General features: G+C 46.4%; 1 protein-coding gene across 1 annotated transcript; it reads left to right on the forward strand.

Annotated features, from left to right (window-relative positions):
- Positions 1-1,700: 1,700 nt before the first annotated feature.
- Positions 1,701-38,596, forward strand: FAM83F (family with sequence similarity 83 member F). Its single transcript, XM_074271769.1, has 5 exons — positions 1,701-2,291; positions 25,992-26,159; positions 26,760-26,881; positions 26,995-27,701; positions 33,741-38,596. The coding sequence occupies exons 1-5, from the start codon at positions 1,806-1,808 to the stop codon at positions 33,788-33,790; spliced, it is 1,533 nt and encodes a 510-aa protein (XP_074127870.1). The 5' UTR covers positions 1,701-1,805; the 3' UTR covers positions 33,791-38,596.
- The last annotated feature ends 14,581 nt before the right edge of the window (positions 38,597-53,177 follow it).

The raw sequence follows: 53,177 nt of genomic DNA on the forward strand, positions 1-53,177 counted from the left end.
TGCTGGAATTCAGCAGGGGAGGGCGTTGAGGAGGTTGCTGACAGTCAGATCTGCACTTCAGCAGGGGGGGGGGGGGGGAGGGAGGGATTTGGAATAGAGAGAGACTTGAGGTAGGGAGTCCAGGCAGAATGTTATTACACTAGTCCTGCAGTGGGAGAAGAGGGCAGAGGACAAATGGAAGGCTAAAATGAGGGGGAATTTGCAAGGGAACATGGGATTCAGTATAAGGAATAGTTCAGAGTAGGCCCAATTCACAGAGTCAAGACTTTTTGACCCAATTCACCAGAGTCAAGACCTGGAAGGGAAGAGAGAGTCATCAGAACTGAGGTGACAGCCTGGGATAACACTGACCAATGTTGACGTTGCAGGTCACGGTGAGCACAAGGGTGAAGCTGGAAAGATGAAATATTGTTATTGAATAAAGAAAATTCAGTTTTTAAAGATACGGACACTCACAAGCGTCAAAATCAAGGGCGTGATCCTCCTCGGGTGTGGCTGAGGTGGAATGAAGAAATCAGCTCTCCTGGGTGATTAGATGGAAGAAACTAGAAAATTAGGGCATGGGGAGAACTGGATAGATGAAATATTATTGTTGGATAAAGAAAACTCGGCGTTTTAAAATAAGGAAGTGAGCGACAGCAGAATCGAGGGTATGATCCTCCTCGGGTGTGGCTGAGGTGGAATGAAGAAATCAGCTCTCCTGGGTGGTTAGATGGAAGAAACTGAGAAATCAGGATATTTGACTCATTTTGTTGTTAGTTGTCTGACTCTTCATGACCTCCTCCGTAAAGATACTGGAGCGCTTTGCCATTTCCTTCTCCAGAGCATTGTACACATAAGGAAACTGAGGCAGGCAGGGTGAAGGGACTTGCCCAGGGTCACACCGAGAGGAGTATCTGAATCACATTTGATTTCTCTCCGGGCTAGACCGCGCTGCGCCCTGGAGTAGGCGCTGGATAAATGCCTGTGGATCCATTTCAGGAGCTAGCCTGGATCTGCCCAGGGGCGTGTGGTGCTGAAAGGCCCAAAGTGGCCAGAGAGCGGGGCGGAGCAGGGGAGACAGTCCCCTCCCCGTGGAGACCCCCTCAGCCGGTCCCGGCTCCTCCCCACAATCTGCCAGTGGAAAGAACCCGGGAATCGAGGCTCTCCATTGGAGCACCGCGCGCCTGGCTCTCCGTGGGCTGGCTGAGAAGGGATCACGTTTCTTTTCAGTTCTGTGTATCTTCCCCTGGCTCGGGGAGGGACTTTGTTCGATGAAAGGTGTTGCACGTGGTGTGACTGAATAAAGCAGGCCTCCTCCCTTCCCCCAGTTACAAATAGGGAAACTGAGGCTCGTTGCCCCAGATCATTATGGCAGTCGGCCAGAGGTGGAGGAAGAGATCCCGGAGGGGAGCTCGGAACCCCGCTCCAACGTTTCAAAAAACCGCTCTGTGCTTCCCTAGGAGCCCAACAAGGCCTGGGGATTCCCCGGGGAGGGGAGCTAGCCGGAGCGGAGCAGGCCCCCTCCCTTTCCCGCACACGTCTCCTCCTCGCCCTTGCCCGGGCAGCGCTCAGCGCCCCTGGGCGCACGGGGTGCGCCGCGCAGACCAGGGGGCGGTTCAGCTGGTTCTGGGCCCGAAGCTGCCCCGCCACGATTGGGCGGCGAGCGGCCGGGGGCGGGGCTCCCGCCAGGTGAGTCTGGGGCCCGGCCCGGCCCCGCCCCGTCCCGCCCCGTCCCGCCCCTCCGTGGGCGCCCAGGTGCGCTGCGGCCGGAGCTCCGGGAGCCCGGAGCAGAGCCAGGAGGAGCGCCCTCGCCGCTGGCCGTCATGGCCGAGTCTCAGCTGGGCTGCCTGGACGAGACGCACGTGAACGAGAAGGTGACGGAGGCGCAGGCTGCCTTCTACTACTGCGAGCGGCGGCGGGCCGCCCTGGAGAGGCTGCTGGCCTCGGGGGACCGGGCCTACCACGAGCTGCTGGCCCAGGAGCGGCTGCGCGACTTTCTGTCCGAACCCGAGCGCCTGGCGCTCCGGGCCGACTGGCGCCCCTATGAGGTGCAGGCCCCCGGCCCCGGCAAGGGCAAGGGCAGGAGCAAGGGCCAGGCTCCCGCCCCTGCCCCCGCCGAGCCCGCAGCCTCGCTGGCCTACTGGCCCGACCGTTCCGACACCGAGGTGCCCCCGCTCGACCTGGGCTGGACGGACAACGGCTACTATCGGGGCGTCAATCGCGTCACCCTGTTCACCCACCCCCCCAAGGAGGAGAAGGCGCCCCACCTCAAGGAGGTGGTCAGGACGATGATCCAGCAGGCCCAGAAGGTAAGAGCTCGCGCCCCCACGCTGGAACCCTCCCCCGCCCCGGGCCAAGAGACTTAGCCCCCAATGGGCCCCGCGATCCGGCTGGAAGGCCCCGGAGAACCCCCGGGCCAGGGGAGCAGGCCCAAGGCAGGCGCGATTGCCCGGCGCCAGCGCAGCAGGTAGCGCGCTAGACTGTGATGCGGCTCCCGGGCCTCGTGCCCTCGCCGCCCACACCGCAGCTCGGCCAGAGCTTTCAGTTTCACGACTTTCCTCAGCCCCGGGATCCCCAGGGCCCAGGCTGGAAGAGGCCCGGGCCCTTTCGGCCTAGAATGGCGGAGAAGTGCCGGGGTGCAGCTACACAGGTGGCGGATCTCCTGGGATTCTGGGCAAACTCAGGGGCATCTGCCCCTCTTACAGAGGGACAACTGAGGCTCCCTCCCAGAGGTGCGATGGTGCGGCCCGGCTCTCTGCAGGGAGTAGCAGCGGGAGGATTTGAACCCGGCTTTTCTGGATCCCCAGACCTAGCTCTGCACACTGAGCAGGCCGGATTCTGACAGCAGTCGCCTCTCCCAGCTCCCAGCCCCCCCACCCCCGCCCCCCTTCCCCCTCCTCCGTGCAGACTTCCGACGCGGCTCTGGAGTGGGATGGGGCTGTCTCCTTGAGCCGTCTGCTCGCCGGCTTGGGGACCCGCCAGGACCCGGGGACCATCAGGGGGTCACTTTGTCTTTCTGAGTCTCAGTTTCTTCATTTGTATATTCATAAAAAGTATATTAGCTCTGCCTCCTCACGGGGCCATTATGAGTGGGTGCTGGGCAAGCCCTGAAACTACCAAAGTAAAAGTTATTTTGCTTTTTTCCCATCCCCCACTCCCCTGGTCTTGGTTGACTCGCCACACCTCCGTAGGTGTGTTTAGCAGTTAAGGCCCCACCCCCAAGCCATTGTACCCTGGAGCCAGCAGAGGATGAGCTGGGAAGCCGCTGTGGGGGAAGGGGCGGGGAGCGGGAGACCTCAGCCTCTGGTTAAGAGGGCCTCCTTCCTGGGGGGCCACCCGTAGGGTTAATGGGCTGCTGGAGGCGGTTGGGGGGAGCTGCCTTTGCAAAACTCCTGTTGGAGGTCCAGACCTTAGACCCTCCCTCCCAAAATAGGGATCCACTTCCTCGTCCGGCCCCAGTGACCTTTGGATTCAGACCTGCTTTATCGAGAATGAAACCTGCCGGGGTTGTCTTTCTATGGGGGAGAGATTCTATGGGAAAAGCTCCGTGGGGTTCTGGGAGGTGGGGCTCTTGGAGAATGGCTTTGTTTCCTCTGTGGGAGGAAGGGGGTGGGCTCTGGCTTTGTTCCTCTGGCCACCTGACCAGGATGGACTTAGGCCGTGGATTCTGCGGGGGGTGGGGGAGATCCTGGTTAGAAATGTTAACCCTTCCCTGTCTGAAATGAGTCTTCCTTCTGTAGAATTGTATTTATCCCTCCCTCTACTTGTTCTCACATTTACAGACTTAGAGCCGGAAAGGATTTTAAAGTCCTTTAGAGATCTTCCACTCCGGACTAATTTGGGATAGGGATCCAGATGTCCCTCTTACTCCCAAACCCAGTGTTCCTTTTCATCTTCCACTCCTAGACTGCAAAATCTGACCATCACTCCCTTACTCTATAAACTCCCATGATTCCCTATTACCACTACCATCACATCAAAATGTCACACTTAAAGCTTTTCATGACCTGATTCCAGTCTTCTTAACAAATTCCTCTTCTTGTGCCCTACCATCTACCTCAGACTGAGCTGGGGGACTAGGATTTGAGAATCAAAAGATCCTAGCTTATAGGGACCTCCACCCCCAGCCCAGTGCTTTTTCCCAGGCTGACCTCCATGTCTACAACGATCTCCCTCCTCCCCTTCACCTCTGAGAATGCTAGCTTCCTTCCAAAGTAATTTCTGCAGCAAGCTTTGCCCCATTCCTCCCATTACCTTTTCTATGGCTTACATCTACATTACATTTGTACATTTGTACCCCGTTCTGAAAGCAGAACGGATCTCTTTTGTCTTTGGGTCCAGCACAGAGATCAGGGGATTTCATTGGATAGAGAACCCTCAGATGGAGAGCTCCTTTTCCCATGCAGCTGTACTTTGAGGGTGTCACTTAGAGCCGGCCACGTCACGCAGCCAGTGTGTGCTAGAGGCTGTACAGGAAATCAGGCCCCCTTGTGTCAGAACAGCTCTCTAGAAACACTTGATCTGATTTTTACCTGGAACTTTGATGGGGATAAAGGACTCTGGGAAGCTCCCAGGGTGAGGATGGAGGATGACATTGGAACTGAACCAGCCTTGAGCTAGATGGGTCTGGTCCTTCTGGATTGAATACCAGGTCCAGGATATTATGAGAAAAATGGCACCGGGGATGGGGGGGGGGGGGGCGGGAATTCAGTTGGATTCCACACCAGTGCCAGGGCAAGGATGCCAGTTCTTGAGAGAGGAGGAGAACGAACTCATCTGAGATTTTGGCTTGAAACACTGTTACAACCAAAATAGACTAAAGTGTCAACTCATTTCTGGTCATCAAGATATATTTGAGTATCTACTTGTATGCAGGAGACCAGGATACACACTGTAGCATAAGGGGAAAGATCACTCCCTTTTCCTTGGCTTCAGTGCCCTCATCTGTAAAACGAGAGAATTGAACTGGAGTGATCCCTAGGGTCCTTTCCATCACTAAACCCTGCTCAATCCAATTCGTCATGGTTTCATGGCTTACTCTTGCACCAGATCTCCCAACTAGGAGTCCCCTGGACTTTCTACTCTGCCATTCTTACCTGAGGGGTTTCCCATCTGCTGGGTCTATTCATCTGAGTTCTTCCTTCTTCCTTTTCACTCAGAGAAAGGAAGTTGCTTGTCTTTATTGTTCAGGCTGTGGAAGGGCTGAATGAGGGGTTGTTCAGCATTCCTCCAGCTTGCCAGATGGAGAATATTGATACCAGCTGTGATCAAAGGGAAGGGGTGGGACAGTGCATTGATAGAATAAGCAATAGGGTAGCAGGATTTAGGGCTTATTATTAATTCCTTCTTCACCTTCCCCCTATCATATACCCATTTCTATTGGCCTTTTCCCCAATGGTAAGGCAGAAAAGGTGAGTTTGAAGCTAGAGTTAAGGTGTGTAGGGTAGGTGAAGGAATGTGGAAAAGCACCCCTTTTTGTCTTTACAAGCATCATCATGAGCTTTTTACAGAGTCGGGGAATTTAAAATGAGAATAAACAAGATAGGTTAGAAGCCTAATGAGAATACTCATCTGATGAACCATCCTTTCTTCCTGAAGTCAAGATTTTTTTTCTTTTTTTTTTTCTTTTTACAAATCAATGTTAAAAATCAAATGTTAAATCAAAGTTAAAAAAAAAAATCAACTACCCAGATATAGAATAGGGGAAGATGTGTTTAGAAAGCAGCTGCTATGAACAAAGACTTGGATTTTATGTTTTTTATGAATCAATGTAAAGTCCTGCACTTGGGTTCAAAAAATCAACCACCCCAATATAAGATAGAGGAAGGTATGTTTAGAAAGCAGTTGATGTGAAAAGGCTTAGATTTTAGTGAATGCAAATTTAGCAGTGTTACATGGCTATCAGGAAATCAAAAAGTTCCCTAGATTTCATTAATATAGTCATGAGTTGAACTAGGCTCTTCCTTTTCTCTCTCCACTCTATCTTTTCACGATTTCTGGTTCACAAATTGATTTATAGACTTTCTTCCTCATAGCAATCCTCTGAAGCAATATAAGTATTCTCACAAAGGAATATCATAGTTTTTGGGGCTAGAACCTAATCCCCTCATTTTACAGATGAGAAAACTGAGACTCAGCGTCAAGTGACTTACCTGTCAAGTGACACTGTCATACAGTTCATCTGAGGCCACATTAGAACAAAGGCTTCCTGACTCCAGGCCTGGTATTCCTTCTGACTCTGGAACGTAAGGTTAAATGGCTTTACCTAAGATCACATAGATAGGAAGAAATAAGGAAGTGATTATCTCACTGGGCCCTCCCCAGCCAGACTGTATCTGGAGTGTTGTAATCAATTCTAGGAGCCACATTTAAAGTACATGAGTGAACTGGGGAAAAAAATGACAAAAATAATGAGCGGACTTGAAACTGCACTCTTTGAGGAATGGCTGAAGGAAGTTGAGAGGAATAGTGTGAAAAAGAGAGGGATTAATGGGAGATGTAATTTCCATCTTCAAATATCTGAGGGATTCTCATATAGCAGAGAGATTAGATTTGTTCCATTTGACCCCAGAAGACAGACAATTTACAGGTAAAAATTACAGAGAGAAAGATCTGAGGGCTTAAGAAAAGGAATTTTCTAGCAGCAGAGCTGCCCCCTGGTAAGCTGCTCTGTTAGGTAGTTGAGTGAGCTTCTCGTCACTGGAATTATTCAAGCAGAATGGCTAGCTGATAATTTGTGGGTTGACACAGGGGGGGATTTGTTCAGATTTGAGCTAGATAGCTTCGGAGTACTTTCTCCACAGGATTCCGTATGTCTGTATTCATTTGGCCAATCAGAGATTTCTTTGCTCGCTTTGGCGGGATTCTATCCATCAAATTACAGAATTGGGGAAAATCCCCAACCTAATGCTTGAGTTGAAGGTGGCTGGCTATTGTGGGCCCCACTTAATCTTTTCTTTTCCAGGTTAAATACCACTTCCTCTGACCCTTCTGAGACTTGTATGGCCTAATTTTTGTGGCTTAATGGAGAATGTTAGATTTAGAAATGAAAAGATCTTTAGTGGCTATGTGGACCTGGGCAAGCAGATTAAGCTTCCTAGACTTCAGTTTCCCCATCAAATGAGAGGGTTGGACTAGATGGTTTCCAGGACTCCTCCTAGCCCTAGATCTGGGATCCCGCACAACCCCAGTGTATCGTGAGAGGGTATTTTCAGAAGGGAGCCTTTGGCTGAGCCAGGACTGGGGAGACCAGGGAAGAGATGATTATTCAAATGGCTCACCTCACCGTGGGCTGGGATGACTCATGTTTTTATAGAGCTTTGTGGTTTAAAAGAGAAAGGCAGCCTGCTATAGTGGACAGTGAGCCGGTCTCAGAGCCAGGAAGACTTGACGGGACCTGCCTGGCTGAGGGACTCTGGGTAAGATCCTTCATCTCCCCAAGACTGCACATTTCAGAGAGGGCCTTCCTGCTTTGCCAGAGGAAGTTTCTTCATCCAGGAGCTTTCTGTGCAGGTGAATCCCAATCTTTGGGATTGAACAAGCCTGGGAATGAGGAAACTGAGGCTGAGGGAAGTAAGTGAGTGGTCATACAGCTAGTATGTGGCAAAGCTACAATTTGAACCCAGACTCCCAGCTCCAAATCCAGTCCCAAGCTTCACCCAAGACCACACAGTCGGTGCTAGATCCCAGATTTGAATCTGAGTCTTTCCAACATTCTTGCAAGAACTTTAGCCATCTGTGTATTCTTCTTTCAGGACAGGTAACTCTTACTACCCTGCACTAATTGTGGCTGTCTGCATGTGCATCTGTATCTCCTGAATAGACCATAAGCACAGGGAAGACAGGGACTGTGTTTTATACTTTGTTGTTCAGTCATTTCTGTCGTGTGTGACTCTTCTGGAAATACTGGAGTGGCTTACCTTTTCCTTCTCTAGTTCATTTTACAGATGAGGAAACTGAGGCAGACAGGGTGAAGTGACAGGCCCAGGGACACAGAGCAAGTGAGTGTCTGAGGCTTTATTCTTTCATTTCCCACAATACTAAATGCTGTATATAAGAAGTGTTTAGTAAAAGCGAGTCAGTAAGCCTGCTAGGACTTCTGAAATGTCCACCATTAAGACCTCTTCTCTGAATTATGGCCTGCTAAAATTCATATATATTACCCAGAAGGCCTCCTACTTGGAAGAGAAAGTAGAGAGAGCCCTGAAGGCCTGGGACATTGGTCTGGCAAATTTGGGGATGAGACCTGGTGGGAAATAACCAGGAAAAAGCTGGAATATGAGGGAGTGCAGAGTTGGGGGTAAGGGGAGACAGACAGACAGACAGAGATGTGACAGAGAGAGACAGAAAAAGAGAGACAAACAGAGAGAGACCAAGAGACAAAGTATTTGGAAGGAATATAGGCAAGAAGCCTTCCTTTGAAAGAAGTAGGGTTCTATCCAAAAATAACTTTTGGACCTAGAAATCAAACTTGGAGAGGAAAGGGAGGAGAACAAGCCTTTATCAAGTGTGTTATATGCTGAGTGTTTTACTAATATTATCTTGTTCAAGGCACTAACCCATTTTACAGAAGAGGAAATTGTGGCCGGGGGCAGGGAGTGGGGAGGGTACTGGCTGGCCCAAGCTCCCACGAGGGCGCTACAGTGGCAAAATGTCTCGGCTGATCTTGTGACATAGTGATGCTCCCTTTTGTCCCTAGGATGAAACAGATTTCTCTGCTTGGTCCTTAAGACAAAGTGTAGTGGTTTGGAGGGAGGGTTGAGACCGACTTCCCTCCTCAGTCTGATATATCGGCATCCACTAACCTTCCTTTCAGACTGACGGGATGCCCAGCTGTTCTAACATTCTATCTCTGTGTATTTGCTCGAGCCCCACATCATGAAAACAGGGAGGAAGAGATCACTGTTTTTGGTCGTCTCCACGATGTAGTTTAGTGTGAATTTGCCAGAAAGTCTGTGGAAAGAACACTGGGCATCAGAAGCTGTGACCTACCACTAATTACGTGACCTTGGGACAAAACATTTGGATTCTGGGAGCCTCAGTTTCTCCATTTGTAAAATGGGCATTATAACTCGGCTGGGTTGCTATGGCGAAATCGCTTTTTATACATTCTAAAGCATTGTCATTTTTAAAAATTTCATCGTTTTTGATGAAAAAAATCCCGCCGTTGCCTGGGCTAGGCTTCTGTTTTCCTTCTCAATATACGTATATAGAAAAACTGTAGGGTTCCTGTGGAGACCAGGGAGGGCTTGGGTAGCTGCCCACGAAAGCTGAAGCTTCTGTCAGGTTTGCAAGGGCAGTGGGCACCGTATTGTAGAATGAGCGCCTGCTTCCTTCCAAATGTGCCGCCTCTTCCAGGCAGCTTCCAGAGGTTCCCCAGCGCTGGCACTCTGCCCCCCACAGAGTCACTGTGCATACACGTCACATTTCATTTTCTAAGGATGTGTTGTAATGAGGTGATTTAGACCAGTTCCAATAGACTTGTGATGGAGAGAGCCACCTACACCCAGAGAGGGGACTGAGTGTGATCACAGCATGGGGTTTTTCACTTTTTGTGTCCCTAATCAGGCCCCGGGCAACTCCTAGACCCCATGCAGTGCCCCTACAAGCAGTCAGTTCCGGCACATCGCCAGTCGCATAGGTCAATGACAGGATACCTGGTATTTGTCTTTTGTTGTTGTTTTTTTAAAACATCTTAAGGCAGTGCTCAGAATCCTGTCCCAGCCTGCCCCTGCTTCTCAGACTTCAGGGCGTTCTCTCCCAGGTGGCTCCTGGCGTGAGAGGAGAGGTCTCTATAGGTCCCCTGCCTTCTCCCCCTGGAGCCAGGGACCACTAGCTCCGACTCTCCCCACAGAGGGGTGGGCTCTGTCACCGGGCCCTGTCTGAAGTGCTGCCCTGGGGTGTGGGGAAGGCTGTTCTGGATGTGGTGAGAGTGAGACCTCAGATCCCATGATCTGGGACCCTGTTGCTTTCTAAATCTGAATATTAAGGGCAGCTGGGTGGGGCAGTGGTTAGAGCACCAGCCCTGAGTTCAAATATGGCCTCAGACACTTAATACGTCCTAGCTGTGTGACCCTGGGCAAGTCACTTACCCCCAAATGCCTCAGATAGATAGATAGATAGATAGATAGATAGATAGATAGATAGATAGATAGATAGATCTGATCATGTGGGTAGGAGTGAAGCTTACTGGCAAAGACCATACGGAAAGGGGAGCTTGGAGGGAGACTGCCGGGAAGGGGCGTGGAAGCCTGAGCCCCTGCAAATGGAGGAGGAGGTAGGGGGATTCTGGGCACATCGCAAAGTTTTCTCCTCTTTCAGTCAGAACGAGATTGGTCGGGTGAGGTCCTTACTTCTGGGCCTATGACTGTACTTGTAGAATTGAAGGCACGTCAGTGTCCAAAAGGCCCTTTTGTTGGGGAGGGATCCGATTTGTTCTCTGGTCCCAACTGGAACAATAAGTAGGTGTTGCTAAGGGGCCAGTGTGGACCTGCCCTAAGCTAAACCTTCCTGATAATTAGAGCTACTCCTGAGTGGAATGGGCAGGGATTGGGAGGGGGGATGGGAAGCTAGCAGGCTCCCCCTCCCTGAAGGTCTTCAGGCAAAGCCCTCTGGTTCATACTATTTCAACGGCCTCTGGCTGACTCAGAAACTCGGGTTTCTCTTCCAGAGGTGCTATTATTTTTGGAAGAGGAGATGGGAAGAAGCCCTAGAGGCTGGGATGTGAGGGTCCAGGCTCCCCTGCAGCTGAGTCAGTGCCAGAGAATGCGCATCCTGCTGGGCCCATTCCAGAGGGGCGACCAGAAGGAAGCCCGTTCTGGGGAGGGAGGCTGTCTAGATGTCATCCGTGATAGCCAAGAGCGAGGAGGGATTCGAAGCAGGACCTCCTCCGGTTATCCTAGGCTTTGGAGAATAAATGAGCTAGAATCCTCAGGGAGCCAGAGGAGGCTCTGGTATAAGAGGGGACACTGTCACTCACTGCCCATGAGGCTTTGGGTTATTCTACTCCCCTCCCTCCTGGGGTCTTGGTTTCTTCTGTAAAATGGGGGAAGGAGAAGACGTCCCCTCTGAGAGCTATGAGCCTCTGGTTCAGTGATAGTGGATAAGTCATTTCTCCTTCTATCAGTTAGACAAGACGGCTCTAGAGATGTGGCTTTGGTGTCCAAGAAACTCCCATGTTGGGCTGTGGGAGCTCATGGCTGTGAGCCTGACATTGGCCCACACCTCCTCCTGCCACGTAACCCCCGCCCTGTTCTTCCCTAAGTCCCCCCAGGGAGACCTTCCCCTCCATTTACTGGCACCGTGTGGATTCTGTCTGAACCATCGGCTGACCATCCATTGTTCCCAACTCCTGGTCCATCTCCACACCTTGATTAAAGACCTACTATGTGCCAGGGGAGGGCAGTTTCGGGAGCACTGGACCTGGAAGCAGGAAGGCTCATCTTGATGAATTCAAATCCGGACTCCGACATGTATATTTACTAGCTGTGCAAATCACTTAATCCCAAGCAAGTTAACTTTAATCTTGCCTCAGTTTCCTCATCTGTAAAAAGAACAGAAAGAAATGGCAAACCACTCCCAAAACGGGGTCACACAAAGTATTCTCTATCCTTAAGTGGCTTGTACACTGTAAGAGGAGACATGTAACATATAAGTGTCCACGGAATAAAGCCAGTGTCGTTTGGGGAAGTGGAGGCAATGGCTACTGCTGTGGGGATTAGGAAAGGTGGCTTGGGACAGAACTTGGAAGGAAACGGGGCTTTCCAAGAATCCCAGGTAAGGAAAGGAGTGCGTTCCAGGAATGGGAGCACAGCCTACGCAGAGGAACAGAGGCAAGGAATGGTTCGTGGAGGGAAGGAGGGAGGGATCTCTCTGGGCACATCTTGGATCATAACTACAGCTAGCCTAGAGAGTGCCTTCTCTCATTCAGTCCCTGCCATAACCTTGTGGGTGAGGGATAACAGAAGTTTTTTTTCTTTTACAGTCGGAGAAACTGAGGCAGGCAGGCAACGTGATTTGCCTTGGGCACCCAGCTGCTAAGTGTCTGAGTTAGAATATGAGCTCTGCTCTTTCCCAGATCCTATTCACTATACCTGAGACGCCACAGGGAAGTTCTGGGTGGGGATATAAGGCTCCTGGGGTTTGCTGCCCCACATGCCCAGCTCTGAGGTTCTATGATAATTTGGGGGCAGGAGGAAGGGAATGTCTTCCTTTCCCTCACCTTCCTTCCTTGTCCCCCGTCTCATCTTGTCTATGCTGTTTTATTCCATCCGGACCTGGCCAAGGATCTGGGTGTTCCCTCCGGTCCCAAGGATCACTGAGCTCCCGTCGACTTCCCCCTGGCCTGAGTCTGGACAGACCCCCAGCTAGGGCAGCCGCCCTCTGCCACGCCACAGTAATAGGGAGCGCGTACAGTGTCTGATGTAGGGGAGAGCATACAGAGAGGGCACCCGGCCCAGGGCCCCGGCTGGGAGGGAGGTGCAGCCACGACTGTTCTGATGCCCTGTGCCCAGCTGGACCTGGCCAGCGACACAGACCAGGTAAGGAAGAAGGCCCAAGGGCAGCTGGGTTTGGCCCTGGGCCAGCCTCCCCCGGCTGGTTAATGGCTGCTAGCCCAGAACCCTGCCCTGCCAGCGCCCGCTCCGCCAGGCCTCGGGCCCAGGCGTTCTGAGCCAACCGCAGCTTCCTTTTCTCATGGCCCCTTCTCAGAACTCTGGCAACCCTTCATCTGCTCTCACAATGGAGTTTGTCCTCCTGTCCCATTTAACGTTGGCAGTGTGTGACTGACCCCGGGAGAAGGAACTGAGCCCTGAATCCAGATCTGAATCGTGGCTTCTGACTTCCAGATCCAAGTTCTTTCCCCGAGGGGACCAAATCTGGATCAGAAGCTCTTTAAGATTAGTCAGGAAGAGCTAAATTCAAATCCTGCCCCAGACACTTACTATAACTTGTGTCTGCCTCAATTTTCTCATCTGTAAAACGGGGATAATACTGGCACCTGTTTCCCAGAGTGGTTGTGAGGATACATGAGACACTAGCTACCATTATTACCATTATCATCGTCGTCCTCCAGTAGCTGAATCTCGTCCATTCTCCCTCTTCAACCGATGGCCGCCACCCTAGTTCAGACCTAGACTGTGGTCAGACCTGAATCCAAATCTAGGGGCACCCCACTTCTCTGCAACCCAACCTTCTCCACAGCTACTGAATTTATCATTCTGATTATTTCCTCGTCACTCACCTGCTCAAAACCCTTCAATAGCTCCCCATTCATTGCTTTACTGAAGTTCAACCTGTGGGATTGAAGGCCCACTCTGATCTGACTCCCACCTGCCCACCCATGTTTCCAGGCTGGCTCAGCACTTCTCTCCCTTATCCAGCTAAATAAGCTTCTTGCTACTGCCTGTAAAAGCATTCCCACCTCCTTGCCTTTGTCCTGAGTCTTCCCCATACAACCCCTGGCTTATGGTCCTTCACCACTTTTGATCTCACTCCTTGCTCAAGCAAGGCCTTTCCTGATCTTATCTCTTCTTCCCCTCTCCCAAGTTCTTAATGATCTTCTCGCCACTGAAATACTTTTGTATTTCTTAATTTTTTTCTGAGGCAATTGGGGTTAAGTGGCTTGCCCAGGGTAACACACCAGGAAGTGTCTGAGACCAGATTTGAACTCAGGTCCTCCTGACTTCAGGGCTGGGGCTCTATCCATGTACCACCTAGCTGCCCCACTTAAAATATTTTTATTTTAGTTACCGGGATGTATGTGAGTCGTATCCTACCAACAGACTATAAGCTTATCGAGGGCAGGGACTATTTCTTGTCTTGTCTCTTGGGCACCTGGCACAGTGACATATGATGGATCTTTAACAAACACTTATGGAATAAATGAAAGGGTTCGAAGAGTTCTTCTTAAGGCAAGGAGTTCTATTTCTTTTTTTTTTTTTTTTTTTTTTTTTTCAAGCAGCAAGTATTTATTAGGTATTTACTATGGGCTCCTAAATTTTATTTTGTTCACTTTTTCTTTTTTTTTTTTTTTTTTTTTTTTTTTTAATTTTTTATTTTATTTTATAATTATAACATTTTTTGACAGTACATATGCATGGGTAATTTTTTACAACATTATCCCTTGCACTTACTTCTATTCAGATTTTTTCCCTTCCTCCCCCAACCCCCTCCCCCAGATGGCAAGCAGACTTATATATGTTAAATATATTACAGTATAATTTAGATACAATATATGTGTGTAGAACCGAATTTTTTGTTGCACAGGAAGAATTGGATTCAGAAGGTAACAATAACAGTTTACATTCATTTCCCAGTGTTCCTTTTCTGGATGTAGCTGGTTCTGTCCATCATTAATCAATTGGAATTGGATTAGTTCTTCTCTATGTTGAAGAAATCCACTTCCATCAGCATACATCCTCGTACAGTATCATTGTTGAAGTGTATAATGATCTTCTGGTTCTGCTCGTTTCACTCAGCATCAGTTGATGTAAGTCTCTCCAAGCCTCTCTGTATTCCTCCTGTTGGTCATTTCTTATAGAACAATAATATTCCATAACATTCATATACCATAGTTTACCCAACCATTCTCCAATTGATGGACATCCATTCATCTTCCAGCTTCTAGCCACTATGAAAAGGGCTGCCACAAACATTTTGGCACATACAGGACCCTTTCCCTTCTCTAGTAGTTCCTTGGGGTATAAGCCCAGTAGTAGTATGGCTGGGTCAAAGGGTATGCACATTTTGATAACTTTTTGGGCATAATTCCAGATTGCTCTCCAGAATGGTTGGATTCTTTCACAACTCCACCAACAATGCATCAGTGTCCCAGTTTTCCCACAGCCCCTCCAACATTCATCGTTATTTGTTCCTGTCATCTTAGCCAATCTGACAGGTGTGTAATGATACCTCAGCGTTGTCTTAATTTGCATTTCTCTGATCAATAGTGATTTGGAACACTCTTTCATATGAGTGGAAATAGTTTTAATTTCATCATCTGAAAATTGTCTGTTCATATCCTTTGACCATTTATCAATTGGAGAATGGCTTGGTTTCTTATAAATTAAAGTCAATTCTCTGTATATTTTGGAGATGAGGCCTTTATCAGAACCTTTAACTGTAAAAATTTTTTCCCAATTTGTTACTTCCCTTCTAATCTTGTTTGCATTAGTTTTGTTTGTGCAGAAACTTTTTAATTTGGTGTAATCAAAATGTTCTATTTTGTGATCAATAATGGTCTCTAGTTCTCCCTTGGACACAAACTCCTTCCTCCTCCACAAGTCTGAGAGGTAAACCATCCCATGTTCCTCCAATTTATTTATGATTTCGTTCTTTATGCCTAAATCTTGGACCCATTTTGATCTAATCTTAGTATGTGGTGTTAAATGTGGGTCCATGCCTAGTTTCTGCCATACTAATTTCCAGTTTTCCCAGCAGTTTTTGTCAAATAATGAATTCTTATCCCAAAATTTGGGATCTTTGGGTTTGTCAAAGATTAGATTGCTATTTTTATTCACTATCTTGCCCTGTGAACCTAACCTATGCCACTGATCAACTAGTCTATTTCTTAGCCAATACCAAATGGTTTTGGTGAAGGGAGTTCTATTTCAATATAATTCCTTTCTAGTTGTATTGATTTGATGCCTTTGCAAACAGGATTCTGAGAAGGGGGTTTTAAGCTTTCTCCACTGACTTCCTTGGGGGTCAGGAACACAAAAAGGGGAAGAACTCCAGCTATCTAGGTCAGTTCTGGGGGTTTTCCTCCTCCAGGAAGCCTTCCTGGGTCTCCTCCTTGTTGATCCCTTCCTCTTCAAGCATTATTTCTTATTTTTCACTCCACCCACACACTGTAAGTAGAATTAATCTCCTTAAGGGTGGGGACCCTCCAAACACAGTCCAGAAGAGTAGAAACACTGATCCATGGATTGGGGGGCCTTTTCTGAGCTTCTTCCCAAAGGCCCGGCCACCCTGGGAACTGTAGGCTTGTCCCTACAGCAAGTATTTCATTATATCTCATTAGTGAACCTGAAATAATGTAACATGGCTACAAACAGCTAGGAAACTGTTGCGTACAAGGCTTGGGAGGGGTGCCTTCCCCCCCATTCCTGGCGGACTTCCAGCAGGGCCAGGCCGGTCCATCGTTCCGGAGGGAATGGGACAGGATGCTCAACTTGGATGCTTCAGACCCTCAGGGGGGAAGTCCCAGTGGGAGCCGAATGGTGACGTTCTCCCAGGGACCCCTGAGTTCAGCTAGTCCGGCTTCCGTTGTCCTCCAGCTGAGAAAAGCAAAACCTGGAGGTTGATTGACTGGTCCAAAGTAATGCAGCTAGAGCCTGAGTCTAAGACTGGAATCCGTTTCCTTGCTCACGGTCTCCCCACTCTCAGATTCACATCCTTATCTCCCAGCCTGAGATCTGGAAAGTGGATTTTACTAATCCATCTTATCCAAGCCACAACTGAAAGCAATCTCCACTATACCAAAGCTTCTTAAACTGTGGTTCATATGGACTCTCATAACTGAAATGCAGGAATCACAAAATTAGGATTTACTTCCTATTGGATTTGTATTCCTATTTTATATACCTATATCCCTGGGCTCAGGTGAAAAGGGGTGGCAAGTTTAAGAAGCCCTTCTCTGTAATATGTCTGACAAGGGGTATCCATTCTTTCTTTGGAGACCTCCAAGGACGGGGAGCTCACTACCTCTAGCTGGGACAGTTCTCATTATTAGGAGACCTGGAGCTGAAACTGGGCTCTTTGACACCTTCCTCCTTTGCCTCTCACTCTCTCTTATACCTCAGTTTTTCAGACAGTTGTCCTATCTCTTCAAAGGTCACTCACTTCTTCCCCTCTGCCCATCCTTGGTCTTCTCTCCTCCAGAATAAACATCCTCATTTCCTGCAAGTCTTATCTAATTCTCAAGAAAACTTTTCAAAGAAGTGGAGGCTGGTGTTTCCGTTCACATTTTTCAGATGAGGAAATAGGGTGGGGAAATGAGGTACACAGGGTCACATAGTACATTATGTAGTGTGCTTTCTAGAGTCCCCCCCTAATACCTTAGTACAATTACATCACTGCAGCACACTGAGCATGTGCTAACTAAAACCACCTTGCTATTATTATGTAAATGCCTCTTTTATTATAAGTATCTCTTGTTTCAAGTAGAACACACAGGTTGTCACATATACCCTGACTTCTCAGGAAGGGTGAGAGGCCCCCAAGGGGAGATGAGCCCAACCAGATGTTGTCAGTAGGTTCCCCCTGGGCTAAAGGAAGAGTTCCCTCACTATCTGTGGCTCTGTATACATTAAATGGTAAAGCCTGGTTCTGAACCCAGATCCATCAGCATTCTTCAACCTGCACGTATATCCTGGGAGTGACTGAAACTCAGTATTTCCCAGAGGCCTTTTCCCCTACAATGGCTCTCTTGTTTAACCTGGATATTTCTTTATCTCCTCTGGCTGTGATGTGATAGCATTCTTGTTCTAAGATAAGCCCACAAAGGGAATGATCAGGCTATGTACACAAAGTTCAGGCAGTATAGAACCTGCCACAGGAAGGACTGTGGGGCCTCAATGTGGGGGTCACAAGAGTCAAGGCTTTATGCAAGAGGGGAGGCTGGGGCTAAAGCTGGCTTAACTGAAATCCCTGAAAAAGGAGAAGTGTTTGAGTCATAGGATTAAAGAATTGAGAGCTAGAAGGGACTGCAGTCTACTTAGTACAGCAAGCATTGGCTTTGAACCCCAAAGATTTGGGTTCCAATTCTGCCTCTGTTACTTAGGCAAGCCCCAATGGGCTTTTTTTTGAGGTGCTTTTTCTTCTCTCCCCTGTTTATTTTTCTGTCACAAGGAATAACTCCCAGAGTAGTAGAGGATGAAGGGAATAGGTTTGGAAATGAATTCCAAAGCTATCAATAAAAAAATAAAAATAAGAAAAGATTGTGACATAAATGTTTAATATCTCAAAAAAGGACAGTGCAGTGAGTTGGTGTAATGGATAGAGCATCAGCCCTAAAGTCAGGAGGACCTGAGTTCAAATCTGGTCTCAGACACTTAATACTTCCTAGCTGTGTTACCCTGAGCAAGTCACCTAGCCCCAATTGCCTCAGAAAAAAAAAAGGACATCACAGTTTCAAACTCTTCAGCAGCATCCATGAGAATTCTTGAATATATGTTCCTTACAAATGAGCCTTATTTCTTCATGAAAGAGACCTGAGAGGATTTCTCTGTCAACAGTTTTCTTAACAGTGAATTAATTCTCTCTCTTAGAATGGAAGAAATTAATTTCTTTTTAAAAAAAATAATAAAATAAAAAAGGAAAGGACTCTCTAGAGTGGAAGGGGACCATTTCCTTTCCTTTGAGGGGATAAAGTAGCTGATCCCTGGCCCTCCCCACAATTTATATCTGCTTGCCAGTGTCTGTCTTACTGAGGCTTAAGGCTGGGGTTGTAATCAGCACTACCTCTGTCTGACAGCTGGGGATAATGGGATGACTCACCCGGACTGAACAAGGGGAGGTGTTTTCCACCTGGGTGCTGGATTTCTCCACAGAGCCAGACTGCTCCTGGAGGCTGCCCTGACTATTTCGGGAGAGCTCAGAGGCCTGTTCAAAATGTATTGTCACGTCCATCAGGTACTGGTATTCGAAGTGGGTAGGACTGAAGTGTGGGGAGCACTCCTGACAAAGGAAAAGAGACTGGGACCATCAGCAAAAGGCGAGGAATTCAATTCCACCAACATTTTGGAAACGCTCTATTTGCAAGGGGTTGAGTCAGTCCACCGGCATTTATTAAGCACCTACTATATGATCGGTCCATGAGCATTTATTAATCACTTTCTAGATTAGCCCATAAGTATTTATTAATGTGTCAGGCTTTATGCTAAGTCCTGGGGCTACCAAAAAATGGCAAAAAAAAAAACAAAAAAACAAACCCAGTTTGTATTCTCAAAAAGCTAACAGAACAGTAGGGGAGACAACATGCAAACAGCTATGTGCAAACAAGCTTAGAGACGGGAGAAGTTGAAAATAATCAACAAAGAGAAAGTATTTATAGGGTTCCGGAACAGCTTTTTGGAGGAGACTGGGAAGAAGTCAGGAGTGAAGAGGCAAGTGTTCCAAGCAGAAGAGATAGGCAAGAGATGGAGTGATTTGTGAGAGAGCCCACCCACTAAATCCCAGGATCCATGAGGGGTAGGGGAAGGGAAGGTGAGATAGGCAAGGGAGCATAAAGGGCTTTGAATGCCAACATAGGATTTCCAGTGAAGCCACTGGAGTTTGTGCATAGTGACCCTGTCACAGGGTCAGGTCTAAGCTTTGGGAGTTTGCAGGTAAGTGGAAGGTGATCTGGAGCCCTTCCTCCATTTGCCATTCTTTCATATTGTTCCAGCCGAGTAGGATATAAGCTCCCTGAAGGCAGGGACTGTTTCATTTTTGTCTTTGTATTTGCCTTCAGGTCCTAGACCCGGACTTGGCACACAGTAGGTACTCAATGAATGCTTCTTTGAGTTTTTTTAGCTTTCCCAAATGGGATTGGGGTTCAGAGCTTTGGTAAACTTACTTTACCTTTGGAGAAAGTCCTTTGAGGGCGGCTCCTCGTGAAGCAGGCCTAGGATAAGCTTAGTCAGCCAGGCTTGCCTGGACCTCCCTCCCTGCCCCCAGGACTGGGGCTAACTGTTGATGTGGGCCCAACTCCGGCTGTGTCCCTTTGTTTTTCTGCACCTCAGGGATCATGGGTGGTATGTCTTCCCTAGTAATTGGCAGCCAACCAAGCCTTGGTCTTACGTCACTGGCCTTGGGAAGCCTAGAAGATGTGACTGAATCATAACCCTTCCTGACATGTCTAGATTTGCAGGGAGGACTCGGGGTGCTGGGAAATCTGTATTGGACTGGGAAGTAATCAGTCTTAACTGTAAGTTATTAGCCATGTGACTTTTGGCTCTGTGCCTAGGGATGGGTGGGTGGGATAAGGTGACACCTTTTTCAAAAGATCTTCCCTTATGGGCTTTCTCTCCCAACATCCCCCGAGATTTATATATAAATTGTGTTTCCTTTTCTCCAACTCTGTTATAGTCCCTTTAGTTTAATTTAAGTTCCTCGAGTGCAAAAGTTAACTTCTTTATAATTTTGTATTTCATGCCTGGGACACTTACATGGTACAGTGGATAGAGCACTGGTCCTGACTTCAAATCTGACCTCAGACACTTACTGTGTGACACTGGGCAAGTCACTTCACTCTGTTCCCTCTTCTGTAAAATGAGCTGGAGAAGGAAATGGAAGCCCTCTAGGATCTTTGCCAAGAAAACTCCAAATGGGTTTTCTGAAGCTACTCAACAACTTCCTGTTTACCACAGTAGGTGGTGGTTAATAAATGTTTGCTAATGGATTTTCCCTGAACTCTTTAACTGCATGGAGTTATAGGCTGTTAGAGTCAGAGTTAACCATGGCCTTGGTAGGGGATTTCCATGTTTTGTGTTTCCTGGACCCCCTCTGGAAATTGTTCTGCTAAAGTCTGTGAGTGGTCTCAGAAAAATGTTCTTAAATGCATTATATATGTGTGTGTGTATGTATATTGTGTGTGTGTGTATATATATATGTATATGTATATAATATAAATATATTTTATGCATTTAGGAACATTATTCTGAGAGAATATATTATATATGTGTATATATATGGTGGTAAAAGAAGCCAATAATTTAGAAAATTGTGAAGATATATATTTTTCAAAAGCCCACAGATTCCAGATTAAGAAACTCTGATCTAGTCCATTCTCTTCATTTTACAGAAAAGGAAACTAAGTCATAGAGATAAAAGGCCTTGCCCAGCATAATCTAGCTCATGAGTCCTAGCATCCTAGAATTATAACTCTCAAGCTAAAAGGGACCTCAGAACCTGGATCCTCCAATTCCTAACATTTGGCTTGTTCCCATCATGCCGTAGTTCATAAAGGGCTGTGCCTTCAGATCCACTTTACAAAGACCTTGCAAGGGATACAGAGGAAGGGATTGCTGGACTATACAGAGAAGCAAACTTGGGCCCAAAGAGAGAATGACTGGTGGTGGAGGTTACAGGGAGGGACAGTTTGTGACCTGTCCAATAACAGGCTGCAAGTGCGGTTCTTTGGAGCTCTCATAGGCTTTCTCTGAAATAATGTATTTCTGAAACCCGTGGCCAGTGTCCCTTCGTGATACTTCTGTGACCCAGAGGCCTTATCAGGTAACAAGCTTGTCTCACCCAATACTCCATCTTCCTTGCTGTACAGTCATCCCGTCCTCCCCCGTGGGACAAGGAAGAGCAATTTATGACATTGAACTCTGTTTTCCTAGAGGCTTTGTTTATTTTAAACAAGCCCCAGTTCTCTCCCTTAATCTACTACTGCCCCAGGCCTTATCTTCACTTACCTGTGCACAACTCTACTCCTTCCACCACCTGTACTCCCTTTTCTCAGCCTCAGTTTCCTCTGTAGAAAGGGATCTGGCTAGATGATTTCTAAAGGTCTTCTCCGGCATTAGAATGAAAGGTGGGGCACGGGAGGGCTGCTGAAGGAAGGTTGGCCAGAGCTAGAAAAGAGATCTGTGACTAAGTCCAAATGACTTCATTGTTTGATTTGTGATATATGACCTGATTCTCCCATTCCACCCTGCTGTGTGGTCAAAAATCAAGAGGACCCGAGTTCCATTTTCACTTCTGACACTCACTGCTTATGGTGACTTTGGGCAAGTGACAGATCTGAGACTGAAAGAGATCTCTGAAATCTTTTTACAGATGAAGAAACTGAGAGAAAATGCTTGCCCACAGCCACACCTAGAGTCAGAAATCTAGAGCCGGAAGAGATATTAAGAGGTTATCTAGTCCAGCTTCCTATTTTACAGAGGAGGAAATTGAGGTTGGGGAGAGGAAAAGGTTAATGAAGCAATTTGCCCCAATATATCCTGCTTTGGATTCTTCAGATCCAAATTTCTATTAACCCTGTTCCCACACTAGTTCAAGGAGGGAGTGAATGAGCATTTATTAAATGCTTACTGTGTACCAGGCTCTGGGCTGAGCACTTTACAAATATTACCTTAGTTGATCCTCTCAACAACCCTCAGGGGGAGGGGAGTACATGCTATTATTACTCCCCTTTTATGATTAAAGAAACTGAGGCAGGTAGGTTGTGACTTGCCGAGGGTCATCCAGCTGCTACTATCTGAGGCAGAATTTGAACTCGGGTCCTTATGCTCCATCTGCTGAGCCATTTTGCAAGTTAAGTGCAGTGCTCCAAGTGCAGTGGAAGATCCTTAGAAAATATGACAAATGAAAGGGAAAGGGCTTGCTTGCTTTAAAGCCCACTTGCCAGCTATGTGACCTTAGTTATATGACATTAGTCTTTGAGTCTCCTCAGTTGCTGCATCTGTAAAAAGGAGTTTTTGTGGAATAATGGAAAGCATGCTAGAGGGCTTGAATTCAAATTCTGCCTTCTCCTTAATTGCACGTGACTTTGGGAAGAGCCCCTCCCCTCTCAGGGTCTCAGTTTCCCCATCTGCTAAATGAAGTGGCTGGACCGACAGGATTGGTAAACTCTGGTGGATCAATATTTCTGGCCCCATAAATGCTCTTGCTGCCTTGGTCACTGGAGGGGGAAACTGATCGCTGTCCACTGGGGAGCTGGTGCTGATCTCGCAGATTACAGCCTTCAGGGGCTTTAAGCAGGCTCATGGGGAAGATGGGAGGAGAGTTGCTGCTGGCGCCAAGGGAGGACTTCCATTATTTTTAGTATCTGATAGTAATTAAGGAGCCCAGAGGGGGAATTAGTGGAGCTGGGCTGTTTAATTAATACTAAAAGGCAGGTAGAATGGAAACTCCCATCAGCCCCCAGCCTGACTTTCTAGCAGCAAGCCAGATGTGCCCTAGGCTCAATGAGAACACCGGACCAGAAACATTAAAAGTGGGCCTCCCAGTGGACTTATCAGCCCAGTGACTTCCCTGAGTGACTGGCAGCTCAAATTCACCTTGCATTGTGGGTGCTGCCCATGTGTGGGCAGCAGAGAGGAAAAGACAGAGACAAAGGTGACCTTGACATCCCTTCCTGGGAGTCTGAGCCTAGCACGGGGTGTTCAGCCCAGCCGTGTGAAGGGGGAAACGGGGAGTAGGATTGGTACCTCCCTCCCCCTCTGTGGAGCATCCACAGAGAGCAAGGAAACTGTGCTCATCCTGGCCGATAGCTCGTCGTACAAAGATAAAACGGGACAGCGGGGGCTCCCGAAGGAGGAGGCTGGCTGTCAGAGGCCTGACATAACAGAGCTGAATGTCAGCTGGCACCCAGGGAGGCTGAGCACAGGGTAATTATCACCTTTTTGCCATGATCGGAGAGCAGTGGATTTTAAAAAATACAAATATTTTACTGTTTAATTTAGTGCTGACACAGCTGGAGTCTCACCAGTGCATGGCAGGCTGCAATCCCCTGTGATCCTGGGAGAAGAGACGGTACTTACCCTGAGACCTCCCTTTTCCTAGCTTCATGACTGCCCACCCCAACCTGCCTTGGATGCTTACTACCCATGGGATCATGGGCAAGACACTTCGTCCTGCCTCGGATTCCTCTTCTGTAAAATGAGACAATTGGACTCGGAGGTCGATTCTAGATGTAAATCTGTGAACTCATGAGTTCATCTCTTTGTACCTGTTTCCTCCTCCATAAAGTGGACTAGGTGGTCCCTGAGGCTCCTTCCATTCTTAATTCTGAAAAAGAGTTGGCCCTTGAAGGGTGACTGAATGGGGTGTGAGTGGATAGAGAAGAGGAGGAGGAAAGGTGACAGATATAGAGAGCAGCATGAGCAAAGACCAGGAGGTAGAACAGGAGAACCCCTGTTTGAGGGCCAACAAAGAAACTAGCCTGACTGAAGGAAGCGTTTGTAGAGGGAGAAGAGTTGGAGGAAAGACTGGAAGGGGAATGAATGAGATCACAAAGGGCCTTGAGAGGACTGGACTTGATCCAGGTGGTTTGATCTGAGATTTGAGTCTGAGAATGAGGTCAATGAGAAGCATTACTCTAAGATGTCATTAGGGGAAGATGAGGCTCGGCTCAACTTTGGGGAGACCAAACAGTGATGGTCTTGTGGCTGTATGGAGTCTGTAAAGGACTCAGCTCTTTACTACTCTGTTGATGCCCTAAAATTTCTCCTTGGAGCACAGGCTCGGCCCTGAGGCTCCCTATTAAAAAGCCCATCACTGTCTCAGTTGATTACCAGACATTGATTAGACTCCTGCGGCACACCCAACACTGGGGTACAAAGACAAAAAAAAAAAATGTATTTATCCTCAAGGAAATTACATTCTACTGGGCTGAAAGAATACAGATGTAGAGGGAGACAGGAAAATATAAGCATAATATGCACAATGCGATTTGGAGGCAACATAGGAACATAAAAGTAAATACAATATTTACAAAGTCAGGGCAGATATTTACGTACTATCCTGATCTCAGGAAATAAAGTGGTTGCCATTATTGAACGGCCGGTGATAAACAATTTGTAGTATTTATATAAAATGGCATTGCTGAGGCGGAAGAAATGAAGAACATTCAAAACTTCAGAGAGATTTGGGAAGATTTGTTAGAACCAATGCAAGGGGAAATGAGCTAACGCAGGAAAACAATACATGTGGTGATGTAAGAACAAAGGAGAAACAAGATTGCCTGACATCAGAGTTCTAGTTAGGGGCAGTGCCCAAGTCTGGATTGTGGGAGGCTGATCACTGTGCCTCCTTTTTGGGGACAGTGTACGTAGCTCATGCATTTTATGATTGCAGATTGTTTTTAAGCACATTATTACCGGCAGTTGAGGTGGTTTCTATAAGTAACTTTACAGATGAGGCAACCAAGGCTCTCACAGGTGACATCCATTTGGACTTGCCCAGGTCACCCAGCTATTAAGGGTTGACATTTAAACTTAAGCTTCTGCCGAATCTAAATTCAGCCTTTTCCAGCTATAAAACTGTGTATATTGACCCAACTTATTGGGAATGTATCGCAAGGAAATTATAAAGGAGGGAAAAGGGCCCACATGTGCAGAAATGTTTGCGGCAGCTTTTTTTGTGATGACAAAGAATTAGAAAAGGAGTGGATGCCCTTTGGGCTGGGGGGAATGGCTGAACAAGCTGTGGTACATGAAGATAATGGAGTATTATTGTTCTATAAAAAATGATGAGCAAGCTGATTGTAGAAAGGCCTGGAGAGACTTATATGAACTGATGCTGAGTGAAACAAGCAGAACCAGGAATACACTGTATACAGTAACAGCAAGAACATGCCATGATTGGGCAGCTAGGTGGCGCAGTAGATAGAGCACCAGCCCTGAAGTCAGAAGGACCCGAGTTCAAATCTGCTCTCAGACACATAATACTTCCTAGCTGTGTGACCCTGGGCAAGTCACTGAACCCTGATTACCTCAGGGAAAAAAAAAAAATGCAATGATCACTATCAAAGACTCGGTTTTTTCAGGGGTTCAGTGATCCAAAGCATTTCCACGAGACCATGGTTAGAAAATGCAACCAGAGAAAGAACTAAAGGAGACTGAATATAAATCAACACATTCTAGGTTCTCCTCTTTTTTCTGAGTGGTTTTTTTCCCCTCTCTCTCTCTCATGGTTTTTCCCTTTTGCTCTGATTTTTCTCTGCCAACATAATTCATAAAACAATGTGTGCTAAAATAAATAAAATTCAGCCCTTTCCAGTATATCAAGCAAGATAGTATCTGGAAAGTGCTTCACAGACCTTTAGAAGCAACAAAAGGTTATCTATTAACCCTTATTTATGCCCATCTTTTTAATTCTAAATGTGGTTTAGTTACAATTTGTGTCTGCTGCCTTTGAGCCTCGGCCCAACTGCATCCCCACACTGGGCTGTCCCTACTTCCTGAGTTTGGGCACGTCCCCAGACACAGTGAAGCCCCTGTCAGTAAATAAGCATTTATTTGGCACCTCCTGTGTGCCGTGCACTATTTTAAGCCTATATTGTTCTTGCCTTCCAGGTCATTGCCATAGTTATGGACCTTTTCACAGATGGGGACATCTTCCAGGACATCGTCAATGCTGCCTATAAGAGACAGGTCCCCGTGTACATAATTCTGGATGAGGCAGGCGTCAAGTTCTTTCTAGAGATGTGCCGGACCCTGGAGCTCAATGATTTCCGAATCCGGGTACGACCTCGAGCCCTGAGAAGGCATTGGGGAAAGGCCACCTCTGAAGGGGATCGTCTCCCACTTTTTCTGCTTCCCACCCAAATCTGAGCATAACCCCCAAAGCCAAAAACAAATCTGTCTGCGGCCTCCACTCCCAGAGCGAGGAGGGAACCAAGGTTCTGCTGCAGATCAGCTCCCTCCATATGGCGCAGTCCTGGGTGGCCCCTTTGAGTGAGAACATGCCTTTTAGAAAGTATATGTCCTATCCCAGTCCTTGTTAGGACCTTGCATTTAGCTAAGAAGAATGTAAATAGCTAAGAAGAGGAACATACTTATTTATTTTTTATTTATTTATATTTATTGCCAAAAATATTTATTACTAATATTAGAGTATAAAAATAAACTTAATCATCCATTTTCCTCCAAAAAAAATTAATGAATTACTTTCTGCTCAGAGTGTGGGGTAAGAGCCCATCGCCACTCTCTGGAAGGGTTAGACCTGCTTCTGCTGGGGGTCAGGGATGGGTCTGCAGAGCAGGGAGAGTTCTGGGACATCCCAGACCCAACAAGGCGGGTCCAGGGGACCTTCATTACTTTCTGCTCTCCTCTCCCCACCAGAACATCCGAACTCGCTGTGTGACCGGGGTTGGGTTCTATATGCCCACCGGAAAGGTCAGAGGAAGCCTGTCCTCGAGGTTCCTAATGGTAGATGGTGACAAGGTAGCCACGGGGTCTTACAGGTGAGTGGGGCTGTGAGCGGGGGGAGGGGGCCCCGACCCTGCTGCCCTCGGAGCATGGGGAAGGGGAGGGCCCGGGGCCACAGGGACTAAGGGAGCCTCGTTTCTCCTGCCAGCTTTACGTGGCGCTCCTCCCACGTGGACAGAAATCTCCTCCTGGTACTGACGGGACAGCACGTGGAGCCCTTTGATGTGGAATTTCGGGAGCTCTACGCCATCTCGGAAGAAGTCGACCTGTACCGAGAACTGGGCCTGACGGGCCTCAAATACTCCTCCACGGTGGCGCGTAAACTGATCAACCCAAAGTACGCGCTGGTGGCGGGCAGCCGCCAGCCCCCCGGGGAGATGATGCGCTGGGCAGCCCGCCAGAAGCAGGAGGCCCGGGCCGGGGGCAAGGAGGAGCCGGAGGAGGGACGCGGGGAGGGCTCCGAGTCCGCCCGGCGCCTTGAGAGCTTTCTCCATGACCTGGTCACGCTAGACCAGATACTGCCCATAATGGACTCCCCCGCCCTGGAGAAGGGCTGGAAAGGCGACAGGTTGTGTTCCCCCAGACTGCCAGAGCAGAAGCCCAAGGGCAAGGAACCGTCCATCCGGGGCAAGAAGACCGAGACCAATGGCGTAGCCGGCGGCGGCAGGGAGGGCAGACGGTCGGGCGGCAGGTTCAGCTGGAGGCCCAAGCGTGCCCCGGCCGCCAACGGCATGGTCACTTCCCACTCCAGTGAGACCTTCTCCGACGGGGAGTTTGTGGTGGTCCGGAAGCCTCCCCCGCCCCCGGGCACCCACGGCCCCAGCAACGGCGTCCACAGCAACGGCAGCGTCTCAGGTGGGTACCTCGCCCCGACTCTGTCCCCTCTTTCCCACCTCCCCTCCCCCCCCAACCCTTCACCCAGCCAGTGCACAGTGCCAATTCTGCTCCATACCCCCCCCCAAGATGATTCTTTTTTTTTCCCCCTGAGGCAATTGGAGTTAAGTGACTTGCCCAGGGTCACACAGCTAGGAAGTGATAAGTGTCTCACTGGGGTCCTCCTGAATTCAGGGCTGGGGCTCTATCCACTGCCCCACCTAGCTGCGCCCGCAAGACGGTTCTTAAAAGTGATTTGTATCCATCTTTTTTGTTTTGCCATCACCTTCTTTTGCAAATGTTCCACCACCAGCCCCAGCCCCGCCTGCTCTGGCCCCGCCTGCCCGATGGCCTGGCTCGCTTGTGTTGGAATAATTAGCTGGATCTCTTCTGGGGCTGCTGGTGGCTGCCCCTCCGGGCTCCGTGAGGTTCATTCTTGTTTTCTGTCTTCTGAGAATGGGTCTGTCTGTGCCTTAGCCTGGGAGCTGCTGCGTGTCAGGGTTAGGTCTAATTCCTCTCAGTTTCCCCACTTTGGGGGGAGAGCGCTGCTGATAATCCGGGCTCTTTCTGTTCTCCAGCCACAGAAAGAGATTTGCCCCCTGGCACAGGAGCGGAAAAATGGAGAAGAGGCTGAGAAGGGTTCCAGGGAACTTGGGGAGCAAGCCCTGGCTCTGCCTCTTACCAGCCAAGTGCCTTTGGGCAAGCAGTGCCCCCTTGCTGAGGCTCAGTTTCCTTATTTCTAACGTGGGAATCACTTCTCAGGAGTAGCAGAAGGAGCCCTGCCTTTAAGGTCAAATCCCCTACTTTGCTCTGATATACGAGTTGCTTTTGACCCTCCCTGGCCCTCAGCCTCCTCTTCTTTAAGGAGAAACTCCCAGGATCTTTCAGGTTCTTAAATCCTAGGATCTTTCTTCCTAAGCCAAAGAGAAGGATTTTTCCCCCTTTTTTGGATGTAACTGAGGATTTTGCCTTTGCTCTGATGAGTCGCCCTAGGGCTGTCGGGGCTTCTGAGGTCCCAGCGCAGCCACGTGGGGCGTAGCGAAAACTTGGGGCCTGGGAGTCTACCAAGGAAGAGTCCACCACGGAGGCTTCCTGGATCTCAGGGAGGGCGGGCCTTTCCTAAGGCTCCCCCGGCCCCTCTCCTCCTGCCCTGCTGGGTTATGCAAGCAGCCGAGCTTCAACACTGTGGACTCTAAACTCTTGTTTTAGAAAGATTTGGAAAGAGAGGCGTGGAGAGAGTGAGTTAGGGTAGAAAAGGACCTTCAAAGTCCCAGGCCCATTCCCACAACTCACAGGAGGAAACTGAGACCCAGAAATGGAGTCCCTCAAGTCAGGATCTGAGCCCAGCTCCTCTGACTCCCAATCCAGCTCTTTCCACTGCAGAAGAGAGGGAGCTGGTGCTCCTTCCCACTCTCATCCCAACTTCTTACCTCCCTCCCATGATGCACTTCCTTGTGCATCTTTCAGGGAGGAAGGTTGCCATGGAGAACACCTGGCAGGGAAGGAGGGGGAAGAAGGAAGAGAGGAGAGCCCATTCTGGAAAAGGGGAAGCCATCCTTCCCCCAAGTGATGTCTCCATGGAAACCCTGGCCCCCACTGCTGTGCCCTTTCCCTGGGTCTTGGCAGATCGCCCCACCTTTAGGGGATCTCCCCAGGCCTCCGGCTCGGATGACTGCAGTGGTGGCTGCGTAGAGATGGGAGGAGGGGAGTCCCTGGAAGCAGAGGGAGGGGCCCAGAGAATTGGAGATGGGGGGGAAGAGGGTCGGGACACCTGAGTGCCAGGAGGACGTCGCCCAAGGTCACACGAGGTCCCATCTCCTAAGGGCCCCGGCCTCTCCGACTGGGCTGGGGCAGAGGAAGGGTTATGAGCGTTCTTATATGAATAAGGAGACTTGAGCCCAGAGAAGAAATGGCTCATGGGTAAATACCCCGGGGACATGGGCTCAGTGGAAGAAAGGAAGAACCTTCTCTCCCTTGCCCCAAGACTGCCTCTTAATAAATATATAAACTTGGAAATCTCTTTTTTTCCCCTTGCTTCTTGGACCTGCTCCCTGGTCCACCTAAGAGGTGAATTTGGCATCCCCAGGAGCTGGGTTCGAGTCCAGACTTGAGTGACTCCATTTCTGGCTCTCAGTTTCCTCCTGGGAAATGTGGGGGTTAGACTGGGACTTTGAAGAGCCCTTCCCCTGAACGTGCTCTCTCCGGGCCTCCCTTTCCAGATCTTTCTAAAACAAAAGTTTAGATTCAGCAGTCTTTATTTTGAAATCACTTTAAGGAGGGTCTGGACTGGATCGGGCCCAAATTCCCTCCCAGCCCTAAGTTTGCCGTTCCCCTGCACGAGCCTGCCTTCTCTGCCACATTAAGTACCTTGCAGTGTTCCCTCTAGGGGAAATCTCTGGATGCAGAGCCCCCGGACCCCACGGGAGGGGAAAGGGAGCCGAGAGACAAAAGTTTCATGGATTTCATGCGTTCGTTTCATTCAGAATTCAGGAATGAAATGTAATTCCGTGGCCGGCTTCAGCGAGCAGGAAAAGTAACGATGAGGCTCTTGGTCTTCCTGGAGTTCCATCTAACCATCTCTAGGATGGCCGTCGAGGCCACTGGGCACTGCCAGTGTGTCCTCAGAACAAAAGTTCTGGACGGGAAGTGGCGCTGAGCCCTGGCTGCATGGACACCCCAGAAAGGCGGCAGGAGGGACGGGCCCTCCCTGAGCCCCAGGACCCGAGAGTGAGGGACTGAAATCGGAAAACCTGGGGGAGGAGCAAGTCTTCTTCTGCCCTGCAACCCTCTGGGCAGCCACAAAAAGGGGAGGCTGGGCTCAGTGGCTTCCAGGATCCCTTTCGGCCCTCCTCCCCTGCCCAAACTGCTAAAGGTCGTAGATTCAGAAGTAGAAGGGTCCTTGGAGGACATCCAGACAGCCTGCCTCGTTCTACAGATGGGGAAACTGAGGTCCAGAGACTTAGGTTCCTCCTCCCTGCCCCCAGCTTTCCCCAAAGCACACAGCTTCTGAGGGCCGCAGAATGTGAGCCAGAAGACACTCATTAGCCCTGCTTCACTCAGGGGGATGAGAGTGGGTGGAATGCTGCTGCCTTGTGAAGGGCCTTGAAGACCACACTAAGAAGTGAACACAGCCTGGAGCAGTGGCCCACTGGGAGAAGTGATCCTATGTTAGGGATGCAAGAAGAAGGATTTGAACCCAGGACTTCTTCCGTGAAAGTATGTGCTCTGGGGGGTTCTCCCAAGAAAATGCAACTGGGTCCCGAGTTCAAACGTGGCCCCAAGCACCAGACCCTGCCTGCCTCAGTTTCCTCAGCTGTAAAATGAGCTGCAGAAGGAAACTGCCCTCCAGATCCGAGCCTCTGCCGCCAGTGGGTCATGAGGAGCTGGCCGGCACTGAAGCACAAGGCTCCTCAGCGATGGCCTCCCCGTCCCCCTCTGCCGGCAGTGGGAGGGGTGCACGCGAACCTCCGGGGAAGAAGGCTTCTCCAGGGCTGGCCCTCCCCTCCCAAGCTCCGGCTCGCTTGCCTGCCGCCAAAACGCCGCTGCCTCTGGGGAGGATTTTGGCAGCTGCTTAATAGACTTAGCAAAGAAAACAGGCCGCCGAGGAGGGGAAGCGATGGAGGCTCCGTCCAACTGCAACAGCCTGGGGACTGGAGAGAGGCAGGATCCAATTACCCAGACTGGAGGCCGGCCAGAGCTCCCCCAGCCCGAGGGACAGCAGGGCCGGGCGGGCCCAGCCGGAACCCTGGGAAAGGCGGGGAGAGTCCCGGGCTGGCCAGCTCTGCCTCCGAGGGCCACCCCGAGCACTCCGGGGTGGGAGAAGTGAGCCAGGAGCAAGCATCCAGGTCTGGCCTAGCGGGCCACTAACAGTGGCGGGGGGGGGTAGAGTGGACCTGCTTATGGGGAGGGGGCAAGGGAGGCTGTCTGTTTTAGCATCTTTCTTGCTGATGGCCTGGAAGAGAGAGAGACAGCCCTCCCCTTAATTGAGTTCCCAGCTGCTAGGAGGTGGTGGGAACACTCTTAAGGGGGAGAGAGGGGGACGGGCTAACAGGAAGTGGGATGAGGGAGCCTCGCCCGGACAAAAGACTCGGCACGAGTCCCCCGAGCAAAACTTTGGCAGCCTGACCCCAAGGATGGAGCAGCTACCCTGCACAAATCCTTGGCGTTTCCTCATGTGTACAAAGAGCGTAAAGCCCACTGGCAAACCACAGTAGGAGTGTCAGCTGGAAGGGAACACGTGTTAAGTACCTACTAGGGCCGGGCACGGCGCTAAGTACTTAAAAAGTACCTGATGTGGTCTCCCTAACAGCAGCGAGAAGTGGGTGCTATTGACCCATTTAAAGTTGGGGAAACTAAGGCAGTCAGGGATTAAGTGGGAGGCCTGGGTCACACAGCTAGTGAGTGAAAGCTCCCAGAGCGCCTCAGTCTGCTAAGGCATGTGTGTCCGCAGACACATCAGAAGTCCCCAAGGTCCAGATCTGGCTAGAGCCTCTGAGGGAGCATGTCTCCCTTCTTTGCCCAAAGCAGGTCGCCGTCTGGCTTTCAGAGGTGGATGGGAGAGTCCCCCGAGCACAGAAGCCAAGAGGTTTGTTGCACGTCGGCGCCCTGGTACAATCCCCTGACGGAGCCTTTCTCATGTTCTTAAATAATTACGATTAAAAGGTCGTGAAAATAAAGGTTAACTTCCCCCCCACCACGTCCACATTCACAGAACCCCCGGAATCTGTCCCAGGTCAGAAACCCTTGCTTTCCGACATGAGTGATCCAGGAAAACTATGTTCATAATAATTCCTTTAATATTGATGCAACCCTTATCTCCCTTAGGGGAGAGAGAATTTAAGAGCATCCTCCCTCCGGCCCGACATGGGGCCACCAGAACCATCCGCGGTGCTTCAGATGTAGTCCGAGGGGGCGGGGGGGCGAGAGTGCATTTAGTTGGAGATTAAAAAAAAGTTTGAGTTGAATTATAATTATAATTTATAACTAATTCTAGGATCTTTACAGAAGGGTATATAGAATATCGCTTGCTATTTACTGAACTGGCTTTTTATATAATATATTATAATATATTATTGAATATCATTACTATTATTTCCTGAGCTGCTTTTTATATATTACATAATATATTGTAAGCTAATCATAATATGTTATGGAATAGGCAGCTAGGTGGCGCAGTGGATAGAGCACCCTCCCTGAAGTCAGGAGGCCCGAGTTCAAATTTGACCCCAGACACTTAACACTTCCTGGCTGTGTGACCCTGGGCAAGTCACTGAACCCCAAGTGCCTCAGCAAAAAAAGAAAAAGAAAAGAAAAATTTTACATATAAATATTATAGAATATCATTACCATCATTTACTGAACTCTTTTTTTATATATTTATATATTATATGTAATAATATTATTGAATATCATTACTATTATTAATTGAACTGCTTTTTAATATGTTATATAACTATGATATAAATCAGTTATAAATTAAAATAATTATCATAATATATTTTATTAAATTATAAATCATAATACATATTATGGAATATCACCATGATTATTTACTGAAGAGCTTTTTAATATTACATAATTATAATATATTTCATAATCTATATTATGATGTAATTATATTATGGGATATCACTACTATTATTTATTAAATTGCTTTTTTTTTTTGGTCTCTTAAAAATCTCTGGTGTAAATAATAGGTGACTGGATAGAAGAGAGGGGGGAAGATATGTTTACAAATGAAGATGATAGAAAAAATAAAAGGTTTCTAAAGCCTGGGAGGATGCCGCTGAATTAACTCAGGCCTGATCTTGAGGATTACAAATGTCCAGAAGCTTGAGAGAAAGAAACTTCACAACAGGGATTCTCTTGAATCCATCCAAAATCATTTATAAAGTGCCTACTGTGTGCCTAGTGCTGTATGAAGTGCTGGGGTACAAAGAAATGTTTAAAACAGTTTCTGCCCTTGGGAAGGGGGGAGTGTCCACCATTCTAATCCAGGTCTTTCTGTCTCCATCCCTGCAGGTAGAACAAGCCTCAGTCCTGCCAAGTCGAACAACTGTGTGATTTCCTGAGTATGGTGACCACGTTGGGCAGGACCCACAGGCGGCTCAAGACTTCTTACGCTTCTTTAACCCCAACAACTGTCTTGACAAGGGTCTCCTGGACGGGACCCTCGGGAGCCGGCCCATTCACGCTTCTGCCCTCTGGGCCTCTGCCTCGGCCGGCCTCCTGAAGGATGGCCGTGGGCCCTGGACAAAGTTAGTGCCGTGCTGGATGAAATCAGCTCCGTGTTTACATTTAGTGGGAGTGGGGAGAACCACCCCTCCCTTTGTGCCTCAACTTGATGGGAACCAAGGGATCCCACTGACCTTGATGTCTTCCTCCTCCCCCTTTTCTGCTTACTGCCAGTGATTCAGGGCCCTTGGGGAAAGCTGGAAGGACAGAGAGAAGGCTGATGGGGGAGTTGGGGGATGATACCTTCAAATATTGGAAAGCTTACTAGAAGGAGGAGACTCTGTTGGACCCCAGGGGAGCAATGGGTACATGTTACAGATGGGTAGATTTAGGTTTGAGATCTCAAAGAGGAATGAACTGCCTTTGCCGGGGGAGCGAGTGCCCCTTTCACTGGCGGTATAAAGGAGGAAGCTAGAAATGGATGGCCCTTTGTTTGGGATGCTCCAGAGGCAGACTAGGTGCCTCTGAGGGCTTTGCCACTATGCACGGGGAGAAGTAGATGTGAAGGGGAAAGGCGCATCTGTCTACTCCTTGGTCCTTAGATAAGGAGAAAATGTGGCTTTCTATGCAACTGAGATAATTTCCAAAACACCAGATGAGGAAACGGATGGGCTCTGATTGGCTGCCAGGGAGGATGGATGGCGGTAGGCTTCCTAGAGATGGGAGGCCCAGGCTGAAGTCTCATACTCCCCCAAAGCACCTTCTCCTACTGCCTTTTTCGCACGACAGCTTTGCAGAAACGAATGGACTTGGAACCCACCTCCCCATTGTCCAGCTAAGAAAAAGATTCCCCATGGGGTGGGAGGCGGGGGAGTGAGTGACTCAGTTCTACGCAGGTACTAAGTGATTACAGCTCACATTTCTCTTTCAGGGATTCTTAATCTGGGTCTTGGAACTCGTTTTTTAAATATTTTGATCACTCTGTTTCGGCATAATTGGTTCCCTTTGTATCCTATGTATTTTCTTAATGTGTTTAAAAGCATGATTTGGAGAAGGACTCTCCGGGTAGACTGACCACCCAGGAGAGCGCACAGGAAGTCCCGAGAAGGTGGGGAACACGGCCAGAGAAGAGCGTTGGGTCTGAGAGTCTAAGTTCATGCGTTCAGGTTGTCTTGGTTTCTTCTCTAAAACACAGAGGTTGGACTGGTGAGGTCTAAGGGGCTCCTGGCTCTCAGTGTGTGCCCATTTTACAGATGAGCCCTACATTTGACGGACTCAAGAAGAGGGCAATCTTTTGTTCCCTTTCTCTTCCCTGCCCTGCCAAGTGGAAACATGTTGAGAGCGGGGTCGTTTTGGTTTTGTATTTGTATCCCAGCAAGTGCAGTGTCTTATTAGATATTTGTTGAATCAATTTCTGGGAGCAATTCTGGTTGGAGCAGAGAGCATCGTGGAGGGTGGATTGTCCTAGGAGGCCATGGGTACCCAGCATCCCACCAGTGCCAAGTTCCGATCCTGTCCCTGAAATTCAGGCTAAGATGGGCTTCCCCCAAACAGGCTGGGCCAATGGCCGTGCTGCTGGGCCGAGGCTACCAGCCTTGAGTGTGTGCCCAGGTTAAGATGGAACAAGGAAGAACGAGGAGATGGGCTCCTAAACAGCTGAGGAATTGCAATTCCACTCCATCCCTAGAGAAATGTGAGTGGCTGTCCCCTCATAATTAAAGCCCAGCGCCCACAGCCACTCGGCCCATGAAGCAAAGGAACCGGATGGCTTGTGACTTTCAATGAGCAAACTTTGCTGCTTCCCCCCAATCTCCTAGGATCCTCGGTTTCTTCATCTGTAAAAGGGGGGCAGGGAGGAGTGAATTAGAGAATTTTCAGTTTTAACAGTCTCTAGAGTTATCAAAACATCAGACTATGGAAGTCAGGAAGAGGAGAACAGAGGTGAGAACGGTACCTCCTGGCCTAGTGTGATAGTCTCCAGTAGGGCTCAGTCAGAGGGCCTGTGTCTGAATACTGCCTTTGGTGTTTACTCCCCTAAAATGGGCATCTCATTGCCTCTTAATGTCCCGATGCATAAGATGAAGGCGTCCCCTGTGTGACAAGGAGATGGAGACCACCGAGCTCACCTCGGTTACAGCCAGATTTTTAGCCTTTTGGGAAATACAAGTGGACCCACTACCATAGGGGAGGGTGGCAAGAGGAGGAGGCGCCACGTTGAAGTCGGAAGCCAGATTCTCGTCGGCTGGCCCAGGTCAGGCTCATTTCGGCCGTGCATCTTCAAATAATTTTTCTTTTTTAAATCTTTGTTAAAAGGAGAGCTTGATGGCAGGTAGAGAGGAAGAAGATCATAAAAACCAGTGAGTTGCTGAGAGGTTATAGATAATCTGGAAATGATGCAATGGCTCAGAAAGATGATCTGTCCTGAGAGTCCCAAGTGCTATGAGCTAGGAAGCCTGAGGACCAGAACCACCTTCCCTGGGCTTGAGTTGTCCCCATTGGGTTAGACCTTGCAAGAAAGTCCTGGGGATTAAACATTGAATGTACCATGTCCTGCGGGGGCACAGGGGGAGGTTGGTCAGGCTGGTCAGAGGGACGGAGACTATCCCAGCTACCCTTCCGGGGAGGGCTGCAGACAGGAGTGCTGCTCTTGCCACGACCCTGATCCTTTGATAGGAAGCTATTCCCACTTGTTTGCTTACAGAAAGGAAAAGATAACCGTTTCCAAGAGGGAGTGGTGCTGACCCCTCCTCTGAAATTAGCTTCTCGGCCCACTGGACACCTAGCAGAGCCCTGAGGAGATGTGGTCCTGGAGGAGGAAAGATGGGAAGTGATGGAAGCGGAGGGTATTATTCCCCAGGGAGGCAACCTGGAGAAGGTGGGGGAGAGAATGGAGTAAAAGCGAAGAACTGGCCCACCCCGGGATGCTGTCCCTCCCAGACACACCCACCTTATGCCTTCATATACACACATTCGCTGCCATGTATATGGGATGCGTACATATATAATGTGTGCATTCTATACAACCATATTCTGTATACATACGTGTCTAGACTTCTCTCCCTCCTCTGGACACGTGATGCAGACTAGAAACTTGCCCTATGGATGGAGACAAGTCATTGCCGGCCATTCAGATTCACCTGGGCCCCTGACAGGCCAAAGGCCCGGCCTGCAGCCTCAGTCTAAGGACTTAGGCCCGGGTCTCTCTGGGGACAGCCTGACCTCCCCACTTAGGACACACTACCTCTCTTTCCTTGCACATATAAATAATCTTTGAATTCAACTGTAAATGAGTGAAAAGATGGAGAACTAAGGTTATACAATATTGCACATACATTGTTACTGTATAGGTGTTGCTGAATTGTGGGCTTTGGTCTAATTTTTCTTTTTAAATCTTTGTTAAAAGGGAAAGCTTGATAGGGGTGGGGAGGGAGAAGGGGGGAAATGAATATGAAGTAAAAAAAATAATAAGAAACCAAAAGATAATAAATATGCAGTTAAAAAAAGTAATTGTTATTTTTTTTAAATCAATGAAAAATTAATCTTCCAATGGGGAGGTGACTTATTTAAGGTTGCATAGGTAGTAAATGGCAGCTCAGAAGCTGGCTTCCTTTCCAGAGCATCCTGTTTGAGAATTATCTGTGTGTGTGTGTCTCTGTCTCTCTCTCTGTCTCTCTCTCTGTCTCTCTCTCTCTCTCTCTTTCTCTCTCTCTCTCTCTCATCATTGAGATGTGGCTCTGCTTGGTCCAACAAGTATTAAGTGCCTACTGTGTGCTAGGCACCGAGGATACAAAAATGAAACCCTCCTCCTCCTCAAGCAGCTTCCTTTCTACTAGATTTATCATGGATAGGATCATTATTTTGGAGATAGAAAGAAACTCAGAGGTTCTTGGGTCCCTCTCATTTTATAGATGTGGAAACTGAGGCTGGGGAAAAGCGTCCAAAGTCACACAGATAGAAATAATAGAATCAGATTTAAAAAAAAAAAACAAAAAAAAAAAAAAAAACTGGAACAGACCTTAGAGACCATCTAATCCTCCAACCCCCATTTTATAGGTAAAGAAATAGAGGTCCAGCGCCATTAGGGATTTACCCAAATGCCAGGAACCTCTGCTCCCCAGTATGAGCTTTTTCTGCCTTCTCAAGAAATCCTGCAAACCAAGAGCCACCACGTGTGGAGCCCCATTCACCTTCGCTGTCCTAATTAGGCAGAGCACAAAGAGCCCATTGGGAGGCCTGCTCTTGTTTGAGGCGCTCCCTTCTCGGTGGTCATGACCCTCACTCCGGGACACACACACTCTCACACATGTACTCATACTTGGGTACTCACATGCTCAGATACACAGCGTACACACACGCACCCTAGCGCACACACTCGGACACAACAAGTGTACACACCTGGTCTTCCTACCCTCCCTCTCCTCTCCTGGTACCGCCTCCTATTGGCCCATCCCTCCCTCAACCCTTCGGGGCCAAACTCTTGCCTTCCCACCCAACTTTCAGCTGCTCTGCCAAAGTCTTCCTCAGAATATGCTGGTGAGGAGCCCCTCGGGGGCCCGTCTCCATTTCTCGGGCCACAAGTACGTTATAGCCAAATCCTTGTGAAAATCACAGATAATTTGCATTTTCTCCTGTTGTTTTGTATGAATTTGTTTAGATGAGATGGCTTAATAAAATGAGACAACCAGGAAGGCTGTTGGCAAATTTCTCTTGTATCTATTAAAATGTGAGTGAGTATATGTGGAGGATGGACGGGGGCCACCTGGAACAGTAGTGAGAGCTGGAATCAAGGGGATTTCTAGCTTGTCTATAGCAATGTAATCACAGGGAAAATATATACATACATATCTTTTTATACATAAATCATAGGCAGCTGAAACTGCAATCCACCTTGAGGGAGAGCCATATTCCACTTCCCCTCAAACTCTTAGAAGAGTCCAGAACCTTGAGCCCAGGAGCACTTAGCACAGAGTTGGGTACAGAGTAAGTGCTTAATGAATGCTTTTTCATCCAAGCATCTAACATCCATCATCCATCCATCCATCTATCCGTCATCCTTTTATCTATCCATTCATCTATCATCCCTCATTTATCCATCCTTCCATTATCCATCCAACCAATCATCTTCCATCCACCCATCAACCATTCATCCAATCATCAGCCATCCACCATTTATTCATCTATCCACCCATCATCTATCCATCTTGTCCATAATTTCTAACCATCCATTTCTCCATAATCCATTATTCATCTGTGCATCCATCTATCCATCCATCGCTCATCCACTAACTATCTATCATCATCCATCATCCAAACATCTATTCACCCATGTTGGAATCATGGAAAGAACACAAGTCAGACTCAGAAGACGTAGTTCAAGTCCTGTCTATGACTCTTGCTAATTATGTGAATTAATCTAACCCATTTTACCTCTTTTGTACTTTTAGAATCTAGAAAATCCCGAATCTAGAAAATGAATATAACACTCACACTAGCTATCTCACAGGATAACTGTCAGAACTGTGCTTGGAAAATCCTAATATGTTTTAGAAATGTGAGTTATTATGGAGTAACTAGAGGTAACCTCAACTTATGAAGAAAATACGCTAGGTGAGAATTCCCCAGTATTCTTTAGGTCCTCACTAGTCATATGTATATTACAGTATAAAATCTATATAGTATAAAATCATACTTTCATTATACATGTAATGAGACATATATGTGAATATCACACACATTCCCTTCCTTTTTCTTGTTTCCTTCCTTCCTTTTTCCCCTCTCCCTCCCTCCCTTCTCTCCTCCCTTCACTCCTTCCTTCCCTTCTTCCTTCCTTCCTATCTTCCTTCCTTTCTTCCTTCCCTCCCTTCTTCCTTTCTTCCCTCCTTTCTTCGTTCCTTCCTTTCCTCCCTCCCTCCCTCTCTTTGTGCCTCCCTCTCTCTCCCTCCCTCCCTCCTTCCCTCCTTTCTTCCTTCTTTCCCTCTCTCTTTTCCTCCCACCCTTCCTCCCATTATGAATATTGTATTTTTGTTTTATAACTTGGAAGGAGCTTAAATCCCCAGCCAAATTTAAATATAATGATGCTATTTATGCTTTTCTTTTTTATTTCAGAAACGAATATCCTATCCATGAGATAGTATTTGTCCTTTCATGACAACTTTTTTCTGTAATTAGGCCTTAAAAGTAGAGCATCTTCTGGTTTCTACAAGCTTCCCATATTAGACTTATATCTTAATGAAAGATTAAAGTGGCTCTGAGGCTTTTGGAATACAATACGATGTACAGATTTGTGTCTCCACACATTTGTGGGCAGAATTCTTCTCCCAGCACTTTATCTCATTGTGGAGTAACCTAGGACTCCGCAGGCCTGTCAGTCTCCTCAAGAGCTAATGGGGCTTCCAGATAAACTGTATTTTTGCAGCTCAAGGACCAGACCAGCTCAGTCCAGAGAGACAGTCCCAAGGCGGATGCAGGATGAAGGATTGAGGACGGTTTCTTCAATTGTAAATAAAGGATAGTGATCAGCATTTGCTTACAAGTCTTCTGGGAAGTATGAAAGGAGAACCATAGAATATGTAACACACTTCCCAAATTAAAGGCACCCAAGATAGAGCACTGAAGCTGAATTCAGAAGGAATTGAATTCAAATCCAGCCTCAGCCCCTTACCAGCTGGATGGCCCTGGCAACACAGTTTCCTTAGTTTTCTCATTTATAAAACGGAGATAATAGTGGGATCAACCTTTCCAGGATGTCGTGGAGATCAAATGAGATGCTATTTGTAAAGCTGGCATATAATAGGCACTATATAAATACCCATTCCTTTTCCTTCCCCCTTATAAATTCTATAGAAATATAGGTTGTTATTGATAACCTCAGTCTCTTTGCTACAACAGCAAAACTCTACTCTCTTCATCTCTAGCGCAGTACACACGGGTACCTTTGAGTTAACACCTGCTTAACAACTTTTCCCACACTTCCTAGAAAGCAGAGCAGGTGTTAATGACATGTGGGCATATATACATACACCTGTTTATTTCAGGTTATTCCCCGGCCAACTTTCCCAGCCAATGTCCCTCCTGTCACGTGAGTGCCCACACACATCCCCATAAAGTCACCTTAATGGAAAAAGGCTGCCTAGTCCCTGGCCCTGTGAGAAAAATCCTGGATCCTCAAGGATGGGTCCTGAGAATGAACAAGAGCTAACTCTCCTCAGGAGATTAATTAAATGCCCAACTTTGGACTCCATTTATCAACGGGAAGAGATCCAATAAGCACTCATTTCTTGCTGAAGCACTTAAAGACAGCAGTAGTTAGCACTTCGTTCCAGTTTTATCACAGGAATCTTTAGCTTAATAAAAAACTGGAGTTATTATGAATAAAGATTAATAAAGAGGCAGGAGGTAACAAAGGAGAGAAAGTCAGCTTCAGAGCCAGGACGACCCGGGTCCGAGTTCTGTCTCTGACAGACACACTTGCTATGTGATTCTAGAGAAAGCATTAAATCTCTGGCCTCCAGGTAACTCTAAGATTATCTAAAGTGCAGAGCAGGTGCTCTGAGAAGAAAGAGTTTCTCCTTAAGGCACTCTCTGTGTCAATGAAATCATAATCAATGATAATAATGATAACAATACAAGAAGGAGATTGGTGCTGTGTGTCTCATGTGCTGGGCCTGAACTCAGGAAGATCTGAGTTTAAGTGTGGCCTAAGACAATTCTTGTGTAACTGGGCAAGTCATTTGTTTTTTATTTTTATTTGTTTTTATTTAATAATTTTTTTAAAAAATTTATTTCAATATCAATGGTAATTGTACATTTTGTCCTGTCAAGTTTTGTGGAAAGCACAATGGTGCATCCGAGGCGAGTACAATTGTCCAGCCTCAAAGATGGCACCCAAATATCTGGCCTGGACTCTTCTTCTACTATTCTTCTTATACTGAGTTCTTATTTTCCATTATTCTATTCATACTTCAATGACAGCCAGAAGTCAGGTAGTGACAGAGTTGGTCTCAAAGCCAGGAAGACCAATCAATTCCCCGGTGTGACCCTGGGCAAATCACTTAAATCATCATATGTCTAGAAAAAAATGTATAAGTTTATAAATAGCAAAAAAAAAAAGAGAGAGAGAGAGAGAGAGAGAGAGAGAGAGAGAGAGAGAGAGAGAGAGAGAGAGAGAGAGAGAGAGAGAGAGAGAGAGAGAGATAAGCCATAAGCCATAGTGGGAGAAGTTCCTCACTGGAAGCTCCCTACAATTCTGTACATGCACACACATGTGTGTGTATATATATATATATATATATATATATATATATATATATATATGTATGTGTAACTATAGATAGATAAGATATATAATTACACACACACACACACACACAGATACTCAACTGTCAGGGACAGTTTCAGTTCCTAATGCTGTCTCTATTCCATTAGTGAAGATGGCAAAATCTATTTCTGTTGTTCCCCTTAATTATTGATTGTCCCCTCCAAATAGGAATCAGCATGGTGGTAAAACCACAGGACAAGAATAATGGCTTTCTCTTCTTGGCTACGTTCTTTGAAACAACAAAATTTGTCCATACATGTAAAAAGAGCCTCATAAAATATGTTTTTAGTCAGTTATTTCAGCTCTTCATGACGCCATTTTTGGTGTTTTCTTGGCAAAGATACCAGAATGGTTTGCTATTTCCTTCTCCAGCTTATTTTATAGATGAGGAAGCTGAGGCAAACAGGATTAAGTGACTTGCTGGGCAAGTCATTTAATAGAAGTTAATAGAAACCTGCCTCAATTTCCTCATCTGTGGGGTAAATACTAGCACCTACCTCCTAGGATTGTTGAAAGGATAAAATGAGATGCTTATAAAGTGGTTTTCAAATGGGAAAGCATTGACTAAATTGAAAATATTCATTTTCAAATATTAATCAATAAGTAATCATTAAGCACCTACTTTATGCCGGGCACTGGGCTAAGGGCTGGGGATACAAAGAAAGTCAAAAGCCAGTCCCTGTCCTTGAGAAACTTGGTCTCATGGAGAAGAACATGAACAACGCAACATCAGCAAGAGGAGGTAGGAAGCTTTCACAATTTAGAGACCAAACAGAACCATGTAGGGGCAGGATGAGGTGTGTAGTAAAAGGTGGTCCCACTCCATGCAGTGACCAGTCCAAGACCTGAAGTCTGATTGAAGCTTTCTGGGTTCTGCCGGCCTTCTTGTTCTATCATTCGCTTTATGGCATTAAGCTTCTGTACAAAATTATTATAATCTGTGTCGATATCCTTTCTGATATCCATTTCCCTTTTTTCATTGCCAACTACTTGTTTAAATGGTTCAGGATTCAGCTATTTGAAATGAACACCATATCTTCTTTTTCTCCTCCTCCCCTTTCTTCTTCTCTTCCTCCTCTTTCTTTTCTTCCTCCTCATCCTCCTCCTCTGATTCTTCTTTCTTCTCTTCCTCCTCTTCTTCCTCCTCCTGATGCTTCTTTGAAGAGCTAAAAGTTAGGAGAGAAAAAGAAAATTTGGACAAGAAAAGGAAGAGTCGGTCACTTTGTCCATAATGTCCTAGAGAAAACCAGGTCAATGTGAATATTAACTAATCTATCTCATGATGTTAATTTCCATTATGAATCTCACAGAGTGGTACACTGAAGCATGGTTTTGTGGATAATGGGGTAACACCTTTATAAACTTCATTCATGTGTAACCAGAGCCTTTCAGTAAGTTCCCTCTCATCCACTTCCCTTAAAATGAATTACGTATGGAGGAAATAAAAAGGTGTCCCATGTCTGACCCACCTGGTACTTAGCGTATCTTTCTAAAATTCCTTTTGGGATGACTTTAGGCCTAAGTCATACCTGAGCTTAAAATATTTTCTCCAAAGCTCCAGGGAACCAAAAAGAATCAAGGATAATGAGAAAAGATAAAGGCTGGTCCTCTTTTATTTTATTTTTTATAAGTACATTTTCTTTTTATTTAATATTTTATTTTCCTCAATTACATGTAAAAACAATTTGCAACATTTGTTTTTAAGATCAAGTTCCAAATTCTCTCTCTTCTTCCTCAATCCCCTCACTAAAAAGGCAAACAATTTGATATAGGTTCTATGTGTGTAGACATTATTTCCATATTAGTCCCAAGAAAAATTAAGAAACCTGCAGTCAGACTCCATCAATTCTTCTCTGGAGATGGATAGCAGTTTTCATCTTAAGTCTTTCAGGGTTATCTCAGGTCATTGTATTACTGAAAATAGCAAAGTCATTCATAGTTGATCATCACACAGTGTTGCTGTTACTGTTTACAATGTTCTCCTCATTCTGCTCATTTCCCTTTGCATCAGTTCATGTAAATCTTTCCAGGTTCTTCTGAGATCATCCTGCTCATCATTTGTTATAATACAATAGTGTTTCATCACAATCATACATCACAACTTAAATAACCATTCTCCAATTTATAAACATCTGCTCAGTTTCTAATTCCTTGCCACCAGAAAACTAATGCTAAAAATATTTTGGTACATATATTCATCAATCTTTTTAGAAGTTACATTTCCCTAGGACTGAAGCAAAGATGGGACCCCTTAGTGAATTTTGAAAGTTCCCTTTATTGCAGCAGAGTGATGACTGTCCAAGGCAAAACTCTCCTAATTCAGTGTTTTGAAATTCTGATGATTTTGCAGTCCATGGGGTCTTTGATCTGTGATGGAGTCAGATTCTTAGAACTGGAAAGGCTTTTTGCAGGTCACCTCGTCCTGGCCATGCCGACACCCAAACCTTCTATGTCTCACCAGGCTGATTATCCTGTTCGAGCGAGCCTGAGTTTGTGACATATTCTTTGAAAATTCCATTATCAACTTCTTGGTACAGCTCTCATTTTCAGCTCAGAAAAGCTGCTTCATTTCTCTTCAGAAAAATGGTTAGGGTAAGAGGGATGGAGGAGGGGGAGTTCTAATAATCCAGTAAATAAATGGGAATCTGAGACAGTGCGTTCTAGGAGCAGAGAGGGAGTGTGGAAGAATCTGGGACCAGAGAACAAAAGTTCAAATCCAGTCTTTGATTTTTTCACCTCTATGAGCAAGTTATTGAATGTCTCTAAGTCTGTTTCCTCAATCTTCCCCCCCCCCCCTGAGGCTGGGGTTAAGTGACTTGCCCAGGGTCACACAGCTAGGAAGTGTCACATTTGAACTCGGGTCCTCCTGAATTCAGGCCCCGTGCTCTATCCACTGCGCCACCTAGCTGCCCCCCCCAATCTTTTAAGTGAAGTGGATAGACCAGGTGTGCTCTGGGATCCCTCTTAGTTCTAATTTAATTTAAATTTAACCTAATTTAAATTTAAATCCCATTGCATTATAGAAGTGTGAGTCATGGTAACACAGTGATATCTTTCCCTTCCTTCTCCCCAAGCCATGTGATTGGATTTGGGACTATTATTAACAATGGTACCCAAGGGCCCTACACTCATATCAAAACATGGCTGCTGGCTTTGGCCATTGAAGGTCTTTTGAGATGAAGCTCTGGGTGAAATAAAAATGTTCAGGGTCTTAAGCTCGCATATCTGGAGAAGGCTGTGGAGAGGGAGCTCAGTGTATGGGAAGGATTGTGACTAGATTATTTTCTTTTTTTATTATTATAGCTTTTTATTGACAGAACATACGCCTGGGTAATTTTTCAACATTGACCCTTTTCCCTTCCCTCCACCCTCTCCTCTAGACGGCAGGCAGTGACTAGTGGTATTTTCAACACATTTAATTCAATTTTCATGAGACATGGAAGATATTATGATAATGGAGGTGACAACTGAACTGAGATTTGAGGGAAGTCAAAGGTTCAGATAAAGGAACATATGCCAGGGGTGGTGGATAGCTTATACAAATGCATGACGCAGGAGATGAGACATGGAGTTCAGGGATAACCAGAAAGCCATTTTGGGTGGAACGTACAGTGTTTGAAGGGGAGTCATGAGAAAAGTTTGGAAATGCAGATGGAAGCTAGACTGTGAGGACCTCAGATGCCCAGCTAAGGAGTCTGTGCCTTTGTGCTCGAGTTCTTTGGAGGGAGCTAATGAGGTTTTCAGAGCACAAAAGCTGAATCTCAGGAGGGTGCACCAACAGCTGTTTGGAGTGGGGATTTCAGAGGGACAGACTGGGAGTAGGATGTCCAATTAGGAAGCACTGCAATAGTCAAAGGCAAGGGGGGATGAGTGCTTGGATCTAGGGATCTGTGTTGTGAAGGGGGGAAAGGAGATAATGCAGACATACAACAGGCAAGACTTGGAGTGAATCAGAGCAAAGCCGGGGATGACTGCAACCTGGGTGATGAAAGAATGGCGGAACCTTCAGCCAAAATCAGAGGTTTGGATCATGGCGGGGACTGGGTGGGATGGGAAGGTGGCAGGTTCTGTCGGGGCATGCTGAGTTGAGCTGCAAAAGGAATGTATTCAGCAGGCACTTAGCAGTGCAGGATTGGAGATCAGGAGAAACGTTAAGGCTAGAATGGATCAGATCCAAGAGGGAGGGAAGGGTAAAGCCTTGGGAGACATGAGAGGCACGAGGGTGAGGTGACTTGCTGGGGGGCACACAGTCTGTATCCCAGAGACCCAGATTTGAATTCAGGTTTTCCCGACTTCAGGACAACACTCTGTCCACCGAGTCAGCTTCTCTCAGTTTTTTCATCTGTAAAATGGGGACGCGGAGATAACAGAGGCCGTGTGGACCACGGAAAAGCCGCACCTGGAGCCCCCTGGACCACTTCTTCTGCCCTGCTTGGTCTCCGCTTCCACATCTATAAAGTGAGTGGAGTGGACTGGATTGCCCTGGAGACCCCAGTTCTACATCCGTGACTCCCCGGCCTCCAAGATCCCTTTGCTGCTCCCAGTCTAGTCCCAACTAACTCTTCATGCAACCTTTAGAAAAGCCCAAGGTTTAAAACTTCATGGGATAAGGGCGACATCTTGTGGCCAATGATAAATATGTATTTCTTTTCTTTTTCCCCTTTCAGCTGAGTGCCCCAGCTAAGGAGAATCAAAAGATCAGACCCTGAAAAGTATCTGGAGGCCACGGAACCTGAACTGCAAACCTCCAGGATCAATAACTCAATCAACCAACACGTACTGATTATGTGCCTACTGTGTGCCCCACTCTGTGCTGGACAGGACTCCTTGTCCCAGTGAGCTTACAGACGAATGGATGGGACAGTGAGACAGGTGTGTCCCTTTTGGGAAACTCTGCTACTAATGGAGTCTAATAGAGCTTAAACCTTCCTCCTTGCAACATCCACCCACTGCTCTTGGTCCTGACCTCAGGGGCAACACCCCAGCGAGGCTGATTTCCCTTCCCCTGAAGAGAGCACCCAGTCTCCTTCCACCCTCCTACCCGCCATCCCCTCACTGTTTGGGTTTCTGTGCCCTGGAAACCCTCCGGCTTAGAGGCTACATAATTCATATATATATATATATATATATATATATATATATATATATATATACTACATAATTCATATATATATATATACTACATAATTCATATATATATATATATATATATATACTACATAATTCATATATATATATATACTACATAATTCATATATATATATATATATATAATAATTCAAACGGCGGCCGACTGAGGAGAAGTAGGCCTTTCAAACCAGACACGTCTCTGTCTGTCCCAGCTCATCGAGGCAGCTGTTACTTACACTCCTTGGTTTATTGTAAAGAAGGCATCTGGGGACATTGGAAAGGGGGTGAGAGCTGGAATCTGAGGATGTGGCTCAAACCCCTTTGTCTCTTTCTGTGAGCCTCCGTTTCCTCACCTGTAAAATGAAGGGATTGGCCTTGGAGAGCCCTTTCTCTGTATCCCTGAGTCCATGAACGTACCCTGGAAATGCCAGCAGTTTGTTACTGAATGGATTACAGTCTAACCGAGGAGATGGCAAAAGCTATTTCAAGATGTGAAAAATAGCCCATGAACAAACTGGGGCAGAGTCAGGAGGACCTGAGTTCAAATCCAAATTTACTTACTAGTTGTGTGACCTCAGGCATGTCAATCAACCCCCATTGCTTTGCTCACTACCCCCCAATGAAACATCTAGAGAAGAATTCTAAGGTAACAGACAATGCAATGACCACAACATCCATTAAACATCTACTGTATACAAAGCACAATAGTAAGTGCACAGGAAATACAATGCTTTTTTGAAAAAAATACTAGAAATATTTTAATATACTTAAGTATAGATAAGATACTCTAAGCAAGGGTGAGAAAGTGATTTCCTTGAGTGTGATAAATTTAAATAAAAGTTGAAGGAATTCATAAGAGAGGGAAACACTATTCGTGGGATTGGTGGGGGGAAGATTTTATCTCAACCTGAGATGAGCCTTGGAGGAAATGTAGCCTTTGGATGCATGGAAAGGAAAGAAGACAACATCAGGATGAGGAAGCCCTCCTGGGAATTCCTAGTTTCTTTCAAAACTCAGGTCAAAATCACCAGGATGATTTCAGAGAGGCCCAGAGAGATTTACATGAACTGATGCTAAGTGAAATGAGCAGAACCAGGAGATCACCAGGCAACAAGAAGATTATATGATGATCAATTATTTTTTTATTATTATAGCTTTTTATTTACAAGATATGTGCATGAAATTTTACAACACTGACAATTGCTAAGCCTTTTGTTCTAATTTTCCCCTCCCTCCCCACCCCCAGATGGCAGGTTGACCAATACATGTTAAAAATGTTAAAGTATAATTAAATACAAAATCTGTGTACATGTCCAAACAGTTGTTTTGCTGTACAAAAAGAATCGGACTTTGAAATAGTGTACAATTAGCCTGTGAAGGAAATCCAAAATGCAGGCGGACAAAAATAGAGGGACTGGGGGATTCTATGTAGTGGTTCATAGTCATCTCCCAGAGTTCTTTCGCTGAGTGTAACTGGTTCAGTTCATTACTGCTCTATTGGAACTGATTTGGTTCATCTCATTGTTGAAGAGGGCCACGTCCATCAGAATTGATCATCCTACAGTATTGTTGTTGAAGTATACAACGATCTCCTGGTCCTGCTCATTTCACTCAGCATCAGTTCCTGTTTCTCCAGGTCTTTCTGAAATCATCCTGCTGGTCATTCTTTTTTTCCCTCAATAGTATTTTATTTTTCCAATTACATGTAGAGATAGTTTTCAACAGGTTACACATGTACAATCATTTTAAACATATTTCCATGATAGTCAATTTGTGAGAGAAAAATCAGAATAAAAGGGGAAAACTATAAAAAAGAAAAAGCAAACAAAAAAAAGGTGAAAATAGTATGCTACAATCTGCATTTACTCTCCATAGTTTTCTGGATATGGCTGTCTATTACCACATCCTTTATTACCATATCCTTTTATTCCAAACTTAGTAAACATCAAAGACAATGGGTATTTCTATACAAGAGAGAAAGAGTTGTAGCTAAAACTATAGTTCTCTCCTATAAACAGCTGGATTTTCTTTTTAAGTATTTTAAGAAATCCAGTCTGTAACTTTCAAAGCTGTCGTGCATGCTAGAACTTCCTTCTGGCCTTCGTTTTAGGCATTTTTTTAAAGTTCCTATATAAACTCAGTCTTTTTTTTTTTTTTCATTTCTTTTCTTCCCTTTCTTCCTTCTTTCCTCCCCTTCTCTTCCTCCTTTCTCTCTTCTCCCACCCTTTCCCCTCTTTTGCCCTCCTACACTCCTATCTTATTTGAAAAAGAAACAAAATCCTCATAACAAAGAGGCATAATCAAGCAAAACAGAAACGTTGGTTGTGTCCAAAAACGTCTGTCTTACCCTTGTCAGGAGAAACCCTGTTTTTCAGGGCTAAGCAAGAGTTATAGCAAGCAGGCTGTATGTAACCTGAGCTTGACATAATAACAATCCTTTGCACTTACCCTCTGGACGATCTTGCCCTCTGGCAAAATCACAAAATTATTGTATGACTTTGACCAGCACCAGATGCTCTCTGAGCTCAGACAAGTTCTGGTCATGAAGCCCTGCTGTGAATCAAACGTGTCTCATTGTTGCTGTTCCCTTTTAGGGAACCATGAGGGAGCTAGCTCTCTCAGGATTCCATCTCACTGTGCAGCCATTGGTATAAGTGTTGGGAGCTCTCCTCGTTGCCTTAGGTCCCCCCCATTAGGGGTAGGGCCCCAGGACATATATCTAGATCTCTTCTTGCTTGCAAGCTGTTTCCCTCTTTTTGAAATTAAACTTCTGCTGGATTCCTGACTTTCCTATCTCTGATCTGCTCTGTTTGGATCTGTCCATCGATAGGTCAGAGGTTCATCCAATAGACATTACACATCTTGAGCCCATTGCTTTTCGTCAAGAGGTTGATAACATGTATTATCATCTGTCATCTGGAATCATAGTTGATCAGTGCATTGATCAGAGTTCTCAAATCTTTCAAACTGTTTTTATTTACAATATTGTTTTTTGTATAAATCGTTCTCTTCGTTCAGCTGACTTCACTCTGCATCAGTTCATATAAGTCTTCCCTACAAGGCAATGATGTTCCATTACATTTATATATCATGCTTTGTTCAGCTCTTCCCTAATAGATGGATATTCTTCTAATTTCCAGTTCTTTGCTTGAGTTCCAGCCTCAAAATGAAAACTATTCTGGTCCATACAACTGCTAGGGTTTTCCCTCTCAAAATTATCCTCTGATATCCAGAGCTTCTTGAGGGCAGAGGCTGGTTCCCTTTTGTCTTTGAATCCCCACTGACTGGCACAGAATACAGTGGATATTTAATGAATGCTTACTAATTGATCGATTGATTGTCAGATTCTGCCTGTAGCTAGCAAGTGGCAGGGGAAGATTTAATGGTCTGGTATTGCCACCTCTGAGTTCTCTGCCCTGACCCTGAACTAGACGGCATCATCCTTGAGAATAGGGACCCCATCTTATTGGTTCCTGCATTTCCCTTTGCTCCTAGTCTTGTTTTGCATTTAATAAATATTTATGGTGTGCCATGATATGCCATCATGGGTGTTAGATTAACCAGCTTTTCAGGCCCTGCTGACTCACAGAACAAAAAGGATGACTGAAGAGAAGTGTTGTGTGCATCATGTGCAGCTTCATGGGCAATAGATGCTATTAAATGGCCCATTAAATGCTTATGAGAATATCCTAGGTAATTAGCCCTGCCTGAGACAGCAGCAGGTTAACCTAATACGGCAGCTCTGAGCAGGGCTGTACCTGCACATCCCTGATTTCTTGGACATCCTTTCTCAGGACCCTTGCTACTTCCATTCTGAGTATGAATTTCTACTACCAACACTATACTAATTCATGAAATGAACAAGATCTAGAGGTGGGAGATTAGGAAGCTGTTTCTTCCTCTGGTGACAACATTCACAGCCTGCGATGAAGTTTGGGTTCTCCAGTGCTCTTCTACAGCATTCAGTGTTCCTTCCATTCCTATGGTGAGAATGCCCTCTGTGCAATGTGGTCTATATAGGGGGAAGTCTCCCCAACTTGATCCCAAACACAATTGAAACAACGTGCAGCTCCGTCACCCAGTGGACAGAAGAAATCCGGCCTCAGACATTTGACAAAGACTAAATGGTTGACCCTGGGCCAGTCATTTAACTCTGATTTCCAAAAAGAAGAAAAAGAGAAAGAGAGAGAGAGAGAGAGAGAGAGAGAGAGAGAGAGAGAGAGAGAGAGAGAGAGAGAGAGAGAGAGAGGGAGGGAGGGAGGGAGGGAGGGAGGGAGGGAGGGAGGGAGGGAGGGAGGAAGGAAGGAAGGAAGGAAGGAAGGAGGGAGGGAGGGAGGGAGGGAGGGAGGGAGGGAGGGAGGGAGGGAAGGAAGGAAAGAAACAAAGAAACAAAGAAACAAAGAATTGTTTTGTATGGCTCACAGCCCTTTGAGGAAAAGCACAAAACAATCATTATTGGCTAAGATCTATGACTAGATGTCATTTAGAATAGCATATGTATAACCCAGCTCTCTAATATCAGAATGAAGTTTCACTAGATTAAAAGAATCTAGGGTATTTTTTTCCCTAAATGCTGCACAGAATTGGAACAAAAGGAGAAACTTTCCCCTAAGGAAGCAAGAAAAGAAGACTAGTTAACTGATCCTTTTTCATTTATACCTGTTATTTTACAATGATGGGCTGGTCAAAAGGTTTAAGATATAAGGATGACAGCCTCCTGATCAGGGTTGCAGCACCCCTAACAAGGTCTGGTAAGAATGTATTTTACCTGAAGTCCTTGAATAGAATCAAGAAGACTTTAGATTGAAAGGAAAAAGGAAGGGAGAAAATGGCCTTTATATGAGCAACATGCAACAGAACGAGTAGCCATAATGGCTGGGAGGTATCATTCAAAAAGAACTATTATTATTTCCATCTTACAAAATAAGAAACCCCAAGCTAAGAGAGGTTAAAGGACTTGCTTGGGGTAATTATCTGATGTAGAATTCAAATTCACGTCTTTCTTGACTCCAAGTAATACATTCTAATCAATATGTCATATTTTTCTCTGTGCATTTAAAGAGAAATGCACAAGGCATGAGATAAGGAGCAAGATGAATTTGAGAACTTAATAAACAGGAAAATGTAATGTCACAATAGGTGTGTGCTGGAGCTGAGGAGAGCTTAGCTCAGGATTGTTAATTTTTAGTGTGAGCATTTACATCTCAGAAATCTTCAAATGCTAAAAATCAGAGCTTGATTTTTGTTCTGTTGATTATCTAAACTTAGACTGAGAAAATAATAATGCAGAATAAAGTGAAAGGTGTTTAAAAACAAATAGTTCCCCCACCATCACCAGAGAGCCAGTTGTTAAACATTAAAGGCACGTTTCCTTGTCTCCTAGGTATCATTGAGAACCAGTGGGATGAAATTCATGATTAGAATATGGTATAGGAAGGATGTTCTTTATTCAAAAGAAACATGATAGGTAAAGGGGAGGGAATGGAGAAACATTGTATATTTAAAATACAGATATATTCATAAAAGGAAATCCAGGGGAAGTGGGTGGAGGATAGGTAGAAACAAGCAATGTTGTTGTACGGTTTTCTACAGATTACAACTGAAAGAGGGAATAGATGAATTGGGAAAACAGGCTGATACAGGGACATGATAAAGGGGATTTTAACTAATTAAACATTCAGGAGAATTCTCTCTCTGCCAAAAGCGTAGAAATTAATGATTTCTTGGTTTGCCTTAAGGATAACATCATCCTATCAAAAGGGCAAGAATTAATTCTCTTCTGGATCTCACTGACAGGAAGGTGCTCATTGGGATGGAGGGGGATACATAGTGGGAAC

The sequence above is a fragment of the Sminthopsis crassicaudata genome, chromosome 5 (assembly GCF_048593235.1).
Source record: "Sminthopsis crassicaudata isolate SCR6 chromosome 5, ASM4859323v1, whole genome shotgun sequence".
Taxonomy (NCBI): Eukaryota; Metazoa; Chordata; class Mammalia; order Dasyuromorphia; family Dasyuridae; genus Sminthopsis; species Sminthopsis crassicaudata.

Excerpts from the sequence above, each read along its gene's own strand:
- FAM83F (XM_074271769.1), top strand. The coding sequence starts at position 1,806 with ATGGCCGAGTCTCAGCTGGGCTGCCTGGACGAGACGCACGTGAACGAG. Across the intron at positions 26,160-26,759 it reads TCAATGATTTCCGAATCCGG|AACATCCGAACTCGCTGTGT; the intron begins GTACGACCTCGA and ends TCTCCCCACCAG. Across the intron at positions 26,882-26,994 it reads GTAGCCACGGGGTCTTACAG|CTTTACGTGGCGCTCCTCCC; the intron begins GTGAGTGGGGCT and ends TTCTCCTGCCAG.